This window comes from Rutidosis leptorrhynchoides, chromosome 3 (genome assembly GCF_046630445.1).
Source record: "Rutidosis leptorrhynchoides isolate AG116_Rl617_1_P2 chromosome 3, CSIRO_AGI_Rlap_v1, whole genome shotgun sequence".
NCBI classification, from domain to species: domain Eukaryota; kingdom Viridiplantae; phylum Streptophyta; class Magnoliopsida; order Asterales; family Asteraceae; genus Rutidosis; species Rutidosis leptorrhynchoides.
In genome coordinates, this window is record NC_092335.1 from 217259314 (window position 1) to 217331402 (window position 72089).

Sequence of the window (72089 nt, forward strand, 5' to 3'; positions counted from 1 at the left end):
AAAATGTCAACACGAATATTGGTGAGCTATAGTTTGTTCGTAATCAGTAATGTAATGTAGGCCACGAGATTGCAGTGCTTCAACCAGCAGTTTAAATCAGTAATTCAAATCAGTATGATAAAGTATATGCTTATCCGTGGGCACCCGGTAACTAACTTAACGTAATAATACCCCCTAAAAGTGCACTTGGCGAGTGCATATGTTCACGAAGTATTAAACACCCGTTAAATGATAGCGCGACTAGCCCGAGTGGGGATGTCAAACCCTATGGATCCATATCTAAGATTCGCGTTCACTGGTTCAAAGACCAATGACTAAACGTTACCGAGCTAAGGGGAAAGTTTATGCCATTGTATAACCCACACATATATAAAGTTTAAGTACTCGTGCCTAGTATGTAAAACGTAAAATGTGCATGTATTCTCAGTTTCCAAAATAGTTAAAGTAAAAAGGGATGCTATAACTCACAGTGGAAAGTAGTAGTAAAATTGGTTCGAGAAAAGTAAGCAAGTATGTTGTCCAAACGGGTCCTCAACCTAAGTCAAAAGTTACAAAGTCAGTAAATCGTCCCAAAAAGTTTAAAGTATGTAAATTAGGTCTTAAGTATCATCATCATTCATCATCAAAAAAAAGTACAAAGTAAGTTTCATTCAAGAATAAGGTTTAAAACAAAGGCTGACTTAGTTCGGTCACCACGGCCTCTATACAAACTGAATTGAGGTGAGACCAGTGGCCATATGAGTCCCCTAGATGCTGACCAATTTTCAGAACCAAACTCGTCTTCGTTTGACCGTGGTGACGGTTTAAGTGCGAGTAGGTCAGAAATTTCAGCACAACGTTAATAGGGTGTAGTGACCATTGGAGGGCCATATATCCTAAACCATAACTCGGATTAAGACGAGGTCTAAATGGAAAGTCATCTACTCGAATAGAACTAACTGAAAATCAACTTTATAGTAGCCCAGGTTGTAGTGACCCGAACTTTTCCATGTTTATATATATATATATATTAAATGAAATTGTTATTTACATGATTAAGTGTTTCTAACATGTTAAGCAATCAAACTTGTTAAGACTTGATTAATTGAAATAGGTTTCATATAGACAATTGACTACCCAAGTTGACCGGTGATTCACGAACGTTAAAACTTGTAAAAACTATACGAAGACATATATATGGTTATATATATAGTTAACATGATTTTATTATAAGTATGTATCTCATTAGGTATTTTAACAATGAGTTATATACATAAAAATGAGACTATTAATTTAAGAAACTCGAAAACGATATATATAACGATTATCGTTATAACAACGTCTTACTAGGTACATATGAATCATATTAAGATATTGATACACTTGGTTAATTATGTTAAATGATAAGTAAATATATTATTAAGTGTATTAACAATGAAATACATATGTAAAAATAAGACTACTAACTTAATGATTTCGAAACGAGACATATATGTAACGATTATCGTTGTAACGACATTTAACTGTATATATATCATACTAAGATATATTATATATCATAATATCATGATAATATAAGAATTTAACATCTCATTTGTTATAATAAACAATGGGTTAACAACATTCAACAAGATCGTTAACCTAAAGGTTTCAAAACAACATTTACATGTAACGACTAACAATGACTTAACGACTCAGTTAAAATGTATATACATGTAGTGTTTTAATATGTATTTATACACTTTTGAAAGACTTCAAGACACTTATCAAAATACTTCTACTTAACAAAAATGCTTACAATTACATCCTCGTTCAGTTTCATCAACAATTCTACTCGTATGCACCCGTATTCGTACTCGTACAATACACAGCTTTTAGATGTATGTACTATTGGTATATACACTCCAATGATCAGCTCTTAGTAGCCCATGTGAGTCACCTAACACATGTGGGAACCATCATTTGGCAACTAGCATGAAATATCTCATAAAATTACAAAAATATGAGTAATCATTCATGACTTATTTACATGAAAACAAAATTACATATCCTTTATATCTAATCCATACACCAACGACTAAAAACACCTACAAACACTTTCATTCTTCAATTTTCTTCATCTAATTGATCTCTCTCAAGTTCTATCTTCAAGTTCTAAGTGTTCTTCATAAATTCCAAAAGTTCTAGTTTCATAAAATCAAGAATACTTCCAAGATTGCAAGTTTACTTCCAAGTTTTCTAAATCCATTCCAAGTAATCATCCAAGATCAAGAAACCTTTGTTACTTACAGTAGGTTATCTTTCTAATACAAGGTAATAATCATATTCAAACTTTAATTCAATTTCTATAACTATAACAATCTTATTTCGAGTGGAAATCTTACTTGAAATTGTTTTCGTGTCATGATTCTGCTTCAAGAACTTTCAAGCCATCCAAGGATCCTTTGAAGCTAGATCTATTTTTCTCATTTCCAGTAGGCTTATCCAAGGAATTTGAGGTAGTAATGATGTTCATAATATCATTCGATTCATACATATAAAGCTATCTTATTCGAAGGTTTAAACTTGTAATCACTAGAACATAGTTTAGTTAATTCTAAACTTGTTCGCAAATAAAAGTTAATCCTTCTAACTTAACTTTTAAAATCAACTAAACACATGTTCTATATCTATATGATATGCTAACTTAATGATTTAAAACCTGGAAACACGAAAAACACCGTAAAATCGAATTTACGCCGTCGTAGTAACAACGCGGGCTGTTTTGGGTTAGTTAATTAAAAACTATGATAAACTTTGATTTAAAAGTTGTTATTCTGGAAAAATTATTTTTATTATGAACATGAAACTATATCCAAAAATTATGGTTAAACTCAAAGTGGAAGTATGTTTTCTAAAATGGTCATCTAGACGTCGTTCTTTCGACCGAAATGACTACCTTTACAAAAACGACTTGTAACTTATTTTTCTGACTATAAACCTATACTTTTTCTGTTTAGATTCATAAAATAGAGTTCAATATGAAACCATAGCAATTTGATTCACTCAAAACAGATTTAAAATGAATAAGTTATGGGTAAAACAAGATTGGATAATTTTTCTCATTTTAGCTAGGTGAAAATTGGTAACAAATCTATTCCAACCATAACTTAATCAACTTGTATTGTATATTATGTAATCTTGAGATACCATAGATACGTATATAATGTTTCGACCTATCATGTCGACACATCTATATATATTTTGGAACAACCATAGACACTCTATATGTGAATGTTGGAGTTAGCTATACAGGGTTGAGGTTGATTCCAAAATATATATAGTTTGAGTTGTGATCAATACTGATATACGTATACACTGGGTGGTGGATTGATTCAAGATAATATTTATCGATTTATTTCTGTACATCTAACTGTGGACAACTAGTTGTAGGTTACTAACGAGGACAGCTGACTTAATAAACTTAAAACATCAAAATATATTAAAAGTGTTGTAAATATATTTTGAACATACTTTGATATATATGTATATATTGTTAAAGGTTCGTGAATCAACCAGTGGCCAAGTCTTACTTCCCGACGAAGTAAAAATATGTGAAAGTGAGTTATAGTCCCACTATTAAAATCTAATATTTTTGGGATGAGAATACATGCAGGTTTTATAAATGATTTACAAAATAGACACAAGTACGTGAAACTACATTCTATGGTTGAATTATCGAAATCGAATAAGCCCATTTTTATTAAGTCTGGTAATCTAAGAATTAGGGAACAGACACCCTAATTGACGCGAATCCTAAAGATAGATCTATTGGGCCTAACAAACCCCATCCAAAGTACCGGATGCTTTAGTACTTCGAAATTTATATCATATCCGAAGGGTGTCCCGGAATGATGGGGATATTCTTATATATGCATCTTGTTAATGTCGGTTACCAGGTGTTCACCATATGAATGATTTTTATCTCTATGTATGGGATGTGTATTGAAATATGAAATCTTGTGGTCTATTGTTACGATTTGATATATATAGGTTATACCTATAACTCACCAACATTCTTGTTGACGTTTAAAGCATGTTTATTCTCAGGTGAATATTAAGAGCTTCCGCTGTTGCATACTAAAATAAGAACAAGATTTGGAGTCCATGTTTGTATGATATTGTGTAAAAACTGCATTCAAGAAACTGATTTCGATGTAACATATTTGTATTGTAAACCATTATGTAATGGTAGTGTGTAAACAGGATATTTTAGATTATCATTATTTGATAATCTACGTAAAGCTTTTTAAACCTTTATTTATGAAATAAAGGTTATGGTTTGTTTTAAAAATGAATGCAGTCTTTGAAAAACGTCTCATATAGAGGTCAAAACCTCGCAACGAAATCAATTAATATGGAACGTTTTTAATCAATAAGAACGGGACATTTCAGTTGGTATCAGAGCGTTGGTCTTAGAGAACCAGAAAATTTGCATTAGTGTGTCTTATCGAGTTTGTTAGGATGCATTAGTGAGTCTGGACTTCGACCGTGTTTTCTTTAAAAATGATTGCTTAACAATTTTGTTGGAAACTATATATTATTAACATGTATATATTATGTGATATATTAATCTCTTAACATGTTTGATATTGTGTGATAGATGTCTACCTCTAGCACAAATCCCATTGACTCACCTAATAATAACGAAGAGTCGAATATATATTGGACTGATTCACAAGTTCCAGAAGAAGAACCGGAAGAAGAATCAGAACCGGAAGAAGAATCAGAACCGGAAGAGGAGGAACCGGAGGAGGAAATAGAACCGGTGGGGGAAATAATAAAACAGTTAAGTAAAAGAAAATCCTCAACCAACCGACCAAGGTTAATTATGGTCAATGGTGTTTCCGCCAAGGAAGCAAAATATTGGGAGGATTACCAATTCTCCGATGAATCGGATTCCGATGAGAATTCCGATGATGTTATAGAAATTACCCCAACTGAATTTAAAAAGGCAAAAGAAAATAATAAGGGAAAGGGCATAAAAATAGAGAAATCTAATTCTAACCCCGATGAACTTTATATGTATCGTCAACCCCCGAAGCCCTTAAGTTGTAACAATGACCCGGGAACCTCTAAACCACCAGGTTTTTCTAAACCGTTGTGGAAAACGACAGCTCGTATTAGGGGAACATCATATATCCCTAGAAACTTGGCAAAACGAACCAAAATCGAAGAAGAAGAAATGAGCGAGTCAGAATAAGATAGTTGTATTCGTGTGGTGTAATATATGTAATATAGTGTGCTTATGCTTTATGATATATGTAAAAATTGCTTGTATTAATAAGTATTTTTTTTTATGAATCTAACTCTTGTCTATTTTACAGTATAAAAACACAAAATGGATAGACAACCCAATATTTTAAGAGACCTACCCGGAGACATGATTGATGAAATCTTGTCTAGAGTCGATAAGAATTCTTCGGCACAACTATTTAAGGCGAGATCGGTTTGTAAGACATTCGAAGAACGTTCCAAGAATTCCTTGGTTTATAAAAGGTTTTTGTTCGAAAGATGGGGGATATCACATTGGGAAATCCATAAGTTACGATGTGTTTACTTTGACGCATATATTGCGGGGAACCCAAATGCTATTTTACGCAACGGGTTAAGAAATTATTTTGACTTAACATATCCGAATATAGGACTTCATGATTTAGAAAAAGCGGCTAACATGCAACATAAAGAAGCATTCTATGCTTACGGGTTAGTAATGTTCGCTTCTCACCAAAGTGAGAAAAAGAACATCGGGCTACAACTATTAAACAAAACGTTCCCACAAGTGACGGAGTCGGTAATTGGGGTAAGAAATGAGGTTTTTAGGTTATTACGAGACTGTTGGTCATTACATAACCCTCGTCCCTTTGACGACGTTACAACACGCTGTCTTATCAACGGCCATAACGGTTATGTTCTACAAGACCAAGGATGGGAAGTAGTCCTAGTAAAACCAGAATGCATGACTTGTTTCTGGACGTATGAATTACGTGTCTTTATTGCCTTTGCTGAACGACTTGTGTACTAGCTAGAATTATCTTCACAACTATCTTGTATCAAAGTTATTATGTGCTATATTTCATGCTTTATGTAAAATAAGCGGTATTGTAAGTTTGTAAAATATTGTATAAAAGTTTGAACGCGAAATATTATTATAATCAGTTTTTCATATAGAATTGTAGTAGTTGAATTGTATATTAGCTACTAAGTATGAACTTAACGGGTAGGTACTACCCGAATTTAAACTTATAAAACGCTAATATGAAGAAAAAGCTTTTATAAATGAGTTCATATTATGCTACGAAATACTATTAACTACTCTTAATATTCTGTATGATTAACTTGTTCCATTTGACTATTTTGAAGGAAATGGCACCGACTACTTGACACACCGTGAACATGAATGAAGAGGAATTCCGTACTTTTCTAGCTTCAAACATAGCCGCAGTACAGGCAGCGCTACATACCAACAATAACCTTGGATCTAGCAGTACAGGAAATCGTGTAGGATGCACCTACAAAGAATTCACTGCCTGCAAACCTTTGGAATTTGATGGAACCGAAGGACCGATCGGATTGAAACGGTGGACCGAGAAGGTCGAATCGGTGTTTTCCATAAGTAAGTGTACTGAAGAGGACAAAGTGAAGTGCGCTACGCATACCTTCACAGGTTCTGCGTTAACATGGTGGAATACCTATCTAGAGCAAGTGGGACAAGATGATGCGTACGCACTACCGTGGTCAGCATTCAAGCACTTGATGAACGAGAAGTACCGTCCCAGAACCGAGGTCAATAAGCTCAAGACAGAACTTAGAGGGTTACGAACCCAAGGATTTGATATTACCACGTACGAAAGACGATTCACAGAATTGTGCCTATTGTGTCCGGGAGCGTTCGAAGATGAGGAAGAGAAGATCGACGCGTTTGTGAAAGGATTACCGAAAAGAATCCAAGAAGATATAAGTTCACACGAGCCCGCCTTCATACAACAGGCATGTAGAATGGCTCACAAACTAGTGAACCAGATTGAGGAAAGAATTAAAGAACAGACGGCTGAAGAGGCCAATGTGAAGCAAGTCAAAAGAAAGTAGGAGGAAAACGGTGATAAGAATCACCAATACAACAACAACAGCAATTACAATAATAATCACAACAATTATCCCAACAATCGCAACATCAATCGCAACTACAATAAATGGCCCAACAACAACAACAACAACAACAACAACAACAACAGCAGCAACTACAACAATCATCCCAACAACAATAACAACCGCAACAACAACAAAATCAGAAGCAGCTATGCCAAAGGTGTGAAAAGTATCACTCGGGGTTCTGCACCAAATTTTGCAACAAGTGTAAAAGAAATGGTTATAGCGCGGCGAAGTGTGAGGTCTACGGACCAGGGGTTAACAGAACGAAAGGAACAAATGGTGTCGGAACGAGTAATGACGGAGCAAGTAGTGTCGGAGCAAGTTATGCCAATGTAGTTTGTTATAAATGTGGAAAACCGGGCCACATTATTAGAAATTGCCCGAACCAGGAGAACACGAATGGACAAGGCCGCGGAAGAGTTTTCAATATTAATGCGGCAGAGGCACAGGAAGACCCGGAGCTTGTTACGGGTACGTTTCTTATTGACAATAAATCTACTTACGTTTTATTTGATTCGGGTGCGGATAGAAGCTATATGAGTAGAGATTTTTGTGCTAAATTAAGTTGTCCATTGACGCCATTGGATAGTAAATTTTTACTAGAATTAGCAAACGGTAAATTAATTTCAGCAGATAATATATGCCGGAATCGAGAAATTAAACTGGATAGCGAAATATTTAAGATTGATTTGATACCAGTAGAGTTAGGGAGTTTTGATGTAATAGTTGGCATGGACTGGCTGAAGAAGGTGAAAGCAGAGATCTTATGTTATAAAAATGCAATTCACATTGTACGTGATGAAAGAGAACCCTTAATGGTGTACGGAGAAAAGGGCAACATGAAGCTACATCTTATTAGTAATTTGAAGGCACAAAAACTAATAAGAAAAGGTTGCTATGCTGTTCTAGCATACGTCGAGAAAGTACAAACTGAAGAAAAGAGCATCAATGATGTTCCCTTCGCAAAAGAATTTTCCGATGTATTTCCGAAAGAATTACCGGGACTACCTCCACATCAATCTGTTGAATTTCAAATAGATCTTGTACCAGGAGCTGCACCAATAGCTCGTGCTCCTTATAGACTCGCATCCAGCGAGATGAAAGAACTGCAAAGCCAACTACAAGAACTATTAGAACGTGGTTTCATTCGATCAAGCACATCACCATGGGGAGCTCCTGTTTTGTTTGTCAAGAAGAAGGATGGTACATTTAGGTTGTGTATTGACTACAGAGAGTTGAACAAACTTACCATCAAAAACCGTTATCCACTGCCAAGAATTGACGACTTATTTGATCAACTACAAGGCTCGTCGGTTTATTCGAAGATCGATTTACGTTCTGGATATCATCAAATGCGAGTAAAGGAGGATGATATTCCAAAAACTGCTTTTAGGACGCGTTATGGTCATTACGAGTTTATGGTTATGCCGTTTGGATTGACTAACGCACCAGCTGTGTTCATGGACCTTATGAACCGAGTGTGTGGGCCATATCTTGACAAATTTGTCATTGTTTTCATCGATGACATACTTATTTACTCAAAGAATGATCAAGAGCACGAAGAACATTTGAGAAAAGTGCTAGAAGTATTGAGGAAAGAAAAAGTGTACGCTAAGTTTTCAAAGTGTGCATTTTGGTTAGAAGAAGTTCAATTCCTCGGTCACATAGTGAACAAAGAAGGTATCCAGGTGGACCCGGCAAAGATCAAAACCGTTGAAAAGTGGGAAACCCCAAAAACTCCGAAGCATATACGTCAATTTTTAGGATTGCCTGGTTACTACAGAAGATTCATCCAAGATTTCTCCAAAATAGCAAAACCCTTGACTGCATTAACGCATAAAGGGAAGAAATTTGAATGGAAGGATGAACAAGAGAAGGCGTTTCAATTATTGAAGAAAAAGCTAACTACGGCACCTATATTGTCATTGCCTGAAGGGAATGATGATTTTATGATTTATTGTGACGCATCAAAGCAAGGTCTCGGTTGTGTATTAATGCAACGAACGAAGGTGATTGCTTATGCATCTAGACAATTGAAGATTCACGAGTAAAATTATATGACGCATGATTTGGAATTAGGCGCGGTTGTTTTTGCATTAAAGACTTGGAGGAAATACTTATATGGGGTCAAAAGTATTATATATACCGACCACAAAAGTCTTCAACACATATTTAATCAGAAATAACTGAATATGAGGCAGCGTAGGTGGATTGAATTGTTGAATGATTACGACTTTGAGATTCGTTACCACCCGGGGAAGGCAAATGTGGTAGCCGACGCCTTGAGCAGAAAGGACAGAGAACCCATTCGAGTAAAATCTATGAATATAATGATTCACACTAACCTTACTACTAAAATAAAGGAGGCGCAACAAGGAGTTTTAAAAGAGGGAAATTTAAAGGATGAAATACCCAAAGGATCGGAGAAGCATCTTAATATTCGGGAAGACGGAACCCGGTATAGGGATGAAAGAATTTGGGTACCAAAATTTGGAGATATGAGAGAAATGGAACTTAGAAAAGCTCATAAAACCAGATACTCAATACATCCTGGAACGGGGAAGATGTACAAGGATCTTAAGAAACATTTTTGGTGGCCAGGTATGAAAGCCGATATTGCTAAATATGTAGGAGAATGTTTGACGTGTTCTAAGGTCAAAGCTGAACATCAGAAACCATCAGGTCTACTACAACAACCTGAAATCCCGGAATGGAAATGGGAAAACATTACCATGGATTTCATTACTAAATTGCCAAGGACTGCAAGTGGTTATGATACTATTTGGGTAATAGTTGATCGTCTCACCAAGTCAGCACACTTCCTGCCAATAAGAGAAGATGACAAGATGGAGAAGTTAGCGCGACTGTATTTGAAGGAAGTCGTCTCCAGACATGGAATACCAATCTCTATTATCTCTGATAGGGATGGCAGATTTATTTCAAGATTCTGGCAGACATTACAGCAAGCATTGGGAACTCGTCTAGACATGAGTACTGCCTATCATCCACAAACTGATGGGCAGAGCGAAAGGACGATACAAACGCTTGAAGACATGCTACAAGCTTGTGTTATTGATTTCGGAAACAGTTGGGATCGACATCTACCGTTAGCAGAATTTTCCTACAACAACAGCTACCATTCAAGCATTGAGATGGCGCCGTTTGAAGCACTTTATGGTAGAAAGTGCAGGTCTCCGATTTGTTGGAGTGAAGTGGGGGATAGACAGATTACGGGTCCAGAGATAATACAAGAAACTACAGAAAATCATCCAAATTCAACAAAGATTGAAAACCGCCCAGAGTCGACAAAAGAGCTATGCGGACAGTAAAAGAAAAGATATAGAGTTTGAAATTGGAGAAATGGTCATGCTTAAGGTTTCACCTTGGAAAGGCGTTGTTCGATTTGGTAAACGGGGGAAACTAAATCCAAGGTACATTGGACCATTCAAGATTATAGATCGTGTCGGACCAGTAGCTTACCAACTGGAGCTACCTCAACAACTCGCGGCTGTACATAACAATTTCCACGTCTCAAATTTGAGGAAATGTTTTGCTAAAGAAGATCTCACTATTCCGTTAGACGAAATCCAAATCAATGAAAAACTTCAATTCATTGAATAACCAGTCGAAATAATGGATCGTGAGGTTAAGAGACTTAAACAAAACAAGATACCGATTGTTAAGGTTCGATGGAATGCTCGTAGAGGACCCGAGTTTACCTGGGAGCGTAATGATCAGATGAAGAAGAAATAGCCGCATTTATTTCCAGAAGATACGTCAACACCTCCAACTGCTTAAAATTTCGGGATAAAATTTATTTAACGGGTAGGTACTGTAGTGACCCGAACTTTTCCATGTTTATATATATATTAAATGAAATTGTTATTTACATGATTAAGTATTTCCAACATGTTAAGCAATCAAACTTGTTAAGACTTGATTAATTGAAATAGGTTTCATATAGACAATTGACCACCCAAGTTGACCGGTGATTCACGAACGTTAAAACTTGTAAAAACTATACGATGACATATATATGGTTATATATATAGTTAACATGATTTTATTATAAGTATGTATCTCATTAGGTATTTTAACAATGAGTTATATACATAAAAATGAGACTATTAATTTAAGAAACTCGAAAACGATATATATAACGATTATCGTTATAACAACGTCTTACTAGGTACATATGAATCATATTAAGATATTGATACACTTGGTTAATTATGTTAAATGATAAGTAAATATATTATTAAGTGTATTAACAATGAAATACATATGTAAAAATAAGACTACTAACTTAATGATTTCGAAACGAGACATATATGTAACGATTATCGTTGTAACGACATTTAACTGTATATATATCGTACTAAGATATATTATATATCATAATATCATGATAATATAACAATTTAACATCTCATTTGTTATAATAAACAATGGGTTAACAACATTCAACAAGATCGTTAACCTAAAGGTTTCAAAACAACATTTACATGTAACGACTAACAATGACTTAACGACTCAGTTAAAATGTATATACATGTAGTGTTTTAATATGTATTCATACACTTTTGAAAGACTTCAAGAAACTTATCAAAATACTTCTACTTAACAAAAATGCTTACCATTACATCCTCGTTCAGTTTCATCAACAATTCTACTCGTATGCACCCGTATTCGTACTCGTACAATACACAGCTTTTAGATGTATGTACTATTGGTATATACACTCCAATGATCAGCTTTTAGCAGCCCATGTGAGTCACCTAACACATGTGGGAACCATCATTTGGCAACTAGCATGAAATATCTCATAAAATTACAAAAATATGAGTAATCATTCATGACTTATTTACATGAAAACAAAATTACATATCCTTTATATCTAATCCATACACCAACGACAAAAAACACCTACAAACACTTTCATTCTTCAATTTTCTTCATCTAATTGATCTCTCTCAAGTTCTATCTTCAAGTTCTAAGTGTTCTTCATAAATTCCAAAAGTTCTAGTTTCATGAAATCTTGTGGTCTATTGTTACGATTTGATATATATAGGTTAAACCTATAACTCACCAACATTTTTGTTGACGCTTAAAGCATGTTTATTCTTAGGTGAATACTAAGAGCTTCCGCTGTTGCATACTAAAATAAGGACAAGATTTGGAGTCCATGTTTGTATGATATTGTGTAAAAACTGCATTCAAGAAACTGATTTCGATGTAACATATTTGTATTGTAAACCATTATGTAATGGTCGTGTGTAAACAGGATATTTTAGATTATCATTATTTGATAATCTACGTAAAGCTTTTTAAACCTTTATTTATGAAATAAAGGTTATGGTTTGTTTTAAAAATGAATGCAGTCTTTGAAAAACGTCTCATATAGAGGTCAAAACCTCGCAACGAAATCAATTAATATGGAACTTTTTTAATCAATAAGAACGGGACATTTCACAGGTGGTCTGATCAGACCCTGAAAACAGTAGCTAAAGCATTCCGGTGGGTTCTTGGTGCTTGATGCTCATCACGGTTCTCATCCTTGATGCTTATAGCTTCAAGTGTACAACTCGTTGATGTGTTTGCATCATCTTAACCAAGGTTTGACCATCATAACACTAGTGTAAGTCTAAGATATGTAGCACAACTCATTTAAGGGTTGCAATTAGTTTGATGAACCAAAGTTACATCAAGATCTTAGATCCGACACATTCATGAGTTCTAAAAGTAATATTAAGCTATAAACTTGAAAGTAAACTAAATAAACAAGATCTTAAGTTGTAGGACATAGTTCTTAGTTAGATCTTGAAGATCCTAGACCCAAAAGTCTAGATCTAAAGTTCTTAAGTTGGATCCTAAGTTATAAGTCTTGGATCTTTACTTTAATGAAACCATAAGTTATAAAACTTAGATTTTCATCTTGTAAAATGTATTTAAGCTTACAAGCTCTTGTTTACAACAAAATAAGAAGACCATAAGCTATAGAAACTTAGATCCAACATAAGTATATGAAGTTGTAACTAGAAAGTTAAACTTCCATGTCTTGAACTTACAAAGTTTCAAGAATAATAAGATCAAGATTAACTAGTAAATACTTGACCAAGAACTATAAATCACGAATTTAAACTTGTACAAGAGAAGGAAAATAAACTAGATCTACAAGTATAATATTCATGTTTGTTTCATACTTATGAAGATTCAAATCAAAGTTTGAATCTTAGGATTTAAGTCTACAAACATGAAAGCAAAGAAGATCATCAAGTTTATGAACTCTAGATCTTGAAAACACTTAAGTATAGAACTACAAACTAACAAGTTTGAGTTCTTGTTCTTGGTTCTTCATCAACAAAAGAGTGAAGAAAACAAGATTCATGGAGATGTAAACTAACAAGTTTGATCTCTAACAACAAACAACAATAATCAAGTAACAAAACAAGCAAGAGTAAGTTGATGATGATGATTGTAGGCTACGGTTTTTGTAGTGACCCGAACTTTTCCATGTTTATATATATTAATTGAGATTGATATTTACATGATTAAATTTTTCCAACATGTTAAGCAATCAAACTTGTTAAGACTTGATTAATTGAAATATGTTTCATATAGACAATTGACCACCCAAGTTGACCGGTGATTCACGAACGTTAAAACTTGTAAAAACTATATGATGACATATATATGGATATATATATAGTTAACATGATACTATGATAAGTAAACATATCATTAAGTCTATTAACAATGAACTACATATGTAAAAACAAGACTACTAACTTAATGATTTTTAAACGAGACATATATGTAACGATTATCGTTGTAAAGACATTTAATGTATATATATCATATTAAGAGATATTCATACATGATAATATCATGATAATATAATAATTTAAAATCTCATTTGATATTATAAACATTGGGTTAACAACATTTAACAAGATCGTTAACCTAAAGGTTTCAAAACAACACTTACATGTAACGACTAACGATGACTTAACGACTCAGTTAAAATGTATATACATGTAGTGTTTTAATATTTATACACTTTTGAAAGACTTCAATACACTTATCAAAATACTTCTACTTAACAAAAATGCTTACAATTACATCCTCGTTCAGTTTCATCAACAATTCTACTCGTATGCACCCGTATTCGTACTCGTACAATACACAGCTTTTAGATGTATGTACTATTGGTATATACACTCCAATGATCAGCTCTTAGCAGCCCATGTGAGTCACCTAACACATGTGAGAACCATCATTTGGCAACTAGCATGAAATATCTCATAAAATTACAAAAATATGAGTAATCATTCATGACTTATTTACATGAAAACAAAATTACATATCCTTTATATCTAATCCATACACCAACGACCAAAAACACCTAAAAACACTTTCATTCTTCAATTTTATTCATTTAATTGATCTCTCTCAAGTTCTATCTTCAAGTTCTAAGTGTTCTTCATATATTCTATAAGTTCTAGTTACATAAAATCAAGAATACTTTCAAGTTTGCTAGCTCACTTCCAATCTTGTAAGGTGATCATCCAACCTCAAGAAATCTTTGTTTCTTACAGTAGGTTATCATTCTAATACAAGGTAATAATCATATTCAAACTTTGGTTCAATTTCTATAACTATAACAATCTTATTTCAAGTGATGATCTTACTTGAACTTGTTTTCGTGTCATGATTCTGCTTCAAGAACTTCGAGCCATCCAAGGATCCGTTGAAGCTAGATCCATTTTTCTATTTTCCAGTAGGTTTATCCAAGGAACTTAAGGTATTAATGATGTTCATAACATCATTCTATTCATACATATAAAGCTATCTTATTCGAAAGTTTAAACTTGTAATCACTAGAACATAGTTTAGTTAATTCTAAACTTGTTCGCAAACAAAAGTTAATCCTTCTAACTTGACTTTTAAAATCAACTAAACACATGTTATATATCTATATGATATGCTAACTTAATGATTTAAAACCTGGAAACACGAAAAACACCGTAAAATCGGATTTACGCCGTCGTAGTAACACCGCGGGCTGTTTTAGGTTAGTTAATTAAAAACTATGATAAACTTTGATTTAAAAGTTGTTATTCTGAGAAAATGATTTTTATTATGAACATGAAACTATATCCAAAAATTATGGTTAAACTCAAAGTGGAAGTATGTTTTCTAAAATGGTCATCTAGACGTCGTTCTTTCGACTGAAATGACTACCTTTACAAAAACGACTTGTAACTTATTTTTCCGACCATAAGACTATACTTTTTCTGTTTAGATTCATAAAATAGAGTTCAATATGAAACCATAGCAATTTGATTCACTCAAAACGGATTTAAAATGAAGAAGTTATGGGTAAAACAAGATTGGATAATTTTTCTCATTTTAGCTACGTGAAAATTGGTAACAAATCTATTCCAACCATAACTTAATCAACTTGTATTGTATATTATGTAATCTTGAGATACCATAGACACGTATATAATGTTTCAACCTATCATGTCGACACATCTATATATATTTCGGAACAACCATAGACACTCTATATGTGAATGTTGGAGTTAGCTATACAGGGTTGAGGTTGATTCCAAAATATATATAGTTTGAGTTGTGATCAATACTGAGATACGTATACACTGGGTCGTGGATTGATTCAAGATAATATTTATCGATTTATTTCTGTACATCTAACTGTGGACAACTAGTTGTAGGTTACTAACGAGGACAGCTGACTTAATAAACTTAAAACATCAAAATATATTAAAAGTGTTGTAAATATATTTTGAACATACTTTGATATATATGTATATATTGTTATAGGTTCGTGAATCAACCAGTGGCCAAGTCTTACTTCCCAACGAAGTAAAAATCTGTGAAAGTGAGTTATAGTCCCACTTTTAAAATCTAATATTTTTGGGATGAGAATACATGCAGGTTTTATAAATGATTTACAAAATAAACACAAGTACGTGAAACTACATTCTATGGTTGAATTATCAAAATCGAATATGCCCCTTTTTATTAAGTCTGGTAATCTAAGAATTAGGGAACAGACACCCTAATTGACGCGAATCCTAAAGATAGATCTATTGGGCCTAACAAACCCCATCCAAAGTACCGGATGCTTTAGTACTTCGAAATTTATATCATATCCGAAGGGTGTCCCGGAATGATGGGGATATTCTTATATATGCATCTTGTTAATGTCGGTTACCAGGTGTTCACCATATGAATGATTTTTATCTCTATGTATGGGATGTGTATTGAAATATGAAATCTTGTGGTCTATTATTATGATTTGATATATATAGGTTAAACCTATAACTCACCAACATTTTTGTTGACGTTTTAAGCATGTTTATTCTCAGGTGATTATTAAGAGCTTCCCCTGTCGCATACTTAAATAAGGACGAGATTTGGAGTCCATGCTTGTATGATATTGTGTAAAAACTGCATTCAAGAAACTTATTTTGTTGTAACATATTTGTATTGTAAACCATTATGTAATGGTCGTGTGTAAACAGGATATTTTAGATTATCATTATTTGATAATCTACGTAAAGCTTTTTAAAACCTTTATCTATGAAATAAAGGTTATGGTTTGTTTTAAAAATGAATGCAGTCTTTGAAAAACGTCTCATATAGAGGTCAAAACCTCGCAACGAAATCAATTAATATGGAATGTTTTTAATCAATAAGAACGGGACATTTCAGTTTTCACAAGAAAGAAAAGAAGAAAATGAATATTTTACTTACAAGAAAAAGAGAGAAAAGTTGAGAGAGAGTTGTGAGTAATTTTGTGTGTGAAATGAGGAAGTGAAATACAAGTAATAAGTAATAAGGAAAATAAAAAAAATGAACTCTCCTTGTATGTAAAAAGAGGCCGACCGTTCCTAGCTCAAACAAGGAAGTCAAAATTTGCTTTCATATCTTGGAAAGGTGATGAAAGCTTGAATGGGTAATAAGATTAAATGTATGGATAAATGGTCATGCATGCTTGTAGTACTTTGTCTCTTCATTAAGCTAATTAATCCATGTTTATTCTTAATGTAATACTAGCTTAATACATGGGCTTACAAGTCCATTAAGAGTTTAGGGTGGGCTTCCAAGTCCAAATCCATAAATAAAAGCCCAAGTAATTAACTACTAACACTAGTTAATTAAAAATGATTAATATTAATTAATCATGAATGTAAATAATATTCAAAAATATTATTCGTGAAAAGTACGTGTGTCACAAAGACAAGTCAGGCCATGAAAAGTCAAATACGGTAACAAGTAAATGTATAAAAATACATTTATTAAAACACAAGTATTAATAATAAATATTATTAATTAAAAGTTGGAAAAATCAGGGTCGTTACATTACCCACATGTTAAAAAGGAGTGACCAACAATGGTACCATATTTGAATAGGAAGGAGCGTATCAAAGTTCCGTGAGAATAGGTACATGCCGTTAATTAAGTCTCTTGTCCTAAGAGATCAACAAATTGATTTCGTTTCTGATTAACATGAGTATGTCATCTGAATGTATATCCACAAAAGGAAAGATGGTGTGTTTAGCCTTACAGGCATCTTCAATAAGCTGGATGCGTGAAATGCATCATGAATGTTTCTAAACTCATCTAAAACATCTAGCGCTTAAGTCGTAATATAAAGCTAACAGGTGGGATGGAAAACATGGTGATCACAACCATGTGTTTTGATGTTTGGATAGTGTTAGCCACGGATTTTACTAACCACTTGATTTCGGAGGGAGGCCATAGGCATGAAGAACCCGATTCTTAAGAATGTTTGCAATCCATAATTTTTGATAGTGTCTTCAGAACGGTTTGAACGAACAACGAAAGGTATCACCCAGTCTAACATACAGCATGTGAACTTATCCTTGGATGAAATGAAAACACAATTCCATAATGTAACTTTATCCATTCTGTAGTGACCCGAACTTTTCCATGTTTATATATATTAATTGAGATTGATATTTACATGATTAAATGTTTCCAACATGTTAAGCAATCAAACTTGTTAAGACTTGATTAATTGAAATATGTTTCATATAGACAATTGACCACCCAAGTTGACCGGCGATTCACGAACGTTAAAACTTGTAAAAACGACATGACGATATATATATGGATATACATATGGTTAACATGAGATTATGATAAGTAAGTATCTCCATAAGTATATTAACAATGAGTTGTATACATATAAACAAGACTACTAACTTAAGGATTTCGAAACGAGACATATATGTAACGATTATCGTTGTAACGACATTTAAATGTATATATATCATATTAAGATATATTAATATATCATAATATCATGATAATATAATAATTTAACATCTCATTAGATATAATAAACAATGGGTTAACAACATTAATTGAGATCGTTAACTTAAAGGTTTCAAAACAACACTTACATGTAACGACTAACGATGACTTAACGACTCAGTTAAAATGTATATACATGTAGTGTATTTAGATGTATTAAAATACTTTTGGAAGACTTCAAGACATATATCAAAACACTCATACTTAACGAAAATGGTTACAGTTACTTTCCCATTCTTTTCTTTCATCAAGAATTCTAGTCGTATTCTTACCCGTATTATACACAGCTTCAAAACGTACTTACTATGGGTATATACCAATAGGAACTAGCATGGGATTCCACTCTTGATTATGTCATGTATAACTAATCAATTTTAACTTCTACCATGAGCTAGTCAACTAACTAGAACTCCTTTTAACCCCACTCACCACTCACCAATTACCACTCATCATTCACTCCATTTCACTTCCAATTCTCTTTCTAATTCTCTCTCAACACACACACTATTATGAACGTATTTTTCCAGTAGTTAATCATCATCTTCATCAAAAATCACTTCAAGAATCAAGCTTTAATCATCATAGGAAGAACACATCAAGAACACTTCAAAAATCCCTTCAAGTTTACTAATTTACTTCCAAGCTTTCTAATCCATTCCAAGTAATCATCTAAGATCAAGAAACCTTTGTTATATACAGTAGGTTATCTTTCTTATTCAAGGTAATATTCATATTCAAACTTTGATTCAATTTCTATAACTATAAACTATCTTAATTCGAGTAAAAATCTTACTTGAACTTGTTTTTGTGTCATGATCCTACTTCAAGAACTTTCAAGCCATCCAAGATCCTTTGAAGCTAGATCATTTCTTGTCACTTCCAGTAGGTTTACCTACTAAACTTGAGGTAGTAATTATGTTCATAACATCATTCGATTCATATAAATAAAACTATCTTATTCGAAGGTTTAAACTCGTAATCACTAGAACATAGTTTAGTTAATTCTAAACTTGTTCGCAAACAAAAGTTAATCCTTCTAACTTGACTTTTAAAATTAACTAAACACATGTTCTATATCTATATGATATGCTAACTTAATGATTTAAAACCTGGAAACACGAAAAACACCGTAAAACCGGATTTACGCCGTCGTAGTAACACCGCTGGCTGTTTTGGGTTAGTTAATTAAAAACTATGATAAACTTTGATTTAAAAGTTGTTATTCTTAGAAAATGATTTTTATTATGAACATGAAACTATATCCAAAAATTATGGTTAAACTCAAAGTGGAAGTATGTTTTCTAAAATGGTCATCTAGACGTCGTTCTTTCGACTAAAATGACTACCTTTATAAAAATGACTTGTAACTTATTTTTCCGACTATAAACCTATACTTTTTCTATTTAGATTCATAAAATAGAGTTCAGTATGAAACCATAGCAATTTTATTCACTCAAAACGGATTTAAAATGAAGAAGTTATGGGTAAAACAAGATTGGATAATTTTTCTCATTTTAGCTACGTGAAAATTGGTAACAAATCTATTTCAACCATAACTTAATCAACTTGTATTTTATATTATGTAATCTTGAGATACCATAGACACGTATACAATGTTTCGACCTATCATGTCGACACATCTATATATATTTCGGAACAACCAAAGACACTCTATATGTGAATGTTGGAGTTAGCTATACAGGGTTGAGGTTGATTCCAAAATATATATAGTTTGAGTTGTGATCAATACTGAGATACGTATACACTGGGTCGTGGATTGATTCAAGATAATATTTATCGATTTATTTCTGTACATCTAACTGTGGACAACTAGTTGTAGGTTACTAACGAGGACAGCTGACTTAATAAACTTAAAACATCAAAATATATTAAAAGTGTTGTAAATATATTTTGAACATACTTTAATATATATATATATATATATATATATATATATATATATATATATATATATATATTGTTATAGGTTCGTGAATCAACAGTGGCCAAGTCTTACTTCTCGACGAAGTAAAAATCTGTGAAAGTGAGTTATAGTCCCACTTTTAAAATCTAATATTTTTGGGATGAGAATACATGCAGGTTTTATAAATGATTTACAAAATAGACACAAGTACATGAAACAACATTCTATGGTTGAATTATCGAAATCGAATATGCCCCTTTTTATTAAGTCTGGTAATCTAAGAATTAGGGAACAGACACCCTAATTGACACGAATCCTAAAGATAGATCTATTGGGCCTAACAAACCCCATCCAAAGTACCGGATGCTTTAGTACTTCGAAATTTATATCATATCCGAAGGGTGTCCCGGAATGATGGGGATATTCTTATATATGCATCTTGTTAATGTCGGTTACCAGGTGTTCACCATATGAATGATTTTTATCTCTATGTATGGGATGTGCATTGAAATATGAAATCTTGTGGTCTATTGTTACGATTTGATATATATAGGTTAAACCTATAACTCACCAACATTTTTGTTGACGTTTTAAGCATGTTTATTCTCAGGTGATTATTAAGAGCTTCCCCTGTCGCATACTTAAATAAGGACGAGATTTGGAGTCCATGCTTGTATGATATTGTGTAAAAACTGCATTCAAGAAACTTATTTTGTTGTAACATATTTGTATTGTAAACCATTATGTAATGGTCGTGTGTAAACAGGATATTTTAGATTATCATTATTTGATAATCTACGTAAATCTTTTTAAACCTTTATTGATGAAATAAAGGTTATGGTTTGTTTTAAAATGAATGCAGTCTTTGAAAAACGTCTCATATAGAGGTCAAAACCTCGCAACGAAATCAATTAATATGGAACGTTTTTAATCAATAAGAACGGGACATTTCAGTTGGTATCCGAGCGTTGGTCTTAGAGAACCAGAATTTTGCATTAGTGTGTGTTATCGAGTTTGTTAGGATGCATTAGTGAGTCTGGACTTCGACCGTGTTTACTTGAAAAATGATTGCTTTACAAATTTTGTTGGAAACTATATATTTTTAACATGTGAATATTATGTGATATATTAATCTCTTAACGCGTTTGATATTATGTGATAGATGTCTACCTCTAGAAAAAGTCCCATTGACTCACCTAATAATAATGAAGAGTCAAATATAAATTGGAATGATTCGTGGACTGATTCACAAGTTCCCGAAGAGGAACCGGAAGAAGAGTCGGAACCGGAAGAAGAATCGGAACCGGAAGAAGAATCGGAACCGGATGAAGAAATAGAACCGGTGGGGGAAATAATAAAACGGTTAAGTAAAAGAAAATTCTCAACCAACCGACCAAGGTTAATTATGGTCAATGGTGTTTCCGCCAAGGAAGCAAAATATTGGGAGGATTACCAATTCTCCGATGAATCGGATTCCGACGAGAATTCCGATGATGTTATAGAAATTACCCCAACTGAATTTAAAAAGGCAAAAGAAAATAATAAGGAAAAGGGCATAAAAATAGAGAAATCTAATTCCAACCCCGATGAACTTTATATGTATCGTCAACCCCCGAAGCCCTTAAGTTGTAACAATGACCCGGGAACCTCTAAACCACCAGGTTTTTCTAAACCGCTGTGGAAAACGACAGCTCGTATTAGGGGAACATCATATATCCCTAGTAACTTGTCAAAACAAACCAAAACCAAAGAAGAAGAAATAAGCGAGTCGGAATAAGATAGTTGTATTCGTGTGGTGTAATATAAGTAATATAGTGTGCTTATGCTTTATGATATATGTAAAAATTGCTTGTATTAATAAGTATTTTTTTATTATGAATCTAACTCTTGTCTATTTTACAGTATAAAAACACAAAATGGATAGACAACCCAATATTTTAAGAGACCTACCCGGAGACATGATTGATGAAATCTTGTCTAGAGTCGGTCAGAATTCTTCGGCACAACTATTTAAGGCGAGATCAGTTTGTAAGACATTCGAAGAACGTTCCAAGAATGCCTTGGTTTATAAAAGGCTTTCGTTCGAAAGATGGGGGATATCACATTGGGAAATCCATAAGTTACGATGTGTTAACTTTGACGCATATATTGCGGGGAACCCAAATGCTATTTTACGCAATGGGTTAAGAAATTATTTTGACTCAATATATCCGAATATTGGACTTCGTGATTTAGAAAAAGCGGCTAACATGCAACATAAAGAAGCATTCTATGCTTACGGGTTAGTAATGTTCGCTTCTCACCAAAGTGAGAAAAAGAACATCGGGCTACAACTATTAAACAAAACGTTCCCACAAGTGACGGAGTCGGTAATTGGGGTAAGAAATGAGGTTTTTAGATTGTTACGGGACTGTTGGACGTTACGTAACCCTCGTCCCTTTGACGACATTACAACACGCTGTCTTATCAACGGCCATAACGGTTATTTTCCACAAGACCAAGGATGGGAAGTAATCCTAGTAAAACCAGAATGCATGACTTGTTTCTGGACGTATGAATTACGTGTCTTTATTGCCTTTGCTGAACGACTTGTGTACTAGCTAGAATTATCTTCACAACCATCTTGTATCAAATTTATTGTGTGCTATATTTCATGCTATATGTAAAATAAGCGGTATTGTAAGTTTGTAAAATATTGTGTAAAAGTTTGAACGCGAAATATTATTATAATCAGTTTTTCATATAGAATTGTAATAGTTGAATTGTATATTAGCTACTAAGTATGAACTTAACGGGTAGGTACTACCCGAATTTAAACTTATAAAACGCTAATATGAAGAAAAAGCTTTTATAAATGAGTTCATATTATGCTACGAAATACTATTAACTACTCTTAATATTCTGTATGATTAACTTGTTCCATTTGACTATTTTGAAGGAAATGGCACCGACTACTCGACACACCGTGAATATGAATGAAGAGGAATTCCGTACTTTTCTAGCTTCAAACATAGCCGCAGTACAGGCTGCACTACATACCAACAATAACCTTGGATCTAGCAGTACAGGAAATCGTATAGGATGCACCTACAAAGAATTCACTGCCTGCAAACCTTTGGAATTTGATGGAACCGAAGGACCGATTGGATTGAAACGGTGGACCGAGAAGGTCGAATCGGTGTTTGCCATAAGTAAGTGTACTGAAGAGGACAAAGTGAAGTACGCTATGCATACCTTCACAGGTTCTGCGTTAACATGGTGGAATACCTATCTAGAGCAAGTGGGACAAGACGATGCGTACGCACTACCTTGGTCAGTATTCAAGCACTTGATGAACGAGAAGTACCGTCCCAGAACCGAGGTCAATAAGCTCAAGACAGAACTTAGAGGGTTACGAACCCAAGGATTTGATATTACCACGTACGAAAGACGATTCACAGAATTGTGCCTATTGTGTCCGGGAGCATTCGAAGATGAGGAAAAGAAGATCGACGCGTTTGTGAAAGGATTACCGGAAAGAATCCAAGAAGATATAAGTTCACACGAGCCTGCCTCCATACAACAGGCATGTAGAATGGCTCACAAACTAGTGAACCAGATTGAAGAAAGAATTAAAGAACAGACTGCTGAAGAGGCCAATGTGAAGCAAGTCAAAAGAAAGTGGGAGGAAAACGGTGATAAGAATCACCAATACAACAACAACATCAATTACAACAATAATCGCAACAATTATCTCAACAATCGCAACATCAATCGCAACCACAACAAACGGCCCAACAACAACAACAACAACAACAACAGCAACTACAACAACTACAACAATCATCCCAACAACAATAATAACCACAACAACAACAACAACAATCAGAAGCAGCTATGCCAAAGGTGTGAAAAGTATCACTCGGGGTTCTGCACCAAATTTTACAACAAGTGTAAAAGAAACGGTCATAGCGCGGCGAAGTGTGAGGTCTACGGACAATGGGTTAATAGAACGAAAGGAACAAATGGTGTCGGAACGAGTAGTGTCGGAGCAAGTTATGCCAATGTAGTTTGTTATAAATGTGGAAAACCGGGCCACATTATTAGAAATTGCCCGAATCAGGAGAACACGAATGGACAAGGCCGCGGAAGAGTTTTCAATATTAATGCGGCAGAGGCACAGGAAGACCCGGAGCTTATTACGGGTACATTTCTTATTGACAATAAATCTGCTTACGTTTTATTTGATTCGGGTGCGGATAGAAGCTATATAAGTAGAGATTTTTTTGCTAAATTAAGTTGTCCATTGACGCCTTTGGATAGTAAATTTTTACTCGAATTAGCAAATGGTAAATTAATTTCAGCAGATAATATATGTCGGAATCGAGAAATTAAACTGGTTAGCGAAACATTTAAGATTGATTTGATACCTGTAGAGTTAGGGAGTTTTGATGTGATAATCGGTATGGACTGGTTGAAAGAAGTGAAAGCAGAGATCGTTTGTTACAAAAATGCAATTCGCATTATACGAGAAAAAGGAAAACCCTTAATGGTGTACGGAGAAAAGGGCAACACGAAGCTACATCTTATTAGTAATTTGAAGGCACAAAAACTAATAAGAAAAGGTTGCTATGCTGTTCTAGCACACGTCGAGAAAGTACAAACTGAAGAAAAGAGCATCAATGATGTTCCCGTCGCAAAAGAATTTCCCGATGTATTTCCGAAAGAATTACCGGGATTACCCCCACATCGATCCGTTGAATTTCAAATAGATCTTGTACCAGGAGCTGCACCAATAGATCGTGCTCCTTACAGACTCGCACCCAGCGAGATGAAAGAACTGCAAAGCCAATTACAAGAACTTTTAGAGCATGGTTTCATTCGACCAAGCACATCACCGTGGGGAGCTCCTGTTTTGTTTGTCAAGAAGAAAGATGGTACATTCAGGTTGTGTATCGACTACCGAGAGTTGAACAAACTTACCATCAAGAACCGCTACCCACTATCGAGAATCGATGACTTATTTAATCAACTACAAGGCTCGTCTGTTTATTCAAAGATTGACTTACGTTCCGGGTATCATCAAATGCGGGTAAAAGAAGATGATATTCCAAAGACTGCTTTCAGAACACGTTACGGTCATTACGAGTTTATGGTCATGCCATTTGGTTTAACTAATGCACCAGCTGTGTTCATGGACCTTATGAACCGAGTGTGTGGACCATACCTTGACAAGTTTGTCATTGTTTTCATTGATGACATACTTATTTACTCAAAGAATGACCAAGAACACGGTGAATATTTGAGAAAGGTGTTAGAAGTATTGAGGAAGGAAGAATTGTACGCTAAGTTTTCAAAGTGTGAATTTTGGTTGGAAGAAGTTCAATTCCTCGGTCACATAGTGAACAAAGAAGGTATTAAGGTGGATCCAGCAAAGATAGAAACTGTTGAAAAGTGGGAAACCCCGAAAACTCCGAAACACATACGCCAATTTTTAGGACTAGCTGGTTACTACAGAAGGTTCATCCAAGACTTTTCCAGAATAGCAAAACCCTTGACTGCATTAACGCATAAAGGGAAGAAATTTGAATGGAATGATGAACAAGAGAAAGCGTTTCAGTTATTGAAGAAAAAGCTAACTACGGCACCTATATTGTCATTGCCTGAAGGGAATGATGATTTTGTGATTTATTGTGACGCATCAAAGCAAGGTCTCGGTTGTGTATTAATGCAATGAACGAAGGTGATTGCTTATGCGTCTAGACAATTGAAGATTCACGAACAAAATTATACGACGCATGATTTGGAATTAGGCGCGGTTGTTTTTGCATTAAAGACTTGGAGGCACTACTTATATGGGGTCAAAAGTATTATATATACCGACCACAAAAGTCTTCAACACATATTTAATCAGAAACAACTGAATATGAGGCAGCGTAGGTGGATTGAATTATTGAATGATTACGACTTTGAGATTCGTTACCACCCGGGGAAGGCAAATGTGGTAGCTGATGCCTTGAGCAGGAAGGACAGAGAACCCATTCGAGTAAAATCTATGAATATAATGATTCATAATAACCTTACTACTCAAATAAAGGAGGCGCAACAAGGAGTTTTAAAAGAGGGAAATTTAAAGGATGAAATACCCAAAGGATCGGAGAAGCATCTTAATATTCGGGAAGACGGAACCCGGTATAGGGCTGAAAGGATTTGGGTACCAAAATTTGGAGATATGAGAGAAACGGTACTTAGAGAAGCTCATAAAACCAGATACTCAATACATCCTGGAACGGGGAAGATGTACAAGGATCTCAAGAAACATTTTTGGTGGCCGGGTATGAAAGCCGATGTTGCTAAATACGTAGGAGAATGTTTGACGTGTTCTAAGGTCAAAGCTGAGCATCAGAAACCATCAGGTCTACTTCAACAACCCGAAATCCCGGAATGGAAATGGGAAAACATTACCATGGATTTCATCACTAAATTGCCAAGGACTGCAAGTGGTTTTGATACTATTTGGGTAATAGTTGATCGTCTCACCAAATCAGCACACTTCCTACCAATAAGAGAAGATGACAAGATGGAGAAGTTAGCACGACTGTATTTGAAGGAGGTCATCTCCAGACATGGAATACCAATCTCTATTATCTCTGATAGGGATGGCAGATTTATTTCAAGATTCTGGCAGACATTACAGCAAGCATTAGGAACTCGTCTAGACATGAGTACTGCCTATCATCCACAAACTGATGGGCAGAGCGAAAGGACGATACAAACGCTTGAAGACATGCTACGAGCATGTGTTATTGATTTCGGAAACAGTTGGGATCGACATCTACCGTTAGCAGAATTTTCCTACAACAACAGCTACCATTCAAGCATTGAGATGGCGCCGTTTGAAGCACTTTATGGTAGAAAGTGCAGGTCTCCGATTTGTTGGAGTGAAGTGGGGGATAGACAGATTACGGGTTCGGAGATTATACAAGAAACTACCTAGAAGATCATCCAAATTCAACAACGGTTGAAAACCGCCCAAAGTCGACAAAAGAGCTACGCTGACATTAAAAGAAAAGATATAGAATTTGAAATTGGAGAGATGGTCATGCTTAAAGTTGCACCTTGGAAAGGCGTTGTTCAATTTGGTAAACGAGGGAAATTAAATCCAAGGTATATTGGACCATTCAAGATTATTGATCGTGTCGGACCAGTAGCTTACCGACTTCGGTTACCTCAACAACTCGCGGCTGTACATAACACTTTCCACGTCTCGAATTTGAAGAAATGTTTTGCTAAAGAAGATCTCACTATTCCGTTAGATGAAATCCAAATCAACGAAAAACTTCAATTTATCGAAGAACCCGTCGAAATAATGGATCGTGAGGTTAAAAGACTTAAGCAAAACAAGATACCAATTATTAAGGTTCGATGGAATGCTCGTAGAGGACCCGAGTTCACCTAGGAGCGTGAAGATCAGATGAAGAAGAAATACCCGCATCTATTTCCAGAAGATTCGTCAACACCTTCAACAGCTTAAAATTTCGGGACGAAATTTATTTAACGGGTAGGTACTGTAGTGACCCGAACTTTTCCATGTTTATATATATTAATTGAGATTGATATTTACATGATTAAATGTTTCCAACATGTTAAGAAATCAAACTTGTTAAGACTTGATTAATTGAAATATGTTTCATATAGACAATTGACCACCCAAATTGACCGGCTATTCACGAACGTTAAAACTTGTAAAAACGACATGACGATATATATATGGATATACATATGGTTAACATGAGATTATGATAAGTAAGTATCTCCATAAGTATATTAACAATGAGTTATATACATATAAACAAGACTACTAACTTAAGGATTTCGAAACGAGACATATATGTAACGATTATCGTTGTAACGACATTTAAATATATATATATATCATATTAAGATATATTAATATATCATAATATCATGATAATATAATAATTTAACATCTCATTAGATATAATAAACAATGGGTTAACAACATTAATTGAGATCGTTAACTTAAAGGTTTCAAAACAACACTTACATGTAACGACTAACGATGACTTAACGACTCAGTTAAAATGTATATACATGTAGTGTATTTAGATGTATTAAAATACTTTTGGAAGACTTCAAGACATATATCAAAACACTCATACTTAACGAAAATGGTTACAGTTACTTTCCCATTCTTTTCTTTCATCAAGAATTCTAGTCGTATTCTTACCCGTATTATACACAGCTTCAAAACATACTTACTATGGGTATATACCAATAGGAACTAGCATGGGATTCCACTCTTGATTATGTCATGTATGACTAATCAATTTTAACTTCTACCATGAGCTAGTCAACTAACTAGAACTCCTTTTAACCCCACTCACCACTCACCAATTACCACTCATCATTCACTCCATTTCACTTCCAATTCTCTTTCTAATTCTCTCTCAACACACACACTATTATGAATGTATTTTCCAGTAGTTAATCATCATCTTCATCAAAAATCACTTCAAGAATCAAGCTATAATCATCATAGGAAGAACACTTCAAGAACACTTCAAAAATCCCTTCAAGTTTACTAATTTACTTCCAAGCTTTCTAATCCATTCCAAGTAATCATCTAAGATCAAGAAACCTTTGTTATATATAGTAGGTTATCTTTCTTATTCAAGGTAATATTCATATTCAAACTTTGATTCAATTTCTATAACTATAAACTATCTTAATTCGAGTAAAAATCTTACTTGAACTTGTTTTTGTGTCATGATCCTACTTCAAGAACTTTCAAGCCATCCAAGATCCTTTGAAGCTAGATCATTTCTTGTCACTTCCAGTAGGTTTACCTACTAAACTTGAGGTAGTAATGATGTTCATAACATCATTCGATTCATATATATAAAACTATCTTATTCGATGGTTTAAACTCGTAATCACTAGAACATAGTTTAGTTAATTCTAAACTTGTTCGCAAACAAAAGTTAATCCTTCTAACTTGACTTTTAAAATTAACTAAACACATGTTCTATATCTATATGATATGCTAACTTAATGATTTAAAACCTGGAAACACGAAAAACACCGAAAAACCGGATTTACGCCGTCGTAGTAACACCGCTGGCTGTTTTGGGTTAGTTAATTAAAAACTACGATAAACTTTGATTTAAAAGTTGTTATTCTGAGAAAATGATTTTTATTATGAACATGAAACTATATCCAAAAATTATGGTTAAACTCAAAGTGGAAGTATGTTTTCTAAAATGGTCATCTAGACGTCGTTCTTTCGACTGAAATGACTACCTTTACAAAAACGACTTGTAATTTATTTTTCCGACTATAAACCTATACTTTTTCTGTTTAGATTCATAAAATAGAGTTCAATATGAAACCATAGCAATTTTATTCACTCAAAACGGATTTAAAATGAAGAAGTTATGGGTAAAACAAGATTGGATAATTTTTTTCATTTTAGCTACGTGAAAGTTGGTAACAAATCTATTTCAACCATAACTTAATCAACTTATATTGTATATTATGTAATCTTGAGATACCATAGACACGTATACAATGTTTCGACCTATCATGTCGACACATCTATATATATTTCGGAACAACCATAGACACTCTATATGTGAATGTTGGAGTTAGCTATACAGGGTTGAGGTTGATTCCAAAATATATATAGTTTGAATTGTGATCAATACTGAGATACGTATACACTGGGTCGTGGATTGATTCAAGATAATATTTATCGATTTATTTCTGTACATCTAACTGTGGACAACTAGTTGTAGGTTACTAACGAGGACAGCTGACTTAATAAACTTAAAACATCAAAATATATTAAAAGTGTTGTAAATATATTTTGAACATACTTTAATATATATGTATATATTGTTATAGGTTCGTGAATCAACAGTGGCCAAGTCTTACTTCTCGACGAAGTAAAAATCTGTGAAAGTGAGTTATAGTCCAACTTTTAAAATCTAATATTTTTGGGATGAGAATACATGCAGGTTTTATAAATGATTTACAAAATAGACACAAGTACGTGAAACTACATTCTATGGTTGAATTATCGAAATCGAATATGCCCCTTTTTATTAAGTCTGGTAATCTAAGAATTAGGGAACAGACACCCTAATTGACGCGAATCCTAAAGATAGATCTATTGGGCCTAACAAACCCCATCCAAAGTACCGGATGCTTTAGTACTTCGAAATTTATATCATATCCGAAGGGTGTCCCGGAATGATGGGGATATTCTTATATATGCATCTTGTTAATGTCGGTTACCAGGTGTTCACCATATGAATGATTTTTATCTCTATGTATGGGATGTGTATTGAAATATGAAATCTTGTGGTCTATTGTTACGATTTGATATATATAGGTTAAACCTATAACTCACCAACATTTTTGTTGACGTTTTAAGCATGTTTATTCTCAGGTGATTATTAAGAGCTTCCGCTGTCGCATACTTAAATAAGGACGAGATTTGGAGTCCATGCTTGTATGATATTGTGTAAAAACTGCATTCAAGAAACTTATTTTGTTGTAACATATTTGTATTGTAAACCATTATGTAATGGTCGTGTGTAAACAGGATATTTTAGATTATCATTATTTGATAATCTACGTAAAGCTTTTTAAACCTTTATTGATGAAATAAAGGTTATGGTTTGTTTTAACATGAATGCAGTCTTTGAAAAATGTCTCATATAGAGGTCAAAACCTCGCAACGAAATCAATTAATATGGAACGTTTTTAATCAATAAGAACGGGACATTTCACATTCAGTTACATGTTGAAGTTAAGGTTAACGTTAACTAGAGTAACATACAGTTGCAACCAATGAAGGAAGGAATGTGTAGAGTAACCACATCAGTGTCGTAGATTTTTTAAGCAGTTCCCTTCCAAGAGGATAACAAGATTTATAGATTCTCAAAGTATCTTACATTACATTCCCGAAAGAGAATCGCACGAAAGGTGTGATCTTTGAACGAGAGTGAACTCTTCGAGTGGTTCGTTTTGAATTTATCCTTATACTTAATGAGTTGCGCGGATGAGAAGATACGTGAACCTTTGGTCCTAAAGAACGGTTTACTCTAAGTGAAAAGAATCTCCAAAAATGATTCCTTTATCTCAACATACTGATTCATAGAGATGAGGTTTACGAGAGTGTTGCGATTTGTCGTGAAGTATTAAGAACATAAACACACCTAGTGCCTTTCCTACCATAGGGTGACCACTGAGTGTACCTCAGAAAATTGATTCATTGGCCCGCGTTTCGTCATGTTTAACCTTAAAAGGAACATTTTATGGGAGCAAAGATTTTTCTAACAATTTTTATAAAACTGCCATCCAAAGTGGCTCAAGAGTTTTTAACAGAGATCTTAATGGTAAGTTTCATCCCTAACGGAGGGCGAGAAGAAGTGTAATCCATACATGGTGTAGTCTAATACGAAAACCTTTAATAAAATCAACCAAGGAAATTTTGAGAAACCTTTAAACGTTTGATGCGACAACATAAACGGAACGAAGTTTCTGGTAAGTTTAGAAGTAGGTACAACGTGTACCATTTTGTACAAAACTATTTGACTTAAGTTGAATAACTCGATAAAGGAGCGATTTTTAAATAATTTGAAGATTTAACTTAGTATGTACTAACCAAAATAAGTAAAAGTAAATTTATTAACTTAATTATATACATACATATAAAATTTTATAAATTGCATAAGTGATAGAAAAACTCTATTACTTTCATTTATCCATAAATCCCGTGAGGACCGCACGAATTATCAACGTGTAAAAATCAACGTGTAAAAGTTTTGATAAACACAGCTTTTCGTATTGCGATTTGAAAAAGATTGAGTGGAAAATCTTTAAATCATCGGGTGACAAGTTACTAGGCAATGAAAACTAATGAATTAAATGTAGTTTTGATAATTATTAGGACATAAGTCTTTAGGCCAAAAAAATATTCACGTGCGAAGCCGTTGCTAAAAAGTGAGGTATGAAAGATAGAGCATGAGGACGAGAAGTTAATCGCTTCTTGACTTTGAAAACTGCCAAACAGGTTATGACTAATATTAAAGTCGGAATACTGATAGTGCTAATATCACTAAAAGAGAATCTCTTGAAATAAGTCAGGCCTTAGAGTTATGTAAGAAAGAGCATCGTTCCAACAGGTGTGGCGAATAAGGTTCCTGGGGTAACGCAATAATTCTAAATGGTTTAAGTGTTAGTGGATGCCCAAAGGCTACGAATGACGTGGCAGTAAGTGCCTTCAACACGTACACACATAGATCTCTCGATTTCGACGGTTGTAAAGTCTTCATGATGAGTTGGATACGGACAAGCAACGAAAATTTTATAGAAATCGTTTAGGGTGACAATGTAAGAAAAGAAACGAAGTTCTTAGTAAATATAGGCTACTCCAAGTAAAATGTCTTTTGATTAAAAGAATTGATTTATAAAAGTGAAAGTATAATTTCACATGTACTAGTCAAAAGTAAGTAATCATTTACTTTATTATATATAACATATACGGCTTCCAAAATATGTACGAATAAAATAAATTTATTTTATAAAACTTTGAGAGGATCGCACGGTAAAATAGTGGGTGTAAATTCCGGCAAACAAAATTTTTCATATTTCGAAGGTTACAAGTTGGAAAAAGATTGATGAGGATTGAGTAAAAGATTTTTGAAAATTTTGGGTGATATGTGAGCAAAAATGTTACGAGGTAATGAAAACTGTTGGATTTAAATGTGGTTGATGACTATTAGTAGGGCACAAGTCATTTGACTAAAAATGCTTAAGTGTGAAGTTGTTGCTTATAAGTGAGATACGAATGGGAGGGTATGAGGATGAGAATGAACCATCCATTGATTTTGGAAAATTTCGAACTGTTATGACTAATATCGAAGTAAGAAGGATGATGGTGTGGTTATCATCGAATAAGGAATCTCTCGGAACAAGTGAGGGTTTAGAGTCGCGTAAGAATTAGTATCAAATAAGATTCTTGGGTAGCCATCGCTAAAGTGACGGGATAAAATTTCCTTTATGTATCGTTGTGCAAGTTTGTCCATTGTATCGGTTTCTCTTGTGGGTAGAAAGTGAGTAGATTTGGTGAAGCGGCCAACAATAACCCAGATGGATTTTAGCTTGCCATTCTCGCGAGGTATACGTTAAATTTTGTCACTATAAATATCCTTCGCTTTCATCCTTGAAAGTCAGTTCGTCCTAACTATTTCATCAAAGCTTCCTAACTTGATGAGTACTAGGTTAATCGTAAAGTTCATCCCAACTATTGCATCCAATTTCCCAAATTGATGGGTGTTAGGTTAATCTTAAGGTTCATTCCAACCAATCTTATTATACTGCTGTGAAATTTTTTATCAATCTTCTCAAATAACATATGCCTGTGCTTAGGTAACTAATCCTTTTCAACTACTACATTAAAACTTCCAAGTTTGGTTAATATGATGTCATCTCCAAATGACCCACCTGTTAATCTTAAAGTACTACCTTAAATTATTCCTCTATCTTTCTCAGCTTACCATTTGCTTGTCCTATAGAATACTTAACCCTCGTGGTTGTTAATGGCTTATTAGTCATAACACTAAGGTTCTTAGATATAAGGTTTCTATCGTTCTAATATTAAACAACTTCCAGACAATAAAACGTTGTGACGAAATGTACCCTAACTAAAATTAGAGTTCATGCAAATCTCCAATACGATTGCTTTACCGTAGGTAAGTTTAAAGTTTTTCCTATGTGAGAACTTTTTCCTTAAATGTCCAAGGTGTCGATATCTATAACAATTTTTCAGGTTATCAATTTTGCAATCAAGGCCCCTCTTGTACAGTATCTTGGCTACGTAGTTATTCCTTCCCTACCTTTAACAGACTATCAAGTGATCCCTGCCAAAATTTTTCCCTGGATCACCTCATATTCCTCATGTAGTAACATTGGAACTTCTGCATGATTTACCTCAATATAATCACGCTGGCCTGGCGTCATTATATTTTACTAAATCGTACGTTCATTCCAATATCATTCCATATGGTCAATGTAACGTGATCACTTCCAGTTATACTCAATTTCATCTAACGGTGCTTTAGCTATGCTATCTCAAAACAAATTTTACATAATTAATCTCGCGGTTTCTCGGTGTGGGTGCGTAGGTTCCGTAGGTCATGCATTAATGCCAAAATGTCCCGAAGTTTCTTCAAAGGTTCGGATTAAGGTAATGTCGTTAGGTTCCTTTCTAGAAATTCAATTCGGGTCTCGCGTCGAGTTGTACGTGTAGCAAGTAGTAATACGATATGTCTTGAGGCGACTCCCAAGTCCTTGGGTATGGCTGAGCCTCAGTGGAAGACACTATGAGCTTGCGAAAGGAGATGCCTTCCCGACTTCTCCAAGGCCTAAGTACAGAAGTGTCATTAGGTCGTCGAGTAGTGGTGAAGAATGAAAGAAATAAGTGACGGTCATGAAAGCGTACGAGATACAAGTCAACTTGCAGAAACTGAACATCCTTCTAATGTTCATATGATGTACGTGGCTAATTAGGGTGAGCTCGGGGTGCGATTATTCCGACAAGTCCTCACATATCTCCTCTTTCGAGTATCAAATTTAGTGAGCGTGTAATCCGAGGGGTACTCCTCCCTGGTTGCGTGAAGTAATGTTTCGATCTCTGGAATGGTGGAACAGTGGTAACAGGTGGAATACATAACTAGTTTTTAGGGTTAGACGAGTGGGAAAGTAGTTCATAAAAACATCTGAACTGGGAAGGATAAGTTCTGCAAGTCGGTACAGCAAAAAGCAGACATGTAGTAAGAGCGTAATCAGGCATATCAACTACAGTAGCCTAGATCATCTACAGCAGTACGTAGTATGGCAACAGTGACTGTATCATACTGAGGTAACATGCTAAAGGTAGATAGTAGCATGCAGTAGCGAGAGTAAGCAGAAGCATACAGCAGGTTTACATAGCAGTAAAAGGTAACAGTAGCATGCAACAAGTTCATACAGCAGTAGAAGTAAGTAGTGGCATGCAGTAGTAGTAAGCATTAACATGCAGTAATATAACACAGTAGCATGCAGCAGGTTCCGCAGAAACAAGTAAACTAGTAAGTTGTAGATTAGTCCTATTAGTGAATCCTACTCGGGTCGGTCTTAGACTCACTAATGCAACCTAATTCCCTACAACCAATGCTCTGATACCAAATGTGATGCCCCGTACTAAATCAATGTGTACGGACCATCAACAACAGGATCATTACAAGGTCAAACACTATATGTTGTTTCAAAATAAGTTTGCATTCATGAAAAGAGGTGACGTCATAACCAACGTCAAATGTTTTACAACCAAAAGTATGCTTCTACGAATAGCAAGCAATGATAAAAGTACGTAACCCATAGGTCGTTACGAATACATCATTTCAAAATTAACATAGTGTGAATGCAAAATAAACGTTTCATGCGGTGACATCTCTAATAAGCGCAGCGGGTGTCTACAAAGCATGACTAGTACAGCGGAAGCAAGCAAACCTTAAGCACCTGAGAAAAACATGCTTAAAAACGTGAACACGAATGTTGGTGAGCTATAGTTTGTTCGTAATCAGTAATGTAATGTAGGCCACGAGATTTCAGTGCTTCAACCAGCAGTTTAAATTAGTAATTCAAATCAGTATGATAAAGTATATGCTTATCCGTGGGCACCCGGTAACTAACTTAACGTAATAATACGCCCTAAAAGTGCACTTAACGAGTGCGTATGTTCACAAAGTATTAAACACCCGTTAAATGCTAGCGCGACTAGCCCGAGTGGGGATGTCAAACTCTATGGATCCATATCTAAGATTCGCATTCACCGGTTCAAAGACCAATGACTAAACGTTACCGAGCTAAGGGAAAAGTTTATGGCGTTGTATAACCCACACATATATAAAGTTTAAGTACTCGTGCCTAGTATGTAAAACATAAAATGTGCATGTATTCTCAGATCCCAAAATAGTTAAAGTATAAAGGGATGCTATAACTCACAGTTGAAAGTAGTAGTAAAATTGGTTCGAGAAAAGTAAGCAAGTATGTTGTCTAAACGGGTCCTCAACCTAAGTCAAAAGTTACAAAGTCAGTAAATCGTCCCAAAAGGTTTAAAGTATGTAAATTAGGTCTTAAGTATCATCATCATTCATCATAAAAAAAAAAGTACAAAGTAAGTTTCATTCAAGAATAAGGTTTAAAACAAAGGCTGACTTCGTTCAGTCACCACGGCCTCTATACAAATTGAATTGAGGTGAGAACAGTGGCCATGGCTCCGTATATGAATCCCCTAGATGCTGACCAATTCCAAAACCAAATTCATCTTCGTTTGACCATGGTGACGGTTTAAGTGCGAGTAGGTCAGAAATTTCAGCACAACGTTAATAGGGTGTAGTGACCATTGGAGGGCCATAGATCCTAAACCATAACTCGGATTAAGACGAGGTCTAAACGGAAAATCATCTACTCGAACAGAACTAACTGAAAATAAACTTTATATTAGCCCAGGTGGTCTGATCAGACCCTGAAAATAGTAGCTAAAGCATTCCAGTGGGTTCTTGGTGCTTGATGCTCATCACGGTTCTCATCCTTGATGCTTATAGCTTCAAGTGTACAACTAGTTGATGTGTTTGCATCATCTTAACCAAGGTTAGACCATCATAACACTAGTGTAAGTCTAAGATATGTAGCACAACTCATTTAAGTGTGACGACCCGGAAATTTCTGACTAAATTTAAACTTTATCTTTATATTATTCTGACACGATAAGCAATGTTTGTTAAGTTAAATCTCAAGGATTTTAAACTATGTTTATACATTCATTTAAACCTCGACCAAATTCCAATGATTCACGAACCATTAAATGAACATATATGAATATGTATGTATATGTGTATATGTTATAAATTGAAAATGTCAACAAAGTATTTAAAAGTATAATGCTTTATATGAACGTATTTGTTTCAATATGATTATCAATGAAATTAAAAAATATATATATTAAATGATTGAATTATCAGAAACATTGAATTATGATTACAAGTCTCTGTTGAGAGGTCCACTATGATTTGAGAAATCTATTCCTCTTAACGATATTCGGAATAATTTGTAAAGCTATTTATAAATAAAAATAAAAGTGTCATTTACGAAAGTTAGACAAATGCTAGTGGAGAATTGGTTTCCATAATATTCTATTAATCTATTTTCAAACGTACAAAAACGTTTTCAGTTTAAAAAGAACTTTATTATTAAAACGTATATAACTTTTATAAATATCTAGAATCACTTTTGACAACTCATTACTTAACCAGTATAATAAATATAACGATATTTATATTTTATTTCATTAAATATATATAACAATTTAAATTAATATTATATATATTTATACGCGTATTATACATACATAGTTTTTATACTTTTACTATACTTTAACTTTACCTTTACTTTACTTTTACTTTACTTTAACTTTAATAATTCACTTTAATAATTCATACTTTAATAATTCACTTTAATAATTCATACTTTAATAATTCACTTTAATAATTCATACTTTAATAATTCACTTTAATAATTCATACTTTAATAATTCACTTTAATAATTCAAAAATCTATTATAAATAGAATTCAATAGGTTTTATTATTTCATAGAAACTTAAAAATATATTTCTCTAAACTCTCTCAATCGATTTACATATATATGTATATTTGCTCTGTATTATTTCAAGATATTATTAGTATACATAAAATATCACGACGGAGTGATGTCCGAGTGATTTCAAAATAGTTTTTTGAATGAGTCGAAGCTAAGGAAATTATGGGTTATAGCTATGGAGGTGATGGGTATGGTTCATGAGTATGCTCGTGAGGTCAATCTAGTGTTTATCATCTCCGTTGCGTCTACGTACTTTCCTGCAATATTGAATCTCAATATTGATACGTGAGCACTCATAACTTAACTTTTATATATCAATAGTGTATCCCTTACTAGTGCTCGAGTATATAGAATTATGCATGCTTATACATTCGATATTGTCCTTAGATAGGTTTGTTGAATCCTGAATTAGATACATATGCTACTGAGATAGGGTATATGATATGCATGTCATTGGAAAGCTAGCGAAAAATTAAAAACTTTTCATTTAGATATCGAATGGTTTCGATGAACGGATTTGAAGTTATAGTCAACTGAATTTTAGTATTATTGTTAAAATGATTATTATTACTATCGTCGTTATTATTTTAATAGAAATATCATTGTTATTATAAAATATCATTATTACTATTATGTTAGTATTATCATTTTATCATAATAACATTTTTAGTAAATATAAATATTGTTAATTTTTTATAGAATAATAATAATTATTATTACAAAATAATACAACTTTTACTTATTATTATTATGATCAATATTATTTTATCAAATAAATAGGGGATACAAATATATTTTTCACCACGCGTAATATAATTACATTAATAATACTTACCACTATAGTTTTAAGATATTAAGTGAACTTTATAAATTTTACTACTTAAGATATATAAAAGTATATTTTATCATATATAAACGTTAATATAAATTTTTATTAATAAATGACTTTTATTATTATAAAATCTAATAAATATATTTAAATATATAAAACGACTATAGTTAAGTTATATAATAAACACGTATAAATTTTAGAAGTCATTTTGGGTCAAGTTGACTTTTGTTGACTTTTGCATATTAGTCTCGAGCATTAGGATTGTGGTACACTATGACTTGACCAAAAATTGTTAGACAAATATTGACCAATATATAAATATATATAATTAATATAGGTTCGTGAATCCGAGGCCAACCTTGCACTTGTTAAATGACGTTATATGTATTTTTACTACGAAATACAGTATGGTGAGTTTCATTTGCTCCCTTTTATATATATTTTTGGGACTGAGAATACATGCGCTGTTTTTTTATAAATGTTTTACGAAATAGGCACAAGTACTAAAACTAATTCTACGTGGGTTTAAACCAGAAATATACCCTTAGCTTGGTAACATTAAACTACTTGTCTATGTACGGTAGGCGCGAATCCTAAAGATAGATCTATTGGGCCTGACAAACCCCATCCTGACTATGGGATGCTTTAGTACTTCGAGGTTATTTTAAACACACCTGATCTGGTGTACTTCAGAGGGTAAAACATGAATGTTAAGGCTTGTTACCGAGTGCCTACAACTTATAGAATACTTTTATACACTTGCGAGTGTACATATATTTATAAACGAAAATCTTGTGGTCTATTAATATATTGAAATGATTGTTATGATAAACCTATGAACTCACCAACCTTTTGGTTGACACTTTAAAGCATGTTTATTCTCAGGTATTAAAGAAATCTTCCGCTGTGCATTAGCTCATTTTAAGGATATTACTTGGAGTCATTCATGGCATATTTTGAAAGACGTTGCATTCGAGTCATTGAGTTCATCAAGATTATTATTATGTCAATTATAGTTGGATGTATTATCAAATGGTGTGCATGCCGTCAACTTTCGTTGTAAAGAAAGTTTGTCTTTTAAAAACGAATGCAATGTTTGTAAAATGTATCATATAGAGGTCAAATACCTCGCGATGTAATCAACTATTGTGAATCGTTTATAATATATATGAACGGGTCCTTTCATTAAGGGTTGCAAGTAGTTTGATGAACCAAAGTTACATCAAGATCTTAGATCCGACACATTCATGAGTTCTAAAAGTAATATTAAGCTATAAACTTGAAAGTAAACTAAATAAACAAGATCTTAAGTTGTAGGACATAGTTCTTAGTTAGATCTTGAAGATCCTAGAAACAAAAGTCTAGATCTAAAGTTCTTAAGTTAGATCCTAAGTTATAAGTCTTGGATCTTTACTTTAATGAAACCATAAGTTATAAAACTTAGATTTTCATCTTGTAAAATGTATTTAAGCTTACAAGCTCTTGTTTACAACAAAATAAGAAGACCATAAGCTATAGAAACTTAGATCCAACATAAGTATATGAAGTTGTAACTAGAAAGTTAAACTTCCATGTATTGAACTTACAAATTTTCAAGAATAATAAGATCAAGATTAACTAGTAAATACTTGACCAAGAACTATAAATCACGAATTTAAACTTGTACAAGAGAAGGAAAATAAACTAGATCTACAAGTATAATATTCATGTTTGTTTCATACTTAGGAAGATTCAAATCAAAGTTTGAATCTTAGGATTTAAGTCTACAAACATGAAAGCAAAGAAGATCATCAAGTTTATGAACTCTAGATCTTGAAAACACTTAAGTATAGAACTACAAACTAACAAGTTTGAGTTCTTGTTCTTGGTTCTTCATCAACAAAAGAGTGAAGAAAACAAGATTCATGGAGATGCAAACTAACAAGTTTGATCTCTAACAACAAACAACAATAATCAAGTAACAAAACAAGCAAGAGTAAGATGATGATGATGATTGTAGGCTACGGTTTTCACAAGAAAGAAAAGAAGAAAATGAATATTTTACTTACAAGAAAAAGAGAGAAAAGTTGAGAGAGAGTTGTGAGTAATTTTGTGTGTGAAATGAGGAAGTGAAATACAAGTAATAAGTAATAAGGAAAATAAAAATAAAAAATGAATTCTCCTTGTATGTAAAAAGAGGCCGACGGTTCCTAGCTCAAACAAGGAAGTCAAAATTTGCTTTCATGTCTTGGAAAGGTGGTGAAAGCTTGAATGGGTAATAAGGTTAAATGTATGGATAAATGGTCATGCATGCTTGTAGTACTTTGTCTCTTCATTAAGCTAATTAATCCATGTTTATTCTTAATGTAATACTAGCTTAATACATGGGCTTACAAGTCCATTAAGAGTGTAGGGTGGGCTTCCAAGTCCAAATCCATAAATAAAAGCCCAAGTAATTAACTACTAACACTAGTTAATTAAAAATGATTAATATTAATTAATCATGAATGTAAATAATATTCAAAAATATTATTCGTGAAAAGTACGTGTGTCACAAAGACAAGTCGGGCCATGAAAAGTCAAATACGGTAACAAGTAAATGTATAAAAATACATTTATTAAAACACAAGTATTAATAATAAATATTATTAATTAAAAGTTGGAAAAACCAGGGTCGTTACATACAATGTGCTTGCCAATAACCCGACTTGCTTTGTGTAACAGCTATTTCTCTATTATGGTGTATATTCCATTTTCGAACAACATAAATAAGTTCGGATTTGTTCTGGAACACCATTCCTTTGGAAATAATACCGATCTACTTATCATAAAAAACCCATGAAGCTTCTTGGTCGTCATCGTATGGAAAACTATTACTACCTTCACCTTCATTAACAAACTCAAAACGTGAAACTGGGGCAGGCTCCAATTGTGGTTCCACTTGCTCTTCTCTACCTTCGTCACCCGAAACGTTATCTTCAACACTATATTTAGAAACTGTATCATCGGTTGCAGTAGACATACCATCATCTGGGTCTACTACATTTTCTACTTCGTCTCTTCGTTCTTGTTCATCTTCAACAACTGTTGAATGGTAGTAATGGTAGTTTGATGTTGATGGACCACCCTCCAAAGTTTGAATAAGATCAATATAACCCGAACCTTGGGTGGTTGAAAAAACTTCCTCAAACTGATTTTCAATTTGAGCCTCGTAATTTGGATCATTCTGAGAATAAAAATATATTGTTTCCAAAGTGTTATCATCAGTAAGTTCACTTTTCCATTCATTTCTATTGAAAAGAACCCACAAGAACATTTTTAACATGTGTGATCTTTGACTCACACCTACATAATTATACGCCATTTGGTTTAACTACATACAGTTAACCTTGGTTATCAACACAAAACTCCTTCTAATCGTTGTGTTATCACCAGTAAGCCAACCATTTTGGAATGAAATTTGCCCTCCCCAAAGAAAATGAACCATGAATGGACGAATTATAGACATTTTTGTAATTATTGATGTATGAAACTGATTAAGATTAGTTGAATTGTGTTGTTGGTGTTTGAAACTGACTTTGAAATGCTTGAATTGTGTTCTTGGTGATGTTTGTGTTTGAGTCCATGATAAGGGTGATATAAATAAATGAAAAAAGATGATAAATCAGATTTTGACATGTTATGTTAGCAGGTTTCAGTCCATAATTGAGACTAGGGTTGTAGGTTTCAGTCCATAATTGTGACTGGCGATGCAGACTGCAAAACCAAAGTTTGAAACTTCGGTTTTGCTGAAAAGCCTGCAAAACCGAAGTTCTAAACTTCGGTTTAGGGTTTCTACTGACAGACCACACAAAACCGAAGTTTGAAACTTCGAAAATGGCAAAACCGAGGTTCCAAACTTCGATTTTACCATTTCTGCAACGAATTTTTCATTTTTTCCAGTTTTGAAAGTTGGTTTAAAATTATTACCATTAAAAAAAAAAGTCTTCTATTTATTTGTAAATAGTTTGCATAATCTTTCGTAATGTCCCATAATCATTGTAATTGGTTTCTCCTCGTGTAGACACTTATTTTTGTGAAATTATTCAGAGGTACATCCAGAAGTTTTTATTTATTTTAAATTCTGATTCGTGATTATTTATTCATTAATGCATATGATATTTCTTTTCATATTGCCTTGTAACTTCACAGATATCTTCAAAATGGTTGATTGAAGATCAAGGGTCTGAAGATCCTCAGTTCCATACATCATATGCGCTGTTACTCGCCAATTCAGAAAGCCATTTGATTTTCCAAAATCCTATTAGAGAGAGACATCCTTGATTTGATCAAAAATTCAGAGCTATGATTGGAAAAGGTCAGTTATAACGGTGTGTTTTGCCATCTTGATCTCTCGTTGGTCGATAAAGCTGGCAAAATAGGAGGTTTAATGGGTTGGTAACCGGTCACAGTCGGTTCGGACCAACCAAATGTTAGAGATGAAAGATAACCCTAATTGACCCTTGCACGAATGTACAAGTAGAAATTGTCACCTCTAGTAGGGTTCCCATGACAACTGCAAAAATTGACTACACAGTTTTTAAGAGGAATGATTGTCTATTTTTGCCCATCTTGAATACCCTTCAAAAGTGACCAAAAATTAAATGTTTTGTAGACCAAAATAAGAAACAAGGTTGTTTGATATATAACCATATTTGTTCGATAACGATAGAAATTGATTCCTAATGGTGTATCCTATCGTATACACACATAAAAGGCATAATGGTTGCATAAAAGTAGCATCAGGAAGGCTGGAAACAACAGTTTTGTGGAATTATCCGTCCAGCGTTCTCCGCTGTACAGCTGCTCCGTCATGCGTAAGTCCTGAAGGCCGCCTAGCGCGTAAGCCCTGGCCGGAGAACGCTACTTTCAGCGTAAATTTCGGAACACAAGTAACAGAAAGTATCATCATCTGACACGTGTCCCCGAATAATCTGGTGGATCTGACACTATAAATAGACCCCTTGGGTCGTCATTTTACACGGTTCAGACATTCTGTCAAATTCGAGAGCTGAGACTTCATCTCTCTCTCTCTAACACTTTTTCTCACTAGAAGTCATCCGGCTAGCACTTTACGCTCTACGGACGAAAGATTGATTAAGCCACCCTACAAGTTTCTACACTTGTGAACCGGGTCTGCAGGGATTATTTCCCAAGAGCAAACATCAATCGGCAACACTCGCCCACTTAAAGCTAGATTACTTCTAGTATCGTGTTGACATACTAAGCCTTACCTCATAAGGAAATAGGTGTTAACAATGGCGCCATCCGTGGGACTCGAACCCACGACCACGTTAAAAGGGATCGGTTAGAAAACGTTAAAGTTTTACTAGAACGCACCGAGGCAAAATATAAAACTCAGATATACTTGTCATGACAAACATTATAAAAACTTACTTCACAGAACGAAAGAAGTTTATATTTTATATGAAGGCCAAAAATATTACACAATTCTTCCTCATATATTTTATGACGGAAGGCGTATGACGGATAGGTCACTAACCCATAGCTAATCTTCACACAATATTTCACAAATTCTTCCTCATATATTTTATGACAGAAGGCGTATGGCGGAAAGATTATTTTATAATCACTCTTCAAAAATACTTCATAACTATTCCTCATCAATTTGATGACGGAAAGCGTATAACAGACTACGCGTGTCCTACTGAATATTTGAAGGCATAGTGTTTGCAAAATGAATTTTTGATTTGTTGCTCATTCAACTGAAGTTAACAAATGCAAGACACCCACACGTGAATTACCTTCAACAATTTTCAAAATGCTTTGTTCAGTTGTACAATATACAATTATACATGAAATTTTATGATATGCTTAGTGCATAGCAGATGGGTTATAAACAACAAACATCAAAGTATTTGGTGCAAGCATACAAACAAGCATAATCACTACAATAAGCATATGTTTATGGCATTCAAATTATCAACGTTTATTACAAACGGTTGTTCATCAAATAGTTGCAAAGTTTATGAAAATTGAACATTGAGTACATCCTGAGCAGATGACTCTTCTTTGCTACACACTTCATCGTAAACATCTATCTTCAGATTAATCAATCTGTCTTTGGCCTCATCAACCTTCTCCATGGTTCCAGGACGCATAAGGTTGGCAATAGCAGCAGGAAGCATCTGGTTTGGGGCAAGGCGTTTGGTAATTTTGTTTGTAACATCAGAAATGAAATGAGTGCGAATAGCTTCAACATAATCATTGTAGGGATTCCCCACAAGATTAGATCCAGGCACCTTCGCTATCACACCCGGTATCCCCTTCTTAAGCTCAGCAAAATTACTCTCACCCTTCTCCGCCCTCTGGAGAAGCTCAGCAGATTTCTCCCTCTCTGCACTCAACTCCTTCTCTAGCTCACTCACCTTCACCTGCTCCTCCCCAAACTTTTTCTTTTCAGCATCCACCAACCTGTCCTTCTCCTCTTGCAGAGCAACGGTAGCATCTTGAGCACTTTTCAGCTCAGCCTCTCTTGCCTTCAATATATTCTGAGCATCAGTCAAGGCACGTTCAGCATCAATTGCTCTTTTGCGAGCATTTGCACCTTGAGCAATCTCGGCACGGGCAAAGGCAAGTATGGACTCCTGTTGCTTCTGCAGTTGCAGCACAGAATCTAGATGGTTGGTCAGCAATACATGAGCTGCAGCAGTTGATTCCCTGAGCTGCTCAGAGCGGAGAGCGGTGAACTGGGGTTTTAGCTCAGGGATAGCATAACCCTGTAGAAGAAAAATTTTATGGTTAATTTCACGCAACTAAAATAAATAAATTGTAAGCATATACATGCAGGAAGTTTTATCATTCATACCTGAAGAAGAGTTGAAAATTCTTTGTCCTTAGTAGCAGGATTCTGAATGATCGCCTGCAATGTCCTCACATGAGCAGGAAGAGATGGCTCTTGAACATTGGACGATGTGACAGCAGGGTTAGTTGTATAGGGAGAGGAGAATGATAAGCAGAGTCGCCCTCCGGTCTCTCTTCATGGAATTCAGATTCCTCAAATGGAGTAAAGTTTGGGTCAGGAGTATTCAGACCCTTATCTCCTTCACCTTCACGGTTCTCCTCCAGCCTCTGCTCACCGCCTTCAGTAGCCTTCCCTTGGCTATCATCCGATTATGCTAAAATTACTAACAGAAACAAATTATCATTATGAACAAATAATAACAGTTATAAGCAAAGACATGTGCATTATCAAGAAAGAGTAGAATGGACATACTTCTTCTGCGTTTCTGCTTTTGGCTCCCCTCTGTACTTTTCGCCCTCTTAGAGCCTATGCTCTTCTTTCTTGTCTTTTGGGTTGGAGGAGGAGTGGGGTTTGTTTCACCCGTGATGTCAACCGAGCCTGATGTTTGCTGCTCGGCGGTGGTGGTGTCATCCGCTGTCCGTTCAGTGTCTGTCTGTTCAGACCCGGACTCACTGTCAGAGCTGCTAACAATGATTTCTTCACCCTTTTCAGCAGCAGCAGCATCAGAAGCAGCCTTAGCCTCAGCTGCAACCCTCTCTGCCTCTAGCTCTTCAGCAGTTTTAGCACGGTCAGTAATTTCCACTTCATCCTCAAGATCGAGGGATAAAAGAGCAGTGCGAACCTGCATCTCGGAGTTGGCTGCAAAAATTAAACATGGACAACAATATAAGCAAACATGGTAAACAATAGACAAGCATTTATATATATTAGGATGATCATATCACATCCTACCCTGATTCTTCTCACGGAGTACTGGCACAGAAGTTCTTGTCCATTCTTGACTCACTCTACACAGCACAAGAATCCCCTCATACTTTCTCGTATGATCTGAGCGGAACGCGGAGCTCTTTCAAATTATTTACTATCCGCTGCTCTGCGGTACAAATCTTAACACCTTTTCCTACACCAGCATCAATAGTACCCCATTTTCGGACAATGAAAAACTCCTCCGGAATAACAGTCTCATCAACAAAGAAAAACAGACTCTTCCAGTCCTTCAAGTTTGATACTCTATTTGTACCAACACAATGGGTATTTCTTTTACTATCAATAGTAAGCCACCAGTCGCTAATTGTACGAATTCTAAACAAAGAGATAAACACTTTAATGCGAGGCTTAATATTGCTGGCATTACAGTACATTTCAAAAAGGATAATTTTTTGAAGGCCGTGGGGATGCATTTGGCTCAGGCAGGCCTTATAATATCTAAGAAGGCGAAGGAGAAAGTTTGTAGGGGGAACACGGAGGTTGCCGTGAGTAAGTTGTAAGGCGTATAAAGTAATTTTTCCATCAGGAGGATGGTTAGCAGTCTGCCTGTTGGTAGGAAGAACAGGGTTGAATTGATTAAGATGGTGAAAGGCAATCTTCAAACCATCTAAGTATTCTCTTGTCTGTGATGAAGCCATCGTGCTAACTTCTGGAATGTCAGCAGCATTTGAAGAAGAGGGCTCTGCGTGTTCTTGGCCAGTACTCGGTGTAGAAGCCATGGTAATAAAGTAAAAAGATATCAACAGGAAAGAAATAGCAGTAAGATGAAGTGTCACTGACCTTGGACGACGATAAACCTTAAAAAGTTGAAGGATGAAGAAAGCGATGAAGATTTGGGAAGAAATGTGCTTTTTAGATCTTGGCAAAGGTAAAAAAGTGAAGATAAAAGGGTTATGCGGTTTATATAGGAGTTCGTTGATGCAATTTTTATGGACACGATTGTGACACGTGTACGGGTAAGTATAAACGTGGGGTACGAAATAACACTTTTTACAGCTGGAGGCGCGGGGAGATTCTCAACCATTTAAAATTAATCATCACAGCTTCAGTAAAATACGTCTGCATTTAATGCCTATAATGTTTTCCCCGATGCAAATGGGCGATCAACAGGCTAGTTTGGCATGCGTTATCAAAAGTTTAACAACTTAATCATTTTGCAAACGCTTAAGTCATTAAACTGGGGGAGTTAATGGTGTATCCTATCGTATACACACATAAAATGCATAATGGTTGCATAAAAGTAGCACCATGAAGGCTGGAAACAACAGTTTTGTGGAATTATCCGTCCAGCGTTCTCCGCTGTACAGGCTACTCCGTCATGCGTAATCCCTGAAGGCCGCCTAGCGCGTAAGCCCTGGCCGGAGAACGCCACTTTCAGCGTAAATTTCGGAACACAAGTAACAGAACGTATCATCATCTGACACGTGTTCCCGAACAATCTGGTGGATCTGACACTATAAATAGACCCCTTGGGTCGTCATTTTACACGGTTCAGACATTCTGTCAAATTCGAGAGCTGAGACTTCATCTCTCTCTCTCTCTAACACTTTCTCTCACTAGAAGTCATCAGGCGAGCACTTTACGCTCTACGGACGACAGATTGATTAAGCCACCCCACAAGTTTCTACACTTGTGAACCGGGTCTGCAGGGATTATTTCCCAAGAGCAAACATCAATCGGAAACACTCGCCCACTTAAAGCTAGATTACTTCTAGTATCGTGTTGACATACTAAGCCTTACCTTATAAGGAAATAGGTGTTAACAATTCCATATAGGAGTGTTTGTGCCTTGATTAGTTCTTGGTAATAATGTTAATAGAACAAACTAGCAATATTAAACCTAAAAGTCTTTGTACTGAAGATGCACGTTGTTGGTCTTTTTGCAGGCTCTTCTTTATCGAAAACTAGGGCAAGAAATATTGGTACTCCAAATCCTAGCCGTGTAAGTTGTTGCAAATTTTCAAAAAATAAGCAGTTACAATCCTATGAACAAATTATATATTTGCTCCGTCATCTCACATGGCAGCTTGTTTGACGCCCTTGACGCCCCTAACGCGGCCTCAAAATTTGACGCCCGGGGCGTCAGTCGGAAATTTCACGGAAGTGTCAAATTTGTTTCAGCCAATCAGATTTTGCCACATATTTTTATATATTATTAATTAATAAATTTTATACCCAACTACCAATAATTTTTTTTCACATCACCCATCACAAATTTAACCCTCAAATTTGACCTTCCCTTTAAACAACTTCACTACTTGATCTTGCCACATTATCAAAAAGTACATCACTTGCATTTGACATCACCATCACAGTTAGGAATAGTCTTAAAGACAACTTGATTTCGGAATCGCCAAACAACTCAAAGTAAAGCTCCTTTTGTTTGACACCATTAGGCTAACTTTTTTTCTGCTGGTTACATGCTATAAGTAAGTTTGCTCCGGCTAGGGCAACTTGGCTCTCTAGCTCTTTGTAATTTGTTTGTTCTTGTTAGTTTTTTAATATAATCTTTCGGTTCAGGAAAAATAATAAACTGAAACATTTAAATATTTAAAATTACTGTCTTTTTTATTTTTATCTTTATCTTTAATAAAAGATGCAACAAAATTATCTTTTCGGCAGTTTTGTTATTTCGTTTATTAGATATACGGAGTATGATATAGTATTATTATAATAAAAAGATGCAACTCATACACAATTATTTATTAATGGCATATCTTAATAAACATGTGACTACGACCTACATATATATTTTCAAAATTTGTATCTATTTTCAACCAAATTACAAGGTGATTATGACTTTCGATTTAATCACATATGATTGAATATATAATCAAACATAATAATATATAGATGGATTTTAAATTCATATACGAATTCACCTTGATATTTTATTTAATTTGCATAAATCATATGTTAATCATACCTAATTACAAGTTATACACGATAAGTAATTAACTGTAATTATGTCATTACCAGATGAAGGTTGTGAAATCAAACAACTATTGTTAAGTCAATTAATCGCCAATATGATGTTATCGATACTATTAAGGCACAACAAGAATCAGAATTGATATATGCATTTGGGTAAAACCAACAACGTTATTAATCTAGCATATATGTTCCACAGGTAAGAAACACAAATATAGTAATATAAACTTATATATGAAGTCACATTATAATATTTTAACCAAAAAAAAGGTATACTCCATATCATTCATTAAACTAATTAATACATGAAGATTCTTTGTACAGAACAATTCAAAAATCTTACTAAAACCTGTCAAGATCAAGAACCCTTCGACCATAATCTAATTGATATTCATGTGGTTGATACAATCCTTAACGTATAAATTCCAAAACCCTATAACCTAATTGCATGTAGTGTTTCCTTCGAGCCCAAGAAACCATCAACTTCGACTTTATGGTGTTTACTTATCCGGTCCTCAACGATGGGTGGCAGTGAATAGTCAAGAATGACTCTAATCTTCGAGTCTTTAACATATCGATCATATTCTTCAATAACATATTTAAGATCTTCGTCGGACGTTACTAGAATCAACACATCAAGATCATCTCGTTAACTTACATCTCAGACACATCGATGGTCCACACGTGTTCCACAACTTTATGATTAACTCCGTGTAAGAGATGTCATGATCAACCGCCATAATCCCGTTTGTGCCGCCAGCATATTGTAGTTTTCCGTCATTGCTACACATGATCTTGCCGCCATATCCGTAATGTAACTTGATCCTCTTATTAGAACTTGTTGATTCAAATGTACCCATTGATGATTCATGTATGAACGCATGGACTAATGAATGGCTTGACACTCTTTTATGACATAGTATATATATAGTATATATATTGTTGAAATATTAATGGTGAAAGGTGGGTGGTTGATACATTTGGTCAAACACCCACATGTATATTGTGGTAATAAGTTGGTGCCTACAATTTGTGTAGACAAATTTGACTAGGTAAACTTCCTTACACATTCACCTACCACATTTCTAGTAGTATAAATATGAGCCTTAACCATGCTCATTTCTCATCCAAAATCACAAGTGTTCTTGTGTACTAAAAGAGAGTTAATAGAGAGTTAAAGTGTTAACTCCGAATTACAAGAGATATAAAGATTAGTGTTTATCCTTGTAATTAGAGAGAAGTGTAATTCATATTATTCTTATTAGTGAAGCGTTTCTTTCCTTGCCCGTGGTTTTTACCCTATTGGGGTTTTCCACGTTAAATCTCGGTGTCCTATTATTGTCGTTATTTCAATTATTACTAGCGGTTTGCTATAATTCGGTGTCGCTTTTCTCAACAAGTGGTATCAGAGCTAAGGTTCTAATATCTAGTGTGTATTAATCTACTTATCGTATGCTCTGTGGTTGTCACTGGAGTGGATTGTCCACATCAGAAAATAAGTAAGATTAATTTCACTCGATAAAAGTTCCCGGGTACTATTTCTCAGAAAAATAGTATTGTCGAAAAGAAGATTGTGATTATAACAATGTCTACGAAATTCGAAATTGAAAAGTTCAACGGGAGTAACTTCTCGTTATGGAAACTAAAGATGAAAGCTATCCTGAGAAAGGATAAGTGTTTGGCGGCCATCAGTGGACGTTCAGCCGAAGTCACTGATGAAAAATGGGAAGAGATGGACGGCCAGGCTATCGCAAATCTTCATCTGGCACTAGCAGATGGCGTTTTGTCTAGCATTGAAGAAAAGAATACGTCGAAAGAGATTTGGGATCACCTCGTAAAATTGTACGAGACCAAATCACTCCACAACAAGATATTCCTTAAGAGGAAACTTTATGCGCTACGCATGAATGAATCTACTTCAGTTAATGAGCACATTAATTCTTTGAATACTCTATTTTCTCAACTCGCTTCATTAAGTTGCAATATAGAGCCAAAAGAACGTGCTGAACTTTTACTTCAGAGTCTACCTGATTCGTATGATCAACTCATTATTAACTTAACCAATAATGTTCTCTCGGAGTATCTAGTCTATGATGAAGTTGCGGCTGCTATTATAGAAGAAGAAAATCGGGGCAATAACAAGGAGGACAAACAGGCCGGTTCACGACAAGTGGAGGCCTTATTGGTGTCAGGAGGGAGATCAACGGAACGTGGCCCAAGTGGGAGTCACAATCATGGTAAACCAAATTCTAAAAAGAAGAAGACCTATACATGCTACAATTGTGGTAAGAAAGGTCACCTGAAGAAGGATTGTCGGAGTTTAAATAACTCAAATCCTCAAGAAAATATTGCAAGCACTTCAGAAGATGGGACTGCTTTGGTTAGTGAGGTAGTGGTAGCAAATGAAGGCAGAAAGACATTTGTTGATGTCTGGTTATTTGACTCGGGAGCTACTTTTCACATGACCCCTAGAAGAGAATGGTTCAAACAATATGAACGTATCTCAGGAGGATCTGTATACAGTTGCAATGATCATGAACTAAAGATCTTTGGAATTGGAGATATCGTTTTGAAGATGCATGATGGTACAGTTCGTACTATTCAAGGTGTGCGACACGTGGAGGGTTTGAAGAAGAACTTATTGTCTTTAGGACAATTGGATGATCTTGGTTGTAAGATGGTGATACATGAGAAGATCATGATAATCAAGAAAGGTGCGGTTGTACGTATGAAAAGAGAAAAGGTGGGTGCTAATTTATACATTCTGAAAGGCGAAACGGTACAGGAATCGGAAGCATCTGTTGCTTCGAATAGTTCAAGTGATAAAGTTGCTATGACATGGCATCAAAAGCTTGGACACATGTCTGAGCAAGGTATGAAGATTCTTGTTGAAAGAAATCTTATTCCTGGTCTTACAAAGGTATCACTACCTTTCTGTGAACATTGTGTAATCAGCAAGCAGCATCGCCTGAAGTTTAACACATCAAATTCTAGAAGTAAATTGGTTCTAGAATTGGTCCACTCTGATGTGTGGCAAGCACCAGTTCAATCCCTCGGAGGAGCAAACTATTTTGTATCATTTATTGATGATTACACTAGGAGATGTTGGGTGTACCCAATCAAGAGGAAGGCAGATGTGTTTGAAGTTTTGAAAGTTTACAAAGCGCGTGTTGAACTTGAATCTAGTAAAAAGATCAAGTGTTTAAGGACGGATAATGGAGGAGAATACACTGGTGATGAATTTGATAAGTTCTGCAAACAAGAAGGTATCAAAAGGCAGTTCACGACGGCATACACGCCTCAACAAAATGGAGTGGTAGAGCGGATGAACATAACCTTGTTAGATAGAACAAGGGCGATGTTGGCAACTGCAAGCTTGGGAAAATCATTCTGGGCATAAGCAGTAAGTACTGCCTGTTACGTGATAAATCGATCACCATCAACTGCAATTGAGTTGAAATCGCCGATGGAGATGTGGACTGGAAAACTAGTTGATTATTCTGACCTTCATATATTTGGAAGTCCTGTGTACGTAATGTACAATTCTCAAGAAACGACAAAGTTGGATCGGAAGTCCAGAAAGTGTTTGTTCTTGGAGTATGCTGATGGAGTTAAGGGGTATCGCTTGTGAGACCCCACTGCCCACAAAGTAGTCATCAGCAGAGATGTTATCTTTATAGAAGACAAAAATCTTGAAGATGTTAGCACTTCAAAAGAAACTATACCGATACAGGTGGGTAATGAATTTCATAAAGATTCTTCTGAAGCAGTACCAGAGCACGATGAAAATCAAGTAGTCGTTGATGAAGCTCCAGCGACTCATATTTCTAATCGGGAAAGGAAACGTCCAGGGTGGCACTCAGATTATATTATGGAAAGCAATGTTGCATATTGTCTTCTAACAGAGGAAGGAGAGCCAACAACTCTTCGCGAGGCACTGAATCATTCAGATGCATCTCAGTGGATGACGGCTATCCAGGAAGAAATTGAAGCTCTTCATAAAAATAAAACATGGGAACTTGTGCCATTGCCGAAAGGTAGAAAACCTATTGAAAATAAATGGGTGTATAAGATCAAGCGAAATGGCGATGATCAAGTGGAGCGGTATCGTGCAAGACTGGTGGTTAAAGAATATGCTCAGAAAGAGGGTACGGACTTTAATGAAATATTTTCTCCTGTGGTTCGACTTACAACAATTCGAGTAGTTCTAGCGATGTGTGCTACATTTGATTTGCATTTAGAGCAGCTAGATGTGAAAACTGCATTTCTTCATGTAAATCTTGAAGAAGAAATTTATATGCTTCAACCAGAAGGTTTTGAACTACAAGGAAAAAAGAACTTGGTTTGCAGGTTAAAGAAATCTCTGTATGGTCTCAAACAGGCGCCGAGATGTTGGTACAAGAGATTTGATTCTTTCATAATGAGCCTTGAATATAACAGACTTTATACAGACCCTTGTGCATATTTCAAGAGGTTTGGGGACAATGATTTTGTTATTTTGCTATTGTATGTAGGCGACATGTTGGTTGCAGGCCCCAACAAAGATCGTATTAATAAGCTGAAGGCTCAATTGGCTAGGGAGTTTAAAATGAAAGACTTGGGTGCCGCAAACAAGATTCTAGGAATGCAAATTCACCGAGACAGAGATAATAGGAAGATTTGGCTTTCTCAAAAGAATTATTTGAAGAAAGTCTTGCATCGCTTCAATATGCAAGATAGTAAGCCAATCTCAACCCCACTTCCTACTAATCTCAAGTTATCCTCTGTTATGTGTCCTAGCAGTGAATACGAGATGAAGGAGATGTCACGCGTACCGTATGCATCAGCAGTGGGAAGTTTAATGTTCGCAATGATATGTACAAGACCAGACATTGCACATGCAGTGGGAGTAGTTAGTCGGTACATGGCGAATCCTGGTAAAGAGCATTGGAATGCGGTAAAGAGGATCCTTAAATACATCAAGGGAACCTTAGATGTTGCATTATGTTATGGGGAACCGAAATTTATTGTCAAAGGGTATGTTGATTCAGATTATGCAGGTGATATCGATAAAAGTAAATCTACCACTGCATATGTTTTCACACTTTGTGGTGGAATAGTAAGCTGGGTTTCAAAACTGCAGTCAGTTGTAGCCACGTCAATAACAGAGGCAGCATATGTAGCAGCTACTCAAGCTACTAAAGAGGCAGTATGGTTGGAGATGTTGTTGGAGGAACTCGGACAAAAACAAAAGAATATCACTCTATTTTGTGACAACCAGAGTGCCTTGCATCTGGCAAGGAATCCGGCATTTCATTCAAAGACAAAGCATACACGAGTTCAGTATCACTTCGTTCGTGAGAAAGTGGAAGAAGGAACCGTGGATATGTAGAAAATTCATACTGACGACAATGTAGCTGATTTTCTAACAAAGTCAATCAACCGTGACAAGTTTATTTGGTGCCGTTCCTCATGCGGCCTAGCAGAAACGTAAGCAACATCATTGGCAAGGAAGGATTATCGTGTGAAGATTTATTGGGCTTCAATCAAATCTTCAAGTGGGAGATTGTTGAAATATTAATGGTGAAAGATGGGTGGTTGATACATTTAGTCAAACACCACATGTATATTGTGGTAATAAGTTGGTGCCTACAATTTGTGTAGACAAATTTGACTAGGTAAACTTCCTTACACATTCACCTACCACATTTCTAGTAGTATAAATATGAGCCTTAACCATGCTCATTTCTCATCCAAAATCACAAGTGTTCTTGTGTACTAAAAGAGAGTTAATAGAGAGTTAAAGTGTTAACTCCTAATTACAAGAGATATAAAGATTAATGTTTATCCTTGTAATTAGAGAGAAGTGTAATTCCTATTATTCTTATTAGTGAATCGTTTCTTTCCTTGCTCGTGGTTTTTACCCTATTGGGGTTTTCCACGTTAAATCTCGGTGTCCTATTATTGTCGTTATTTCAATTATTACTAGCGGTTTGCTATAATTCGGTATCGCTTTTCTCAATATATATATATATATATATATATATATATATATATATATATATATATATATATATATATATATATATATATATATATATATATATATATATATGAGGAATATTCAAATAAGACCAATTTTTAAGTTGAGATTCAAGGAACCAATCAGATTGCGACACGTGGCGCGATAATCACATGTGATTGGAAAAAAAAATTCAAAAAATTTTTTTTTTTTTCGAAAAAAATAAAATTTCAATTTTTTTTTTTTCGAAATTTTTTTTTTCAATTTTTTTTTTCAATCACATGTGGTTAAATTTGACATGCAGTAAATCACATGTGATTGTGCATGCCAATCACATGTGATTGTAAAACCCAATCACATGTGATTATCGCATGTCAAATCCAATCACATGTGATTGAAAAAAAATTCAGTAAAATGACGAATAATGACGAATTTCACTAAATTTTTGCTAAAACTTTCAAACACCATGTTTTTGATCAAAACTTGATCAAATCACCGGATTAAAGTCTAAAATTTTGAAGATACGATCACGAAACGCTAACAAACTTGATCAAATCACCGAATTAAAGTATGTTTCCGGTTGAAATTTTTTTAAAAAAATTATAATTTTTTAATCACATGTGAATGGATTTGATATGCAAAATCACATGTGATTGAGTTTCACAATCACATGTGATTGGGTTTTACAATCACATGTGATTGAATTTAACATGCTAAATTTTTAAAAAAAATTTCATAAAAAAATTTTCATAAAATAAAAAATTTCGAATTTTTTTTTAATAACATGTGATTGTCGCGCCACATGTCGCGCTCTGATTGGTCCATTGAATTTCAAACAAATTTTTGGTTTCAAGGGAATACAACTTATATATATATATATATATATATATATATATATATATATATATATATATATATATATATATATATATATATATATATATATATATATATATTAGAAAAGTTTCCTTATGTTATTCAAACAGATTTGTGTTGTACTCAAATACGTTATTAATTAATCCCTAACAAATTATATATTCGAATTATTTATTTTATAATAGTTTCCCTAAATTTGTAGTCATCCTCAAATTATGTATGTACAGAACTGAGACTCAAAAAAATATATACGGGTTTTTAGTGAATTTATTTTGAGAAAATAAATTAATAATATTAATTATTAATATACTACTCCATACGTCCCACCACAAGTGTCCACATTTTTATTTTGGGATGTCCCATTACCAGTGTCCACTTTCTATTTCAACCAATAAGAAAACGTTATTTTGAAGAGAGAAGATTTTTGATTGGTGGAGAATGAAATTAGTAGACACTTGTAATGAGACGGGAGGAGTAATATATTATTAATATTTTATATTAATTTGAATTTCAATTTTATATATATATATATATATATATATATATATATATATATATATATATATATATATATATATATATATATATATGTATATGTATATATATATATATGTATATATATAAAAGTAACATCAATTACCTATTTTGAAAATGTTCAAATTTTGAAAAAAATAAAAATAAATATTGATAGAGACACTTTGAAGCTAATAGAATATTTTATTATGTTTTTAGTATATTTCAAATATCTTTATGCATTAAACAAATTTCAAATTTGATCAGCTAGTTTTATTATACATTATAATATATTATACTACATATTAATATTATTATATTATCATTAATAGACAAAAAAAATTAATATAAATTATCATTTATCAAGAATCGAAAAACCTACACAAACCATAAACTATCACTACCTCCGTTTCAATTATATTGTATAGTATTGCTTTTGTGAATGTCCCAAATTAATTGTCCACTTCAATAAATTAAAAAAATAATGTGGTAAATTTCTTTTGTGTCATACTTTATACATGTAAGACAAAAAGATAAGTAAAAAGTAAAGGGTAAAATCGGAAAGTTAACAAAAAAGTACACGCGTCAGTCACTTTTTCTTAAACTGTGTGTTTTCTGTACGGACAATAGATATGGGATAGAGAGAATATATTATATATTATATACTATTATACTATATATAACAATACTAAAGTATGTTCATGTTTGGCTATAAACTTTTTGGAATTTTTTTAGAAGCTTTTACTTTTCATGAAAAAGCTCCTATCAGATAAAAAGCTCCATTTAATTGCAAGAGCTTAAAACTTTTTAATTGATGAAAAATGTTAAAAACTAAAAGCTACTAGAACTAGCATTTAACTTTTAGCTTCTAGTTTTTCTGTCATTTTACTATTTGTTTTAAAAGTGTCAACTACTCTGTTAAACAAATAAATACATATGAAAATCTTACAGCTATCAGCTAACAAATAAAAGCTGTCACCTACTAGCTAACAACACCGTCTACCAACTAGTTTTGCCAACATACCCTATTATATTATATTATCATCTATTATATTATACAATATTTGACTTTATAGTTCTAGTTCAGTTGTCATGTTTTGACTTTATAGGTCTTTTATTTTTTTTTAACTTTAACTATAAATTACTTTTTATGTGTTATATAATATTTGATGATCATATACCGGTAAAAAATAATATTAAAAATGAATTCATTGATATAAATTTCATCGATTAATATATAATAAAAATAAAAATATTTAAAGTTTTAGTTGGTGAGAAAAGACCTTAATAGTGAAAACAGGACAACTGCACTGGGACGAAAGGAATATATAAGTAAACTATTATTGTGATTATATACTCTGGATTATAAAAGAACATAACTTAGTGTTAGAAATGGGGTATGATTTGACTGTCCAGATTGATTCTTGAATCGTGTATTCACTTTCTCCATAAAGTATTTTGACCCAACGATTGACTTGGTTTCACGAAATCTTTACAGGGATAAGACAAGAACGCAATTAGTGTTTTTGGCAATAAAATCACTAATCAATTATCAGAGAGATTTTGTGTATGTTTATGTTGATCTATGAATGCAGAATGACCAAAAACTAAAAAAATAAGAAAAACACCGATTTTCGGCAGTTAATATTTGAAAAGATATAATCTTTCATTTCGGGCGGGAAAAACTGTTATACCACTTGGCTGGAATACACTTTCACATTATAACGTATAGTGTATTTTGGTTGAGGTTTCGGGGTGTTGCCCCTTGGACCCCGCAAGGAGGCGCAACCCCCTTGACCCCCACAATTACTTGACAGTTAGTAGTCAACTCTTACGGACGTGTACTCCACACTCTCCGACCCTCGTTGTTAAGTATAACTAGCTAACTATTGCATTCAAGTAAATCACATTTAACTAAATAAATATTGGATGACACCAAAATCACCCACACTTATATGATAAGGAACATAAATCATAAGCTTAATATAGGAAAAACCTATACATTTTCAATGTATCCTCAATTCACAATTAGGATTGAGTTAACTTAAACGAATGATTTTAGATATTCAATTAATAATGAAAACTCATGTAAATAAGTTAATCTCAACTAAGTAGAACAATATTTGACTTTGACTCGTACCTGAATGATTAGGGTTCTAAGAGTTACCCTAAGAAATGAACAATTACAATTCTCAAGCTAATCTAGAAATGAAAACATAATTGCTATTTATTAACCAACAAAAATCGGACTAACAAATTATGTCCACCTAGTCACGAGCTTGGCACATGCGAGGTAGAACTATCACCCGATAAGCACGTGATTTTTAGGAAGATCATCCTTCTCTTTGTAGAAAAGGTGCAGTGGAACCTACTATTAACTTGTATCCTATTAATCCTTCCTTCTTAAAGAACCTTGTCTAAAGGTAGATTTTAAAAAACGAAAATAATTTAAATTTTTTTAATGACAGTCTTAAAGGTTATTGATATCGCACAAAAAGTCACGTTTTTGCCCCTGATATTAAGTCCAAAAACCATAAAGGTTCAAACTTTATCGTCAAAAGTGGAAAGTATTTGCTTCATTTTGTAGGTTTAGTAATTACGAAGGCAATGCAAAAAGAATCGAAGAAAACGGACTTAAAACGAAGAATCTAGATGAAAAACGGCAAACTATCAGAAGAGATCCAGAAAAACGGCCCAACACCAAATCAGATGGCCCAGCACAAAATTGGACGGGCAACCTGGACGGCCTGCCAGCATTTTGGACGGCCTGCCAGTCCAGAATGCCCTATAAATAGGAGCCAATTCTCTCCATTTCAACACACTTCAACTTTCACACATTGAAGACACACTCAATTTTAAATTTAGTAGTAGTTAGTTAGTAGTTAGTTAGCTAGTTTTTACGAAGGAACTTCCGGAGTTGTAGCGATCTCGGGCGAATCTGTAATCACTTTTCAGGTTATAATCTAAACGCTGACCTTTTATATTTATATATGTGTTATTATTATCCATGTTTAAATATGCGTTATGATATTACCATGATAGCTTAGAGTATTCGTATGTTGCCATGATAGAAACCTAGGCTAGAGTAGTTATGACTTTTTAATATGTTTACTGTCATTACGCTGAATCTCTGACTATAGTAAGGCTCGTATGCTAGTATCTTAGGGATTGACCAAACTAGGTTGTGACTAAGACTTGTCCACACACATGAAATTAGCTACTTCATAGGACCAAGACCCTCGTTTATTCTATACCTGAAGCATCTATGAACTCGGTATGGCCGGTGTTCCCGAGAGGCCCGACCTTATGGGACACGAAGCCTAGGAATTGAGACATGAATGACCTAGTATACCTGATAACTGACCCAAGGAGACCTCTTAGGGACTGTTATGATCCACTTAGTTGTACCTAGTTGTATGTTCCATCTCCCATTGCATGTTCTTGTTTAATTGTTGCTTTAGGAATGGTCGTACTATATATTGAGTACATCTGGTAGATTTCAATATGTATCATTGTCAGCTTAACATTGTAACACTGTATAATAATGTGATGGCCCCGTCAAGCACCCTTAACGGCTCCATCACTTGGTCCCACAACTTGATTGAACTTTAAATGAATTTATTAAACAACATTGCATTCTTTAACCAAAAAATTTCCCAAAAAGGAAATTTACCCAAAATAAGTAGTTCTAAACAACTCAACTTATTAAAATATCCAAAGTTGACCAAAACATGTCAACAAACACCCACAAGTTTAAATTGAAATGTCCCGTTCTTATTGATTAAAAACGTTCCATATTAATTGATTTCGTTGCGAGGTTTTGACCTCTATATGAGACGTTTTTCAAAGACTGCATTCATTTTAAAACAAACCATAACCTTTATTTCATCAATAAAGGTTTAAAAAGCTTTACGTAGATTATCAAATAATGATAATCTAAAATATCCTGTTTACACATGACCATTACATAATGGTTTACAATACAAATATGTTACAACAAAATAAGTTTCTTGAATGCAGTTTTTACACAATATCATACAAGCATGGACTCCAAATCTCGTCCTTATTTAAGTATGCGACAGCGGAAGCTCTTAGTATTCACCTGAGAATAAACATGCTTTAAACGTCAACAAAAATGTTGGTGAGTTATAGGTTTAACCTATATATATCAAATCGTAACAATAGACCACAAGATTTCATATTTCAATACACATCCCATACATAGAGATAAAAATCATTCATATGGTGAACACCTGGTAACCGACATTAACAAGATGCATATATATATATAAGAATATCCCCATCATTCCGGGACACCCTTCGGATATGATATAAATTTCGAAGTACTAAAGCATCCGGTACTTTGGATGGGGTTTGTTAGGCCCAATAGATCTATCTTTAGGATTCGCGTCAATTAGGGTGTCTGTTCCCTAATTCTTAGATTACCAGACTTAATAAAAAGGGGCATATTCGATTTCGATAATTCAACCATAGAATGTAGTTTCACGTACTTGTGTCTATTTTGTAAATCATTTATAAAACCTGCATGTATTCTCATCCCAAAAATATTAGATTTTAAAAGTGGGACTATAACTCACTTTCATAGATTTTTACTTCGTCGGGAAGTAAGACTTGGCCACTGTTGATTCACAAACCTATAACAATATATACATATATATTAAAGTATGTTCAAAATATATTTACAACACTTTTAATATATTTTGATGTTTTAAGTTTATTAAGTCAGCTGTCCTCGTTAGTAACCTATAACTAGTTGTCCACAGTTAGATGTACAGAAATAAATCGATAAATATTATCTTGAATCAATCCATGACCCAGTGTATATGTATCTCAGTATTGATCACAACTCAAACTATATATATTTTGGAATCAACCTCAACCCTGTATAGCTAACTCCAACATTCACATATAGAGTGTCTATGGTTGTTCCGAAATATATATAGATGTGTCGACATGATAGGTCGAAACATTGTATACGTGTCTATGGTATCTCAATATTACATAATATACAATACAAGTTGATTAAGTTATGGTTGGAATAGATTTGTTACCAATTTTCACGTAGCTAAAATGAGAAAAATTATCCAATCTTGTTTTACCCATAACTTCTTCATTTTAAATCCGTTTTGAGTGAATCAAATTGCTATGGTTTCATATTGAACTCTATTTTATGAATCTAAACAGAAAAAGTATAGGTTTATAGTCGAAAAAATAAGTTACAAGTCGTTTTTGTAAAGGTAGTCATTTCAGTCGAAAGAACGACGTCTAGATGACCATTTTAGAAAACATACTTCCACTTTGAGTTTAACCATAATTTTTGGATATAGTTTCATGTTCATAATAAAAATCATTTTCTCAGAATAACAACTTTTAAATCAAAGTTTATCATAGTTTTTAATTAACTAACCCAAAACAGCCCGCGGTGTTACTACGACGGCGTAAATCCGGTTTTACGGTGTTTTTCGTGTTTCCAGGTTTTGAATCATTAAGTTAGCATATCATATAGATATAGAAAATGTGTTTAGTTGATTTTAAAAGTCAAGTTAGAAGGATTAACTTTTGTTTGCGAACAAGTTTAGAATTAACTAAACTATGTTCTAGTGATTACAAGTTTAAACCTTCGAATAAGATAGCTTTATATGTATGAATCGAATGATGTTATGAACATCATTACTACCTTAATTTCCTTGGATAAACCTACTGGAAAAGAGAAAAATGGATCTAGCTTCAATGGATCCTTGGATGGCTCGAAGTTCTTGAAGCAGAATCATGACACGAAAACAAGTTCAAGTAAGATCATCACTTGAAATAAGATTGTTATAGTTATAGAAATTGAACCAAAGTTTGAATATGATTATTACCTTGTATTAGAATGATAACCTACTGTAAGAAACAAAGATTTCTTGAGGTTGGATGATCACCTTACAAGATTGGAAGTGAGCTAGCAAACTTGAAAGTATTCTTGATTTTATGAAACTAGAACTTTTGGAATTTATGAAGAACACTTAGAACTTGAAGATAGAACTTGAGAGAGATCAATTAGATGAAGAAAATTGAAGAATGAAAGTGTTTGTAGGTGTTTTTGGTCGTTGGTGTATGGATTAGATATAAAGGATATGTAATTTTGTTTTCATGTAAATAAGTCATGAATGATTACTCATATTTTTGTAATTTTATGAGATATTTCATGCTAGTTGCCAAATGATGGTTCCCACATGTGTTAGGTGACTCACATGGGCTGCTAAGAGCTGATCATTGGAGTGTATATATCAATAGTACATACATCTAAAAGCTGTGTATTGTACGAGTACGAATACGGGTGCATACGAGTAGAATTGTTGATGAAACTGAACGAGGATGTAATTGTAAGCATTTTTGTTAAGTAGAAGTATTTTGATAAGTGTATTGAAGTCTTTCAAAAGTGTATAAATACATATTAAAACACTACATGTATATACATTTTAACTGAGTCGTTAAGTCATCGTTAGTCGTTACATGTAAGTGTTGTTTTGAAACCTTTAGGTTAACGATCTTGTTAAATGTTGTTAACCCAATGTTTATAATATCAAATGAGATTTTAAATTATTATATTATCATGATATTATCATGTATGAATATCTCTTAATATGATATATATACATTAAATGTCTTTACAACGATAATCGTTACATATATGTCTCGTTTAAAAATCATTAAGTTAGTAGTCTTGTTTTTACATATGTAGTTCATTGTTAATATACTTTATGATATGTTTTCTTATCATAGTATCATGTTAACTATATATATATATATCCATATATATGTCATCATATAGTTTTTACAAGTTTTAACGTTCGTGAATCACCGATCAACTTGGGTGGTCAATTGTCTATATGAAACATATTTCAATTAATCAAGTCTTAACAAGTTTGATTGCTTAACATGTTGGAAACATTTAATCATGTAAATATCAATCTCAATTAATATATATAGACATGGAAAAGTTCGGGTCACTACAGTACCTACCCGTTAAATAAATTTCGTCCCGAAATTTTAAGCTGTTGAAGGTGTTGACGAATCTTCTGGAAATAGATGCGGGTATTTCTTCTTCATCTGATCTTCACGCTCCCAGGTGAACTCGGGTCCTCTACGAGCATTCCACCGAACCTTAACAATTGGTATCTTGTTTTGTTTAAGTCTTTTAACCTCACGATCCATTATTTCGACGGGTTCTTCGATGAATTGAAGTTTTTCGTTGATTTGGATTTCATCTAACGGAATAGTGAGATCTTCTTTAGCAAAACATTTCTTTAAATTCGAGACGTGGAAAGTGTTATGTACAGCCGCGAGTTGTTGAGGTAACTCTAGTCGGTAAGCTACTGGTCCGACACGATCAATAATCTTGAATGGTCCAATATACCTTGGATTTAATTTCCCTCGTTTACCAAATCGAACAACGCCTTTCCAAGGTGCAACTTTAAGCATGACCATCTCTCCAATTTCAAATTCTATATCTTTTCTTTTAATGTCAGCGTAGCTCTTTTGTCGACTTTGGGCGGTTTTCAACCGTTGTTGAATTTGGATGATCTTCTCGGTAGTTTCTTGTATAATCTCTGGACCCGTAATCTGTCTATCCCCCACATCACTCCAACAAATCGGAGACCTGCACTTTCTACCATAAAGTGCTTCAAACGGCGCCATCTCAATGCTTGAATGGTAGCTGTTGTTGTAGAAAAATTCTGCTAACGGTAGATGTCGATCCCAACCGTTTCCGAAATCAATAACACATGCTCGTAGCATGTCTTCAAGCGTTTGTATCGTCCTTTCGCTCTGCCCATCAGTTTGTGGATGATAGGCAGTACTCATGTCTAGACGAGTTCCTAATGCTTGCTGTAATGTCTGCCAGAATCTTGAAATAAATCTGCCATCCCTATCAGAGATAATAGAGATTGGTATTCCATGTCTGGAGACGACTTCCTTCAAATACAGTCGTGCTAACTTCTCCATCTTGTCATCTTCTCTTATTGGTAGGAAGTGTGCTGATTTGGTGAGACGATCAACTATTACCCAAATAGTATCAAAACCACTTGCAGTCCTTGGCAATTTAGTGATGAAATCCATGGTAATGTTTTCCCATTTCCATTCCGGGATTTCGGGTTGTTGAAGTAGACCTGATGGTTTCTGATGCTCAGCTTTGACCTTAGAACACGTCAAACATTCTACTACGTATTTAGCAACATCGGCTTTCATACCCGGCCACCAAAAATGTTTCTTGAGATCCTTGTACATCTTCCCCGTTCCAGGATGTATTGAGTATCTGGTTTTATGAGCTTCTCTAAGTACCATTTCTCTCATATCTCCAAATTTTGGTACCCAAATCCTTTCAGCCCTATACCGGGTTCCGTCTTCCCGAATATTAAGATGCTTCTCCGATCCTTTAGGTATTTCATCCTTTAAATTTCCCTCTTTTAAAACTCCTTGTTGCGCCTCCTTTATTTGAGTAGTAATGTTATTATGAATCATTATATTCATAGATTTTACTCGAATGGGTTCTCTGTCCTTCCTGCTCAAGGCATCGGCTACCACATTTGCCTTCCCCGGGTGGTAACGAATCTCAAAGTCGTAATCATTCAATAATTCAATCCACCTACGCTGCCTCATATTCAGTTGTTTCTGATTAAATATGTGTTGAAGACTTTTGTGGTCGGTATATATAATACTTTTGACCCCATATAAGTAGTGCCTCCAAGTCTTTAATGCAAAAACAACCGCGCCTAATTCCAAATCATGCGTCGTATAATTTTGTTCGTGAATCTTCAATTGTCTAGACGCATAAGCAATCACCTTCGTTCGTTGCATTAATACACAACCGAGACCTTGCTTTGATGCATCACAATAAATCACAAAATCATCATTCCCTTCAGGCAATGACAATATAGGTGCCGTAGTTAGCTTTTTCTTCAATAACTGAAACGCTTTCTCTTGTTCATCATTCCATTCAAATTTCTTCCCTTTATGCGTTAATGCAGTCAAGGGTTTTGCTATTCTGGAAAAGTCTTGGATGAACCTTCTGTAGTAACCAGCTAGTCCTAAAAACTGGCGTATGTGTTTCGGAGTTTTCGGGGTTTCCCACTTTTCAACAGTTTCTATCTTTGCCGGATCCACCTTAATACCTTCTTTGTTCACTATGTGACCGAGGAATTGAACTTCTTCCAACCAAAATGCACACTTTGAAAACTTAGCGTACAATTCTTCCTTCCTCAATACTTCTAACACCTTTCTCAAATGTTCACCGTGTTCTTGGTCATTCTTTGAGTAAATAAGTATGTCATCAATGAAAACAATGACAAACTTGTCAAGGTATGGTCCACACACTCGGTTCATAAGGTCCATGAACACAGCTGGTGCATTAGTTAAACCAAACGGCATGACCATAAACTCGTAATGACCGTAACGTGTTCTGAAAGCAGTCTTTGGAATATCATCTTCTTTCACCCGCATTTGATGATACCCGGAACGTAAGTCAATCTTTGAATAAACAGACGAGCCTTGTAGTTGATCAAATAAGTCGTCGATTCTCGGTAGTGGGTAGCGGTTCTTGATGGTAAGTTTGTTCAACTCTCGGTAGTCGATACACAACCTGAATGTACCATCTTTCTTCTTGACAAACAAAACAGGAGCTCCCCACGGTGATGTGCTTGGTCGAATGAAACCACGCTCTAAAAGTTCTTGTAATTGGCTTTGCAGTTCTTTCATCTCGCTGGGTGCGAGTCTGTAAGGAGCACGAGCTATTGGTGCAGCTCCTGGTACAAGATCTATTTGAAATTCAACGGATCGATGTGGGGGTAATCCCGGTAATTCTTTCGGAAATACATCAGGAAATTCTTTTGTGACGGGAACATCATTGATGCTCTTTTCTTCAGTTTGTACTTTCTCGAAGTGTGCTAGAACAGCATAGCAACCTTTTCTTATTAGTTTTTGTGCCTTCAAATTACTAATAAGATGTAGCTTCGTGTTGCCCTTTTCTCCGTACACCATTAAGGGTTTTCCTTTTTCTCGTATAATGCGAATTGCATTTTTGTAACAAACGATCTCCGCTTTCACTTCTTTCAACCAGTCCATACCGATTATCACATCAAAACTCCCTAACTCTACTGGTATCAAATCAATCTTAAATGTTTCGCTAACCAGTTTAATTTCTCGATTTCGACATATATTATCTGCTGAAATTAATTTACCATTTGCTAATTCGAGTAAAAATTTACTATCCAAAGGCGTCAATGGACAACTTAATTTAGCACAAAAATCTCTACTCATATAGCTTCTATCCGCACCCGAATCAAATAAAACGTAAGCAGATTTATTGTCAATAAGAAACGTACCCGTAACAAGCTCCGGGTCTTCCTGTGCCTCTGCCGCATTAATATTGAAAACTCTTCCACGGCCTTGTCCATTCGTGTTCTCCTGGTTCGGGCAATTTCTAATAATGTGGCCTGGTTTTCCACATTTATAACAAACTACATTGGCATAACTTGCACCGACACTACTTGCTCCGCCATTACTCGTTCCGACACCATTTGTTCCTTTCGTTCTATTAACCCCTGGTCCTTAGACCTCACACTTCGCCGCGCTATGACCATTTCTTTTACACTTGTTGCAAAATTTGGTGCAGAACCCCGAGTGATTCTTTTCACACCTTTGGCATAGCTGCTTCTGATTGTTGTTGTTGTTGCGGTTATTATTGTTGTTGGGATGATTGTTGTAGTTGCTGTTGTTGTTGTTGTTGTTGTTGTTGTTGTTGTTGTTGTTGTTGTTGTTGTTGTTGTTGGGCCGTTTGTTGTAGTTGCGCTTGATGTTGCGATTGTTGGGATAATTGTTGCGATTATTGTTGTAATTGCTGTTGTTGTTGTATTGGTGATTCTTATCACCGTTTTCCTCCCACTTTCTTTTGACTTGCTTCACATTGGCCTCTTCAGCAGTCTGTTCTTTAATTCTTTCTTCAATCTGGTTCACTAGTTTGTGAGCCATTCTACATGCCTGTTGTATGGAGGCGGGCTCGTGTGAACTTATATCTTCTTGGATTCTTTCCGGTAATCCTTTCACAAACGCGTCGATCTTCTCTTCCTCATCTTCGAATGCTCCCGGACACAATAGGCACAATTCTGTGAATCGTCTTTCGTACGTGGTAATATCAAATCCTTGGGTTCGTAACCCTCTAAGTTCTGTCTTGAGCTTATTGACCTCGGTTCTGGGACGGTACTTCTCGTTCATCAAGTGCTTGAATGCTGACCACGGTAGTGCGTACGCATCGTCTTGTCCCACTTGCTCTAGATAGGTATTCCACCATGTTAACGCAGAGCCTGTGAAGGTATGCGTAGCGTACTTCACTTTGTCCTCTTCAGTACACTTACTTATGGCAAACACCGATTCGACCTTCTCGGTCCACCGTTTCAATCCGATCGGTCCTTCGGTTCCATCAAATTCCAAAGGTTTGCAGGCAGTGAATTCTTTGTAGGTGCATCCTACACGATTTCCTGTACTGCTAGATCCAACGTTATTGTTAGTATGTAGCGCAGCCTGTACTGCGGCTATGTTTGAAGCTAGAAAAGTACGGAATTCCTCTTCATTCATATTCACGGTGTGTCGAGTAGTCGGTGCCATTTCCTTCAAAATAGTCAAATGGAACAAGTTAATCATACAGAATATTAAGAGTAGTTAATAGTATTTCGTAGCATAATATGAACTCATTTATAAAAGCTTTTTCTTCATATTAGCGTTTTATAAGTTTAAATTCGGGTAGTACCTACCCGTTAAGTTCATACTTAGTAGCTAATATACAATTCAACTACTACAATTCTATATGAAAAACTGATTATAATAATATTTCGCGTTCAAACTTTTATACAATATTTTACAAACTTACAATACCGCTTATTTTACATAAAGCATGAAATATAGCACACAATAACTTTGATACAAGATAGTTGTGAAGATAATTCTAGCTAGTACACAAGTCGTTCAGCAAAGGCAATAAAGACACGTAATTCATACGTCCAGAAACAAGTCATGCATTCTGGTTTTACTAGGACTACTTCCCATCCTTGGTCTTGTGCAACATAACCGTTATGGCCGTTGATAAGACAGCGTGTTGTAACGTCGTCAAAGGGACGAGGGTTACGTAATGTCCAACAGTCCCGTAATAATCTAAAAACCTCATTTCTTACCCCAATTACCGACTCCGTCACTTGTGGGAACGTTTTGTTTAATAGTTGTAGCCCGATGTTCTTGTTCTCACTTTGGTGAGAAGCGAACATTACTAATCCGTAAGCATAACATGCTTCTTTATGTTGCATGCTAGCCGCTTTTTCTAAATCACGAAGTCCAATATTCGGATATTTTGAGTCAAAATAATTTCTTAACCCATTGCGTAAAATAGCATTTGGGTTCCCCGCAATATATGCGTCAAAGTAAACACATCGTAACTTATGGATTTCCCAATGTGATATCCCCCATCTTTCGAACGAAAGCCTATTATAAACCAAGGCATTCTTGGAACGTTCTTCGAATGTCTTATAAACTGATCTCGCCTTAAATAGTTGTGCCGAAGAATTCTGACCGACTCTAGACAAGATTTCATCAATCATGTCTCCGGGTAGGTCTCTTAAAATATTGGGTTGTCTATCCATTTTGTGTTTTTATACTGTAAAATAGACAAGAGTTAGATTCATAAAAAAAAATACTTATTAATACAAGCAATTTTTACACATCATAAAGCATAAGCACACTATATTACATATATTACACCACACGAATACAACTATCTTATTCCGACTCGCTTGTTTCTTCTTCTTCGGTTTTGGTTCGTTTTGCCAAGTTTCTAGGGATATATGATGTTCCCCTAATACGAGCCGTAATTTTCCACATTGGTTTAGAAAAACCTGGTGGTTTAGAGGTTCCCGGGTCATTGTTACAACTTAAGGACTTCGGGGGTTGACGATACATATAAAGTTCATCGGGGTTGGAATTAGATTTCTCTATTTTTATGCCCTTTCCCTTATTATTTTCTTTTGCCTTTTTAAATTCAGTTGGGGTAATTTCTATAACATCATCGGAATTCTCGTCGGAATCCGATTCATCGGAGAATTGGTAATCCTCCCAATATTTTGCTTCCTTGGCGGAAACACCATTGACCATAATTAACTTTGGTCGGTTGGTTGAGGATTTTCTTTTACTTAACCGTTTTATTATTTCCCCCATCGGTTCTATTTCTTCATCCGGTTCCGATTCTTCTTCCGGTTCCGATTCTTCTTCCGGTTCCGACTCTTCTTCCGGTTCTTCTTCGGGAACTTGTGAATCAGTCCACAAATCATTCCAATTTACATTTGACTCTTCATTATTATTAGGTGAGTCAATGGAACTTGTTCTAGAGGTAGACATCTATCACATAATATCAAACACGTTAAGAGATTAATATATCACATAATATTCATATGTTAAAAATATATAGTTTCCAACAAAAATGTTAAGCAATCATTTTTAAAGAAAACACGGTCGAAGTCCAGACTCACTAATGCATCCTAACAAACTCGATAAGATACACTAATGCAAATTTTCTGGTTCTCTAAGACCAACGCTCGGATACCAACTGAAATGTCCCGTTCTTATTGATTAAAAACGTTCCATATTAATTGATTTCGTTGCGAGTTTTTGACCTCTATATGAGACGTTTTTCAAAGACTGCATTCATTTTAAAACAAACCATAACCTTTATTTCATCAATAAAGGTTTAAAAAGCTTTACGTAGATTATCAAATAATGATAATCTAAAATATCCTGTTTACACATGACCATTACATAATGGTTTACAATACAAATATGTTACAACAAAATAAGTTTCTTGAATGCAGTTTTTACACAATATCATACAAGCATGGACTCCAAATCTCGTCCTTATTTAAGTATGCGACAGCGGAAGCTCTTAGTATTCACCTGAGAATAAACATGCTTTAAACGTCAACAAAAATGTTGGTGAGTTATAGGTTTAACCTATATATATCAAATCGTAACAATAGACCACAAGATTTCATATTTCAATACACATCCCATACATAGAGATAAAAATCATTCATATGGTGAACACCTGGTAACCGACATTAACAAGATGCATATATATATATAAGAATATCCCCATCATTCCGGGACACCCTTCGGATATGATATAAATTTCGAAGTACTAAAGCATCCGGTACTTTGGATGGGGTTTGTTAGGCCCAATAGATCTATCTTTAGGATTCGCGTCAATTAGGGTGTCTGTTCCCTAATTCTTAGATTACCAGACTTAATAAAAAGGGGCATATTCGATTTCAATAATTCAACCATAGAATGTAGTTTCACGTACTTGTGTCTATTTTGTAAATCATTTATAAAACCTGCATGTATTCTCATCCCAAAAATATTAGATTTTAAAAGTGGGACTATAACTCACTTTCACAGATTTTTACTTCGTCGGGAAGTAAGACTTGGCCACTGTTGATTCACGAACCTATAACAATATATACATATATATTAAAGTATGTTCAAAATATATTTACAACACTTTTAATATATTTTGATGTTTTAAGTTTATTAAGTCAGCTGTCCTCGTTAGTAACCTATAACTAGTTGTCCACAGTTAGATGTACAGAAATAAATCGATAAATATTATCTTGAATCAATCCACGACCCAGTGTATACGTATCTCAGTATTGATCACAACTCAAACTATATATATTTTGGAATCAACCTCAACCCTGTATAGCTAACTCCAACATTCACATATAGAGTGTCTATGGTTGTTCCGAAATATATATAGATGTGTCGACATGATAGGTCGAAACATTGTATACGTGTCTATGGTATCTCAAGATTACATAATATACAATACAAGTTGATTAAGTTATGGTTGGAATAGATTTGTTACCAATTTTCACGTAGCTAAAATGAGAAAAATTA